The 72,089-nt window shown below is 40.6% G+C and overlaps 1 protein-coding gene and 1 long non-coding RNA gene across 4 annotated transcripts; one reads left to right on the top strand and one right to left on the bottom strand.

Annotated features, from left to right (window-relative positions):
• Positions 1–24,733: 24,733 nt before the first annotated feature.
• Positions 24,734–58,790, bottom strand: LOC124244899 (uncharacterized). Its single transcript, XR_006890138.1, has 3 exons — positions 58,658–58,790; positions 42,599–42,767; positions 24,734–25,557 (listed from the first exon to the last, which is right to left on the bottom strand). It is a non-coding gene; the product is annotated as an uncharacterized LOC124244899 (long non-coding RNA).
• Positions 58,791–64,204: 5,414 nt separating this feature from the next.
• On the top strand, positions 64,205–69,551 carry FST (follistatin). Of its 3 annotated transcripts, none has more exons than XM_046672339.1 (6): positions 64,205–64,503; positions 66,354–66,545; positions 66,975–67,193; positions 67,490–67,714; positions 68,420–68,647; positions 69,373–69,551. In XM_046672339.1, the coding sequence occupies exons 1-6, from the start codon at positions 64,419–64,421 to the stop codon at positions 69,453–69,455; spliced, it is 1,032 nt and encodes a 343-aa protein (XP_046528295.1). In that variant the 5' UTR covers positions 64,205–64,418; the 3' UTR covers positions 69,456–69,551. The 3 variants fall into 3 exon arrangements, with proteins under 3 accessions (XP_046528295.1, XP_046528294.1, XP_046528296.1); XM_046672338.1 differs by having other exon boundaries at positions 68,417–68,647; XM_046672340.1 differs by lacking the exon at positions 69,373–69,551 and adding an exon at positions 69,109–69,364 and having other exon boundaries at positions 68,417–68,647.
• Positions 69,552–72,089: the final 2,538 nt, after the last annotated feature.

Below are 72,089 nucleotides of genomic sequence, written 5' to 3'. Positions count from 1 at the left end.
AAATTTTAAATTTACGTGTAGCCCAAGCTTCCTCAGACCTCATCAACAGGTGGATACAAATGGTGTAACTTGAACAATAACCAAAATTTTACTAGTTTGTAGTCCTATTTATTCATGAAAGTCTTTGGGTTCCTATAAAACACACCATCTCTGCCCCCAACCAAATGTTTCTAGAAGTCCCCAGTGGGTGTTTCACACAGATTTACATACATCTGTTCTCCTATCAGGAACCACCAAGGTATCTGAACACCATAGACATGTATTTCTCCCCTCAAGTTACAGTTCCAGATGAGTACTCAGGTCAGCTGAGCAACTCACCTCTTTATGATCATTCCTGAACCTAAGCTAGTGGCTACTCTTCCATTTTCGACATGTGACTTCCAAGGTTGCCCTGAATATTGATATTCCAGTCAAGTGAAGGTAGTTTTTTTTAAAAACAAAAAAAGGCAGGGGAAACATGGGAGATTTTTATGAGTCAACCCTGAAAGTGTAATAGATCATTTATGTTCATATTCCCTTGGAGAGAACTTAAGTGACATGGTCACACACAACTGCAAGGGAGAGTAGGAAAGGCATTACGGCTGTACACCAGGAAGAGGAGAAGAAGGGATTTTGGTAAATAGTAGTCTCCTCCACGATAAATTTTCTTCTACACTTTTTGCTATATTTTTCCAACAAAATTAGGATCATACTGTATTCTGCTATATTCACTCAAAATTATATTAAGCATTTGCCTGTCATAAAATTGTCTTCAAAAACAGTTGTAAAAGACAATACAGTATTTCGTGTCACATGTAGCATAACGTATTTACCAATTCTCTTGTTAGCTATTTAACTTCTTTCCGATTTTTGGTTGAATAAATGAAGCTGAAGTTCAAATATTATATATAAATCTTTGGCAGTGTCTCTAAAATTTGTCTTAGGATAGATTCCTGCAAGTGGAACTATAGGGCCAAAGGACATATACACACTTAGAGGGTGTGTTTTACTCCCGTTCCACTGGCTGAGGGGTTGGGGGGTGCGTTAGCCCTGCTTAGTCACATCCCAGTATGGATGCAGGAGGTTTCCCTTCTCTGCCACCACCCCTCTAGGTGTCAAGGGCCCCACCTTCTATCTCAGGGCATCTAAAAGGGCCCTAAGCCATTAAAAAGAAGGTTTTTTTTTTCATAAAGTCAAATGGGAGTTGAGCATAATCTCTCCTGAATGATCACTGGGACATATGCTGGCTACCGGACCTGGAAGGCTCTCTCCAGTGCCAGGGGAAGGCATCTATATAGATCCTCAGCACAGGCTATGGATAATATTCACTGAAATGGAAACAGAATGATCCATAGACACTGATTTTGCTCCCAAGTGATTCCCTGGTGCTAGCAATGGACGTACTCAAGCCAGTGTAAACTGCAGCTGCTTCCATTCCTATCCACAAAATCTCCCCAGGTCTCAGTGCCCCTTGACCTTGCCATATGCATTTTTAAGTATTTAGTGTTGCATAGATTCTTGTAAGCTGCTTCAAACATTATGCAATGCATTGATCTACAAACAAATAAATAGGAAAAATATATACTGTAGAATAGGAATTGGCAAACTACAGCCCGCAGGCCAAATCCAGTCTGCAGCCTGTTGTTGTAAATAAAGTTTTATTGAAACACAGGTACAAGCGTTCATTTACACGTTGTCTACGGCAGCTTTCTACTACAACTGCAGAGTTGAGCTGTTGTGACAGAGACCTTATGGCCCCCAAGCTTAAAACACTTACTATCTGGTCCTTTACAGAAAAAGTTCTCTAATCCCTGCTCTAGAATCTAGGGTACAACTACTGAGCTAGGTACTGCATTCACATACTCCCCTCCTCATCTGTTGAGCTTGTTCAGCATCACGTATCTTTTTTACTCTACTTATGAACATCCTATATTATATTAGTGCATAGCTAATGCATCTGGTCTCCTTAACTTCAGACTGTTTTACCACTTGTCATAATTAATTTTTAAATTCACTTCTCTTCTCCCTTTAAATTTTGGTCCACAATTAATATGCACACACTATGTTTCAACCACCCAAATTAATAATGAACATGTTATGTTAAGTGGCATTTTTTTCTCTGGAAATGAAGGACTTCAGTATTTTTCAATGTTTGGTGATCAGCACTATTGATATTTCTCTTTCTCTTATTCCTAGTAAATATTATGCTGCGTCTGTGTGGTCATAGTCATTTCCATCACAAAAGACTCTACAAACCCAGGATTACTTCATCACAATAGAAACAAAGGGGAAAAGGAATTAGGCTGAAGGGAAAGCTAAAGTAAAACCATCTTCGATGATATCAAAGGGACTTAGAAATAACAAAGTGTATTTCTTTCAAATAAGCGTGCCCTTCTTTCAAAAGGCTATTGTGGCATAGAAAATTATCTTTAAAGAGTTCTAAAAATTGACATTAAATGTAAAGGAAGAGACAAAGGATCATTAAAATTAAAAATCAGTTAAAGAAATTCTAAAATTTAAAATGCTTGCCAAATCTAATTAAACAGCACAAGAGAAAACACATAGTTATTTAAGAAGTACGTATAAAATTACAAGATGCTCCTGTCTCCTAGTTAAACAGCTAGTTAGTTAGTCACTGTTTTCCAACTGACGTAATAAGGATGTACTTGCGTGTATTATTTACAAGACCAAATACATGATTAATAAAAAGACGCAGTTTAAAACGCCCTCTTTTAATGTTTTTGTTATACAAGTGGACCCAGATTTGTGATTAAAACTCGTCAGAGAGGCATGTGAAAAAGTGGTATGAATCATTACTGATTTCCTGTCTTGCCCCTTTCCAAAGAAACTCATCCTTTCCTCAACTGAAAAACACATACAACGCTGACAGTTATAAAACCATGTAGACAGAAAGCAATTTGTGCAAAAAAAAAAAAAATTAATCTCTAAGACAAAGTCTTCTTACCTAAACGTTCATGTCACTTCAGTCCTTCCTAGAGGTACAACAGCGATTCGTAGTTTAATATGGTTGCAGACAATTTTAGAAAGAGCCCTTTTTGTTTAAATGAACGTGAAACCTTCTGCCAAGCCTTGGAAACTGCTCTTTCATTGGCATGTTGACTTTTAAAAGGTCAGATAGTCTTTGGTAGCTTTAACTAGTCTTGTAGGGGAAAAAAGAAGGCCTAAAGGATTTCCAGAGACTTCTTTTACGTATATTACTATGATCCTACTGTTTGATGAAATCCAAGGGTTGCTCAAGCAAAAGCCAATTTTCAAAACTTTGCATAGAGTTGAAAGATAGATCCATTTCCAAGTCTTCATATCCAGGAGTCCTTCCCAAACTAACCTCCATCTTTTTGTCTTTTTTTCTTTCTTTCATGTACTCTGGGAGTTAGGTATTTAATTTATTTTCTCCCTCTCCCCCACCACCATTCCCAGCCCCATCTCTAGATACCCTTTATAAAGTGTAAGAGAGAGTCTGTCGTTGACCTCTCCAATCTTCTCTTTCAATATCTCCTCCCTTAACTTTGACCTTTTCTTCTAGAAATCTAGCACCATAGGCTGGGCCCTGTATTAGTTATTTATTACTGTTTAACAAATTACCCCAAAACTCACCAGCTTAACACAATCAATAGTTGTTACGTCACACAGTTTTAGTGGGCCAGGAATTTGGATGTAGTCTAGTTGGGTAGTTCTGCCTCCAGGTCTCTCTTGACATTGGAGTCAAGATGTCAGCTGGGGTTTACAGTCTCCTGAAGGCTTCACTAGGGCTGAAGAATCCACTTCCAACATGGCTCATTCAGGGACCTAGCTAATTAGTGCTGATTGTTGGCAGAAGGCCTCAGTTCCTCACCACAAGAAACTCTCCACAGAGCTGCTTGAGCATCCTCATAACATGGCAGCTGGCTTTCCCCAGAATGGTTGATTTAAGAGTGAGTAAGGCAGAAGCCTCATCGTCTTTTGTTCACCTAGCTTTAGGAGTCATTTACACAATGTCCTATTGGTTACAAAGGCAACACTTATTCAACATGGTAAAAAACAACACAAGAGTGTGACTAGGAGGAAGCGAGAATCACTGAGGGCCATCTTGGAGGTTACGACTGACCCTAACTGCCCAAGGCCTTCCACTCTGGCTTTCCCACTCTTGTCCTGGCCGTCCTGTCCTCTCCAAACGGGCTCTCCAACCAAAGCAAACCTTTAGTGCACTTATTCTCTTAGTTCCCTATTATTTACTACATGTAGCTTTGCTGATCTGCTAAGTTAATTTTTACTAATGTCTTCAGAGAATGCGGCAGGGGAAAAGGATTACTTCTAGCTCATTCTCCTTCATCAGGGAATAAAAGAACCAAACCCTTAACTAAACACTAACTCCAGTGGAGGAAACATCAAGTACACTACAAACAGACAGGGGAAATGTCCTTGTATTCAGTCCAGGAAAATCTCACCACTTATGCTTCAATGTACTTGCCTCCACAACTCCTAAGCTGGAGTTTGTAGGGACAATATGGACAACAGGATAGTACTAGTCACAAGTTTTTACTTCTGCTCTCTGACTGTTGGCTGGAATTAAACAGACCACACTCTGATCCCTGTACACATTTGTGTATCCTCGGAGCCTGGCAGAGAGCGAGCGTCTAATAAATGATAGTCCAAAGAAAGAAGGAAAATCCAGACACATTTGATTTCTGAATAAATGATAGATAATACGGTCATGTGTCGCTTAATGACGGGGATACGTTCTGAGAAATACGTCGTGAGGTGATTTCGTTGTTGTGCAAACATCATGGTGTGTACTTACACAAACCTGGATGGTAGAGCCTACTACACACCTAGGCTCTATGGTACTAATTGTATGGGACCACCATCATACATGCGGTCCGTTGTTGACCAAAATGTCATTACGCGGCACATGACCGTACTGATGTACTTACCTGCCTGCTTTCTAGAAACTCAAGAGGTACAGCTTCAATAAAGACGAGCAGACAAACAGCAAAAGAAAAGCTTTTCAACTCACTTTAAATAGATGTAACACAATTACTATTAGAAGAGAACAATCAGAAGCAGAGCTCTCTGAAATTTAAAAATCCAGGCAGGGGATGCCTTCATTCCAGTTACATCTTTGAGATTAAAAATAAAAGAATTACAAACAGTAATTATCAGAGACTAACAATGATAACTCCATTACTGAGCACCCAACTTGGGCCACGCACTTCGCATGCGTTAGCCATACCTCTTTCAATAACGCTGCAGGACAGACACGAGCAACCTCATTCCAAAAGGAAATAGAAATCGGAGGAAAATGAGTAGTTAGAGATGGAGAGCCAGGCTTCAATCTCAGGTTTGCCTGACTCCAAAGCATAGACTTTTTCTCCAATGCTATGCTGCCTAACTTATTGTTACCTCTAATCAAAAACCAGGTTCACTGGTTGTTACCAATGGAAATTCAGATAGACCCTGGGCTCCTCTGTCCTCTGTCTGTGCTCATGTGTACAGGTGTTGTCAGATTGGCTCAGTGCAACTGTGCGCTTGCCCAGTAGGGAAGCTTGCCAGACAGGGGACTTTATAGGGTTCACCATTGACTATACAACTTTCTTGGGGAGTACAGAAAAAATATGACCGGGTTAAGGTTGACCTCAGCACGAAGCCTGTAAACTATGGTGATGTGTAGACTGTGATTGCAAGAGGATAGAAATGAGAAGAATGCAATACTTACATTTCTTGAAAAACAATGTTAAATTTATTTTCCCCCATTGGTGTATAGATACATGCAAAGGGTTGATATCACTATATAAAAAATCACTATTTTTTATTCTATAGTAACATTCATCTGTGCATGAGAGTTATAAGCTGTAATAAAGGATTTTAAAGAGAAATAGAAGAAAAGCAAATTATTTTCCATCCTCACATATGGCCACCAAGCACACAACCTCCAAAGAAAAAATCATCTATAAGCTACAGATTTAGATTTAGAGTTTCAACACAGAAAGTCTAAGAGAGTTCCAACTCACAAAGTTAGAAACATAATGTGCTGAATTCTATCATCTGATTACTCAGGGCTGAACAATCCCAAAATCCCTAAGAAAGGAAAAAGAAAAAAAATAAAGAAATTCTCCTTAAGAGGATTATTAATAAACTTGCAAACTATTTAATCCTCCATGGCAATCAGTAAGAAATAGTAGCTTTTCATTTCTCAAAGTTTCATACCAAACTTTTGAAAATGTTTCCATTCTCTCCTTTGCACATCATTGAGAGCTTGTCTTAAAATTCAGGTTATCTATAATTTTAGTAACTTCTACATTTCAGTTTTGTCCTGGCATTGTGGAGGATACAAAGAAGTCTAAGATCTGTCTTTTCCTTTATAACAGCAGTTCTCAAATTTGCGCAGCATCTGAGTTATCTGGGAGGCTTGTTAAAATACAGAGTGCTGGTCCCACACCTGGAATTCTGATTCAGCAGCTCTGGGGTGGACCCTAATAAATTATAGTTCTAACAAATTCTTAGTGATGCTGATGCTATGGTCCGGGGACTAGACTTGGAGAACCGCAGCTACACAACTAAGTCTGTAGTCCAGTTAAGGAGGAAAGACATGGACACCTGTGAAGTGAAAGAATTCTATGCAGCAGCATAAGATCAGACACCAACTCAGAGACAAGTAAAAGAGAGCATAAGAGAGAGAGTGTGTAAGAACTCTAAGGAGGGAAGGTTAGCACAGGCAGGAATCATCAGCAAGGAGGTGAAACTTGGGTTGGCTCTCATTAAACGGAGTAGGACGAAGGGCTCACAGACGAGCGCACATGTATTGTGTTTCACAAAGCAACCAAGCCACTCTGAGAAGAGATTCTCCACTGGTCAGCATCGGCTCCTATATTTGAAAAGGCATCCTGGGGCCAGTGAATGCAGAGAACTACTGAATGCAGACTAAAGGATTCATGGGCTTTAGGAACCACTGAAGATTCTTTAGTGGAAGAGTGGTGATTTTAGTCAAGATGTAGTGAGGATTTGGGTGAGGACTAAAAAGCAACAACATACACATTTGATGGGTGCTGGGAGAGAGTAGACAGAAGGAGGCACTAGCTAGATGGTAAATGCTGTGATCTAGGCCTGAGGTGATAAAAGCCTCAGAGGACTGAAGCCAATGAAAATCAAGAGGAAGAGACAGGTGAAAGAGATGGAGAACTTAGTGACTTACCTGATATGAAGGCCAACGTAAAGAAGAGAGGGGAGTCAAAGTTTACCGAGGTTATGACCCCTACAACTTGAGAGAAAACTATAACAGGATATATCACTCTGTTGGACAATGCCCAAGTATTTCTGCTGACAATATAATATCAGAAGGTACTCACTTTTAGGGATGAATGGGAGACTCTATTTTGGCAAGTTTCAAACTTTCCCTAATCTTACAGGGTCAGGATTTCAAATCTGAATCTCATTTGTGTCCAAACCCATTTAAACTCTTTAAAAAGTGATTTCCTGTTTTAAAGAGAAAAACATATATATTTTTAAAAAATTATTCAAAGGGCTTAAATGCTTCTTAGACATCAAACAACTCTTAAGAAAAAAATATTTTGATGATTTAAGTAAAATTAATCAAAAACATATGGATTGAATTTCCTTTCAAATACACATTGTGTTTAGAAAGTAAGGGTAAGACTGCTTCATAAAATGAGTTTGCTCTTTTATCAAACCCAAAATGGCTGAAAACTCTTCAAACATTCAAATTCCAGCCAGATTTGTCCTACCCCAGTTTCAGTGTTATTGAATATCAGAATCTTTCAGGCCATTTTGCTTTTTTTGTTCAATGAATCATGACATTGTTTTCCACAAGACATAATATTTATGGACTGTTTGGACATGTACATCTGCAAAATAAGGTAATGCAGTCGAATCAGTTGAATGCTCCAGTGAGAGCTTCCATACACATCCAAGAGTGCCCATTGCTGTCCGAAACTGATGACGGTGGTTTTCATATTTGGCAAAAGAGACTGTTCTCCTGAGTAAACTCTCTTCCCCAAGAGCCAGCGGGAAACTGATTAGCTTGCTAAATGTGGCCCACTCAGCACCCCCACCATCAACCTGCACGTGCACACACACACAAACACAAAACAGGAAAACTGTATGGCTTTTGTGTCTTCCTTGTACATTCCAATTTCCCTTCAGCACAAACTCCATTATTTTCATCTTAGACTTTGTCATCCCCCAAACTCTGCTGCTTTCTTCCTATACTCTTAATCTTCGCCTCCCTGATTCCTGCGTTGCATTCCTTCAAAGCCCTGCTCCTCCTCTGTAAAAATAGGTAATAATGGTTATGCATTAGATAAACAGATCCATAATTTCTTCACACCTGAGGGGTAGGAAAAGCCCTATGGGTCACTTAGCTCAGCTTCCTTGTTATCAGCCAAGAGAAGAGAGGTCCCCTGTGAGACACAGCTGGTCAGGAGCCAAACCAGGATTGGAACGCAAGTCTCCTGAGTTCCTTTCCATTTTTTTTTTCCCCATTACACCACATTATCTCTTGGACACCTGTTTTTTACAAGTGACTGCATGATTCCTGAGTGACTGTCCTTTTCTTTAAACCAAAAAGGGACCATTTCCCTGGCTGATTGCTCCATCTTTTGCTCTCAAATTTCTGTAACTATTCCAGCTAAAATATTTATGGTCAGTCTTCCCAAAGGATGCCATGGGCAGCGGAGGTATTATTGGTCAAAAGAGCATTTCCAGGGTTCTCATATCATATTTCCTTATTTACTACTGCTGACTCAACTCATGCCTGAAGTTGGATGGGTTCCACACAACCACACTTAGTTTAGGGCAGTGATTCGCAACTGGGAGTGACCTTTGCCCCCTGTCAATGTCCAAAGACATGTTTGCTTTTCACAACTGGGGAATGCTACTGGCATCTAGTGGGTAGAGGCCAGGGATGCTGCTAAAACTCCTGCAGTGCACAGGACAGCCCCCCACAACAAAGAATTATCCAACCCCAAATGACAACACAGCAGAATTTAGTGCCATATTTTAGGAGAGGGGGATGTTATAGACATCCATACAGGAATTTCAGTACATTTCTAGGTTGCAGGTAATAGCTAGACCCTTCTATCTTGAAGCATTCATTCAGCACCTACTATGTGCCAGGCATTGCACTAGGTACTGCCAAATTTACATTAGAAACATAGCATTCTTTAGTCCTGCAAGGTTCTAGATACAGTGAAAGACAAAGTCTTCAGCCAGATATGTTCCTGAGCATGCTACACTACAGACAAATAAAATACAGAACGTGTTGGAAGGCATGATGTGCCTCACCCATTCCTGGGATCAACAACAGCCACTTGGACCTGGTGGAGAACTTTCAAAAGATGAATGTGGTGTCGGTGCCTGAAGCCATCCAAGAACAACCAGACAGGCATCTGTAAAGAATGCTTTGCAAAGTGAAAAACGGCCACGTGCTTTCTTTTGTTGTTGTTGTTGTTCTGCCAAATGAAAAGCAAACTATGCTTTCAATATTTCAAGAAAGAAAAATCTCCCTGTGATACCAGGTCTTATTCACTTTCACCAAAATGTCATCCTATCAGGCTAGGTGCTATCTGGGACATATCAAAAGCCTCTTTTATCAGTGTTATTCCTACTTTGAACACATTCCTTTAATTTAAGTCAGTATGACTGGTTTGTATTAAAATATTGGAAAGGTTCTTGGGTTTCAGACTGATAGTAAATCCATAAAAAAGCAAATGGCTTTTCTATTTCCGGGAAATCTGATTAAATGTTGTGAAAACAAATGTGCTCTGGTGTGGTATATAATGGAATAATATTGAAGAATAAATATCTAGATCCATTGATCGGTAAGCTCTTTGAACTCTGAACAATGTGAGAAAAATACCTTCCCAAGCTAGGGGATCTGGAAACAGGGAGATAAGGAATGACAAATGCTCCCTCGAGGCTACTCCAGATCCTCCACGGTATAGAAACCTAAATCAAATTACGGGAAGACCTCCTCTACAGGCTCAGGCAATACAGCTCTCCTGCCAGGTGGAAAATTTTGTAGCTGAGGGGTTTTATCTCTCCTATAGCCCTGCAGAATCCTCAGGTGGGGAGAAACAAACCTGGGGCTTTTATCTCCCTCTCAGCCTCTCTCCCACGACCACCACCTCACACTCAGTCTGACTTGGTAATGGTAGATCCCTCCACAAGATGGCGGTCAGAGTTTATCTGTTTTCTGTGTCTATCTTGACAAAATATTTATGAGGCTCAGTAGTGGTGCCACAGGATCTCTTTGGGGGTACACGAGGTGTTGCAGTGACCCATAATCTACATTGGTGTCTTTCCTCCCAAGGCACATACAATCTAAACAAAAACAAGGTGCTGGCTATGCAAACACTGCTTCGAGGCAAGTTCTTTTTCAATCAGATTGCTGCCTATAAACCCATTCTATAACTGAAATTCAATGCCCGTGGTTGGGATTTGTATTTTCACAGAAAATAATATCACTGTGACTTATGTCTCACAATTTACAAGCTATTGCATGTACTATCATATTTCATGGTTTATCATATTTCTGACACCCTCCGCCCAACACAACACACAGTTATAGGGCCTGGAGGAAGGATCATGCACTTCTCTGAACTGGCCTGACCAATAATCCTACCCACCCCTTATCTCTTTTCTGGTCAGTTTAACCGGGATTGTGCTTAAAAAGAAATAAGACTACCTACTCTTCTGCCAGCCTAAACCCACAGGGAGCTCACTGTCAGTAAATCTGAACCACCTCTCCTGGTTCCTGCTTGAAGAAGAGAATCAATTGTCAGTGACTTTTGTACAAATAAGATGAGTTTTATAATTTTCCATAAAGATACACAAACATCAGACCTTTCCCTGGACATAAGTAGGGCACTTACTATCCTACTCACTCATTCGGATCTCTATAGTTCGTAATAAACTGCAGCACTGATGTATTAAATCAGCTTTGATTTTACTGGCAAATAGAGATCTCATGAACGTAGGCCTCCCCAGCTGGAGTGTCTCTTCACCTCAGTAACATCCCAGTCACCAGCATCCTGTCTAGTCCTTTCTCATAATGCCACTTGGCTCAGCTGTGTCTGTGTGACCCTATCTGTGGGTGTATGAATATTTCCTGTTAAATGTGTGCAGTGAAAGGTCATAGAGGCTGTCAAAGGGCTCCCATCTAGTTGACTGAGAGCATCATTGCAATTAAAGATATAGTATAAAATACTCTATATTGAAACTAAATTACTTCATAGAGTCTTTATTCTTCAGAACTAGTAGCATAAGCAATAATTATTGACTTAAATATGTAAAAAGTCACACTGAAGGTTAGAACAATAAGCTAAAAAATAGTAAGCAACTTTAAATAGATTGTGGATTTGCTAGTAGAGAGAAGAAATTATACGCCATTTTCAATTTTTTTCCCTCTGAGATGAGCAACTACCCCACAACCAAATATTCTTAAGTAGGCAGTTTCTCTAACATGACAGCTGTAACATCTTACTGCATTTATTTTCTTTGCAAATCTGTATTCCCTCCAACCACCTCCCGCTTAAGAGGGCGGGCACTGTGTATTGTACTCTCTGAAATCCCAACAATGAGCATTATACCTGCACAACGCCAACAGCTGATAAATGTTTGTTGACTAGATGAAACAAATGACAATGAAGAGCTCTTCCAAATTAAAAAGCGAAAGTTTATAAAAATGAGCAAAAGATATGGCCAAAAATATATATTTCCACTAAAGATAAAATAATTCTCATCCACATTATATATCAGGGAAATGCAAACCAAAACAATAATGCAATATTTTCCATCCATCAGATGACATTATTTAATTTAAATAATTATTTAGGTATTAGGTCTTGACAAGTGGAAACAAGCATATTCAAATAGTATAAATTGATTCAATTTGACAACATCTATCAAAATGTAAAATGTGCAAATTCTTTAATCTAGCAATTCCACTTTGAGGACTCCGCAGGAGAAAAACTCGATATATACACAAAAGTGGGAGGCTCAATAAAGCATAGTTTGTAATAGAAAAAAATGGATAAACCATTATATGTCCATTAATAGAGGGATGGTAAATAAATGATAGTCCATCTACACTATGAAGCCCTGTGACAACACCAAAAAGCATGAGGTAAATTTCTCACTCATATTGAAAGACTTCTGAGTCTCACTAGGGAGAAGAGCACAGTTACATAACGAAAAAGACATGATTTTTGTCTACTGGGACAAGGAGAACAAAAGAAAATAAATAAATAAACAAACAAACACATGGGACTTCATCAAACTAAAGAGCTTCTGCAACGTAAAGAACACCAGGATCAAAACAAGAAGAGAATCCACCAACTGGGAGAAAATACTTGCAAATCATATATCTGACAAGGAGCTAATCTCCATAATATATAAAGAACTCACACAACTCAACAACAAAAACTCAAACAACCCTCATCAAAAAATGGGCAGAGGATATGAACAGTTATTTTTCCAAAGAAGATATACAGATGGCCAACAGGCACAAGAAAAGATGTTTTACATCATTAATCATCAGGGAAATGCAAATCAAAACTACACTAAGATATCACCTTACACCCATTAGAACAGCTATAATCACCAAGACAAAAAATAGCAAATGTTGGAGAGGGTATGGAGAAAAGGGAACCCTCATATACTGCTGGTGGGAATGCAAACTGGTGCAGCCACTATGGAAAACAGTATGAAGATCTCTCAAAAAGTTAAAAATAGAAATATCATAGGACCTAGCCATCCCACTACTGGGTATTTATCCCAAGAACTGGAAATCAACAACTCAAAGAGACTCATGCACCCCTATGTTTATTGCAGCAATATTCACAATAGCCACAACAGGGAAGCAACCCAAGTGCTCACTGCCTGATGATTGGATAGAGAAGATGTGGTATACACACACACACACACACACATACACACACACACACACACACACACACACACACAATGGAATACTACTCAGCCATAAAAAAGACAAAATCATCCCATTTGCAACAACATGGATGGTCCTTGAGGATATTATGTTAAGCAAAATAAGCCAGACACAGAAAGACAAACACTGTATGATTTCACTCATAAGTGGAAGATAAACACACAGACAAAGAGAACAGTTTAGCAATTACCAGGGAGAAAGGGGCTGTGGGGTGGGCACAAAGGCTGAAGGGGTGCATTTATATGGTGACTGACAAATAATAATGTACAACTGAAATTTCGCAATGTTATAAACTGTTATGACCTCAATTAAAAGAAAAGTGTTCAAAATTAAGGCATGGAAAACAACTTATTCTCTGGAAAATAGAAAAAGTTTTGAAAACTAAAAAAAAAGACATGATTTTTCTAGGAGGGGTTTCATTGTTTTTGGGTTTGTTTGTTTTGTTTGCACATTTGTGTGTGCGGAGTAAACTTTATTGGTGAGTGCCTGGGGTTGGACACGGAAAAAGGGGGCGCTAGAGCAAATCAAACAATTTTGAGCTAAACATTTTATTCCTCTTCTCCTTAACAGCCCTCCCAGGATGTTTTCACTTACTGCTTTGCCTAAGGTAGTGGCCCAGCCTCATGCCTTCTCAGTGGTTTTTCTCTCTCCATTTTGTTTTTTTAGAAAATGTGAGTGCTTGTGTATATATAGCTATGAAAGAGGGGTCTAGAGAAAAGGCACGTCGAGTTTGATGAGGGGTTCCTCTGGGAGAGGAATGGAAATGAGGGTAGGAAGAGTTTTTCATCTTTTATTCTTTACTTTTTCAAACATCTGCATGGTTTGAATCTAAAACAAGAATGTATTCATGTTTTACTTTAACAAAAGAAAATAAGAAAGGGGGAAGTGTGATAGATTATGAGTGATTCTTTTTTTTACTTTGTTTTATGTCTTCCTGAATTGTTCAAATACTAATTGCTTTTAAGATACTGGAAATATTCAGTTGCCCAGAGCCAGAAGACCAGTCAGGTGGCTAATAGCCAAGTAAAAGAAGGTGGTAGCTAGGAGTAGAAACACACAAAAGTAGACAGACCTTCAGAGATATTTGGCAAGTAAAATAGAGAGGATCTGGTGAGGAATTATGTCGGAAAGGGGAGAGGCAAGGATGAAGCCTAGGTTCCAAGGCTTGCATAAGCAAGTAAGGAGTGGTGATTTTCCCTGAGCCAAGTGGCACAAGAAGAAGAGAACGAGGGGTGGAGAGCAGGCAGTGGAGCTCTTGAGGTCAACCTTCAATATGTCCAGATTGAATGGTCTTTAAAACAGCCAACTAGAGATGCTGAGTAGGAGGTCAGAAGGGCAGTCTAGGCAGGAAATGTAAGTGTGGGAATGACTGTCAAGTGGGACAGACAGGTGTTGAATAGAAACAGAAATGAGTGGCGATCAATGGCAAAAATTACCCAGTTATGACAGGACCAGATCTGGTAACCATAAAGTCCACTGAGATAAGGCCCAGCTGCCCTCTAGTGGAATCCAAGCCATTTTAACAGCCTGCACCAGGAAACACACTGAGCTAACTTTCGGATGACCGTGGGCAGAAACACTGCAGGCTTTCTGCGGAGGAAAAAGGACCTCGAGGCAAGTCGCCTACCTCCCTTCCACAAGGCTCTGGAGAAAACAAGTTTTCTCTCTTAATGGAATCGAAGAAAATAAAGCTAATTAGCAATCATGTTTCTGAAATACCAGTCTACAATCTTTTCTCTGTAATCCAAACATCCAAGTTTCTAAAAACCAAAAAGTTTTCTTTCTAAACTCTTTTGGTGGCAAAACCTGACTTGATCTGACCTGAGTTTCCATGAGACTATTTATAGTCTTCATTTATCCCCCTTAGCACAAATATCATGCATTTCACTGCAAAAACTTGATTGACTGTGAATGCTGGTCCGGACCCAGATGAGAGTGTTACATAACAGAGTAAATGCACCTTATTGCCTTTCTAAAAATCTAAAATCTAAAATCTCTAAAAAACTCAAATCTAAACTTTCCAAGTCTCAAATAGCCCTGAGGTTTTTAGGTAAAGGATCAGGCAGGTCACCAATGGGAGAAGGTGTCCTAACATTTCAATTTTTAAACATAAGGATGTTCACAGAAGGAACATTACCACTGAGTAATTTAGACAAAAGCCTAGACAAGCTCTAGTTATCTAAGATTCAACAGGAGTGCAACACGGACTCAACAAAAGGCACAAGCAAGTACTTAAGTTTGACTTTTCCAGCAACAAAGTTAGCCATCAGATGAGCTGCCCTGTCCTAATAATTTGTGTGCGCACATATGTGTGCGCACACACACATGTATGTATATCGTGCCTATGAATCAAGAGACAGGCATACACGGCACAAGGCAGAGGACGTCACTCTCCCTGAGCTGCAAGCTAAGGCCAAGGCTCTCCCCGCTTTGAAGTCTCCAGGAAATACACAAGGAGACTTAGAAAGACTCTGTATCCTCTGTTTAGTTCTCTTTTCCATGTAAATCTTAAAAACTGAGATGCAAAAAATTTACATGAAGGTTCTATACAATGATTTTCCCTTAAAAAATACATAATAAATATAATAAGCATTTTCCACTGAAACCACGCCAAGGAACAAACACAGTGTGCTCTGAAAGGTCCCTCACTACTGATATGGAAAAATCTATGAGAATCTCATCCCTTGTACTCTTCCGACGTTGCATGGCCTAGGGCCAGGAGCGAGTCAGGGCAAAAATATTGTCAAAAATTTTTATCTTATGTGTGCTAAAAACAGACTAGTTTAAAGTACATCATCCTCTCCAGAAAGCAGTACCTTAAATTCCTGTAGAATTGAAGACTTGTACATGACGTTTATTTATTCATTCAACATATATTTATTGTGTGGCTACTAGGCACCACACATTGTCCTGGATATGGTGAACAAGGCCAAGTGCTCCTAAATCAGGTGTGGGGTAAAGAAGCCAGAGAGCATTACCCCCATTTTACAGATGACAGAAATAAGATTGAGAGAGTCTATGCGTCAACAAGTTTAATACGAGCAGAACTTGCCTGTAGGCCCTCTGCCATAATTCTGTCTGCTAACCCGTGGCCCTCCACCTGCCCCACTGCCCTGCAAACCAGAGGCCAAAGCAGACATTAGAGATAAGGCCTACAATAGTGGCAGAGGTGAGCACAGGAGGGAGTCACAGAGCCAGTCAGAACACACATATTCAAGCCCCAAAGTGAGAGGAACCAAGTAACGGCCCCAAGGAAGCCAAAGAGGAGGGTTCAGGAAATCTCTGTGATCCCAAAGCCAAACGCACCAAAATCCAAATCTAGATTATTTTTAGGTCTTTTCCTAGAATGGATAGAGTGGCAGGACTCATTTACAGCATAGTATATTTATTATGGTTTTCCTCCAGGGCTACCTTAAGATGAGCATTCAAGAAGCGTCTTGTATTAAAAAATAGGAAGTAGTCCCAAGAACAACATATCATGATTTTACAGAGTGCCTTTTTTCCTGCCAAGGACCTCAGAGCACTTTGTGAGGGTACCAGATTTCCATTGAGCAGTAGCTAGACAGGAGGCGTTTCCACAGTCTCTTGAAATTTCCTGAAGCAAGATAAAGGTAATGAAGGGGTCACCAAAGGCCACAGGCACATTGTGTAAAGTCTGTATTCACGCATATTTTGTAGACAGGTATGGTAAGAGCTAGAAATGTTACAGTTCTGTAAGCTTTTGGCTCCCAAAAGGTTGAGACTGGCCAAAAATGCAGGTAAACAAAATACCAGATGAAAACTCCTCTACAAGAATGCTTTGGAATATCACACCTGGATTTTGGCTCCAAGCCACCACAAACAGAGTATGTGGGCTTGCTGGCGTTGGAACAAGAGTATTCGTGGGAGAAATCAGGGGAGTAGATGGCTTAGGGGCCTGACAATGGAATATGTTTTGCCTCTTATCCTCTGGCTCAGATTCAGCCCAGGTGGAAAGTGACTAAAAATGGCTGCCTTATTGTGGCCTCTGGGCTTGGACGTTTCCACTCAGGTCCTAGTAAACAAGGATCCACCTCCTTCTAACAAAAGGCCCCAAAAGAGAAACTTGGAGCAAATGTCTAACAGATCTGCCAAGAACTCAATGGGCCATAAAAAAGAAAAATAATAATAATAATAAAACCAGCAGAAAAAAGAAAGAAAAAAATGAGGGGGGAAAAGCCTCCTCGCCTTAACAGGTGGTTAGCAACTGGCACAAAGGCTGTTGTTCTTGTGGTAAACCCATCTGGGGGTCTTGAAGGAGGGCTCATGTAAAGAAGCAGTTAAGGCATGAGAAGTTCAGATACTAGATTACTACGTAGTCAGCAACGCCTCAGCCTCAAGCGACTCTCAAGGGGAAGGAAATGAGACACAGCTAGATTTAACGGAACATCTAACTATTACATGAATGTTTGAAGCCACTTCATCATCTTACCCATAAACTTGTCTTTCATTTCCAACTTCCTGAGCTACAACCATCGTTCTAGGTCAAGGTTTGTCAACCTCAACACTATTGCCATTTTGAGCTGGATAATTCAGTGGGGCTGTCCTGTGCATTGTTGAGCAGCATATCTGGCCTCAACCCACTAGATACCAGTAGCACCCCCCACCTACCCCACAACTGTGACAACCCAAAATGTCTCCAGACATGGCCAAATGTCCCTTGGGTGCGAAACTGCCCTGGGTGAAGAACCACTGCTGTCAGACAAAGGACCAAAGGGGCTAGTAAAAAGAATGTGAGCTCTGAGGTTGGCAGACCTAGACTGGGTCTGAATCTCAGTTCCTATCTGCGTGACGTTAGGCAAGTTATTGACCACTCTGAGCCTCAGTATCCTTGTGTGCCCCACTACTACCCTGTTGGGGTATTGGGAAGATTTAATGAGACATAGCCTGGAGCATGGTGGGTGTTCAATTTTCAGTTTTCTCCCCTCCTGCTCTCTAAGGCTCTCTCAATTTATGGACACCTTCCATATTATTCTAACCTCTCTCCCACTCCTGCACTCAACAAATTCCCTAATTCTTTCTCTGGTCCTCCCCTGTGCACAATGAACTGAAATCAAAAGGCTTGGGACTATGCCTTCGCTTTGCACTTACTGGCTAGATGAACATGGACAAGCTATTTAACTTCAAGTTAAAAACCAGAGAACTTTGGGGGCCGGCCCGGTGGCGCAGCGGTTAAGTTCGCACGTTCCACTTCTCGGCGGCCCGGGGTTCGCTGGTTCGGATCCCGGGTGCGGACATGGCGCTGCTTGGCAGCCATGCTGTGGTAGGCGTCCCACGTATAAACTAGAGGAAGATGGGCACGGATGTTAGCTCAGAGCCAGGCTTCCTCAGCAAAAAGAGGAGGACTGGCAGTAGTTAGCTGAGGGCTAATCTTCCTCCAAAAAAAAAAAAAAAAAAAAACCAGAGAACTTTGGATTTTCTGATATTAAATCAGTATCATCATCTTGGTATCTACACAACTGCGTGAGGTTATTACTCCTCTGCTCAGAAGCCTAATCTGGCCCACTATTGCTTTGTGAGTCATGGAAAACGTGAATTGCAGGCTCTCTTTACTCAATCAAGTTTATGTCTTATTAAATTGATTCTCAAACATGTCTATGCATTAAGATGGCTTGCGAAGATTTTCAAAACAAAACACGGAGGCTCAAGGCGCCACCCCTAGAGAATCTTATTTAATAGGTCCAGTGTGGCACTCAAGCAGCTATCACTTTTTTCTTTAACTTCTCAGGTGATGCTGATACGTGGCCAGGATTGAACCTACAGTCCTAGACTCAGACTCTCCAATCTAGTTAAGTGCACCTGCCTACCATCCCTAACTCACAGCTAACTCCTTCCCATCTCCAAGCTTTGCACAGACTACTGCCCATACCTGGATGGCTTCCCCAACTTGTCTCAGGCCGTCCTTGGCTTTTCCCTCTTTCAAAACTAACTCCATTTAGGAAGCCTTCCCACTTTTCTCTGGTACTGGGACTTGCTCACACATGAAAATTCTTAGTATATGCATGATATGTGATGCTTAGAAAATAAAATTTATTTTTAAACCAAAATAAGCATTATACAATAGTATTATATAGCATTGCGCTGCAAAGGAGAAGCTCCGGAAGGACTTCTACAAAGAGCACCCTAATCAGAACATTAGTTTGAACCCCTCTTGTTTAACGGCTGTCAAAGACAGTTTAGGAGCCATATAAGAAAGACCATGTTACTGAAGTTACAAAAAACTCTACAGCTTATCTTCTTCAACATACGTTGCTCACCATACTTGTCTCTAAATATATTTTAGACCTTTCTAAATATCATTATACTGGATAATATTTAAAAATTGTACTACAAGATCTGAAGACAATTTTTAAAATGTTTTAACAATAGCAGCATTGTTGGAATAAGAGTGTAGTCTTCCAAGTTGGTTACTTGGAAATAAATACCTATTTGAATAAATAAATTATGATATGTTGTTTTGAAAAAAGTTGTCGCCATCAATCAAAACATCTTATTACTTTAAGTTTAATTACTAATACTCGTTTGAAAGACGCTTGATTAGAATAGTCATTTTCAGTGAAGGGACATTAGGCAATGTCTGGAAACATTTTTGATTGTCACAATTGGAGAGGGATGCAACTGGTCAATAGCGCCAGGATTGAATACACTGGATTAGATGTTTCCATGGCTCTGTGGCGTGTTTTCTTGTATACTTTGATCTGTCTATTCTCTTTTTAGAAGAAATTTCTTCCTCATCATACCACTCAGTGCAGAGCTGTATAGACGAAGGCAACAGGGGAAATGCTATGCGACTGGAGAGCAGGGTTTTTTTGGAAATTTCCGTTAATCAGGAGTCACTGCCCCAAGAAGAAGGTGTAACAGACAAGAGCATAATGTTGCAATTGGGAATATGGGCTCTGGAGTTCAACGGCCTACGTATAAATCTCAGATCTGTCATTCACTAGCTATGTGACTTGGGGCAATTTACTTAACCTCTCTATGCCTAAATTTCTTCTTCTATAAAAAGTGAGTAATACTATTTCTTATCTCTTATTATTTTTGTGAAAGTAAATAAATTGTAAAGTGTTTAGAAGAAGTGGAATAGAAGAAGTGTTCAATAACTGTTCATTACTATTATCATCATCATTTTAAGTAAACATCATTGCAAAAGATTAAGGTGCTACACATTTGCAGAGAATGCAAAACCAAGTAAACACATGATTGGAAGTGATAGGGCACTAGTGCAGTGGCCCTTAACCTTGGCCAGATGTTAGAATCACCTAGGGAGGGTTTACAAAACCCCAAAGCCCAGGCCACACTACAGACAATTAAATCAGAATTCCTAGGGATGGGATCCAGGTATCAGCACTTTTTAAATCTCTCCACATGATCCCAATATGTAGCTAAGGTTGAGAACCACTGAATTAAAGTTATTAACAAAGTATGTCTCTCAGCGAGATGGTAAAAAGAGGGCATATTAAGAAAAAAAACAAAAGCTTGCGAAAGAGGTGAGGAATAATCTTTGAATTAATAAATATACTCAGATTATAGAGATACAGATATAAGTATACAACAGCTCCTAACCTTGAAGAATTTACAATCTCTTTACTCATAAAATATATAAGGTGCTACAAGAACAGGAAGGAAAAAGCACTGAAATATAGCTATGTGGGAAAGTGACTATAAAGCAATTTATACAGAGTTGAGCAAGAAAATAAAAGCTCTGTAGAAAATGGGGGAGGTAAGCATGCCCAAGACAGACAGTCTAAGACTGGAGCTATGCCACCTAGGAGAGGGTGACGAGATTTTCAAAATTAAAAAGCACTCACACTGATAGTTCAATAAGGAGTTCTGAATAACGAAGGAAAAGTTGTTGTTGATTTTTTTTAAATGTTAATTTTACAGAGATTAAGTACCTTAATCGCTCATCCCAGACACTGCAGCAAACCAAACACTCGATCTTAAAAACTGGTCTACTCTACTGGGTCCCATATTTCATAATATTGTGCCAACACTGTACAGAATGACAACCCCCAAGGAAACCCACCCCCACCAGCTTAAAAGAAGACTACTAAATGACCCATGTATAATCAAGTGAATCCATTAGCAAAAAGGAATGGACACTCTCTATTCTTACCCCAAGAATCGAATATAGTAGATAACATTTTGTATCGAAAAGACTTACTAACGTTCAGGACCAAACCACCTTTCAAGAGCGATAATACCAAAAAACCCTATTAACAGAAACTTTTATCCTGTTGAGTGGGGTGTCAGTCTCTAGAACACCAAAAGTTGTTTTCTTTACTTTTGCCTTCCACTTTAACTTAAAACAAAAGCACGTGCAATCTTCATGCGGTAACGGCTACAGCAAGTGGCTCTATACATCAGAAGTTTTCAGTCTGTACATTTGCCTCTCCAAAGGTCTATTAAACAGACTGAAACCTAACTATGGATGCAAAGCTACCCCCACTCACTGGAACCAGGCACGAATCTTCACATCTTGCTTTATCTGTCTATGTGCATCCTATTATGGACCTATGCAACAGTGCAAGACCACCACACTGAGTGGGGAGGGGCTCGAGTTATAACAGCTGTGGTCTCAATGCAGGAACCACTGTGAAATTCTCCTTAGCTCTGGATCACAATTAGAGTAACACCTGTGCAAAACAGGTTTCTTCTGATCCCCTAGAAAGCCCCTTATTTTATGCAGGCCCAAATTGTGTTTGCTGTTCTTAAGCCAGTTCCCTGCCTCGGAATTCAGACAGTCGTTCAACTGCTCAGTTTCATCCCTCTAAAGCAATCCAGAGAGTTCACGGGAGATATACCAATGAGTCAGTTCATTCCTGCCTCACGCAACCCTTCTCTATGTGACTCCCTGAGCAAGATAACTTTTGCAGGGATGAAAAGGAATATCCTTTGTCTATGATCCATAAAGGCTTTTGATGCAGTCAAATCTTCCATGGTATTGACGGCATGGAGGAAGACCGGGGGAGGGATGTGATTCCTCCGTTTCTGCAGGACCTACTCCACAAGTGAAAGAGGCACAATTGCATGCCCCAAAGGAAATGGTTAGCAAAACTGAGGCAATCAATTATGCTAAAAAGTCTCTGCCTAAAAGGAGTCAGAAGAATGTCATTCTTGGACACTACTGAAAACGTGATTAAGCCAACTCTTCAGAGGTCCACAATAGGGACAGGAAATGTCAGAATCAAATTTTCAGGCTCAATTATTCATCTCATAAATAAATTTTGAGGATAGGTTTGTCTTATGAAAGTTGAGAAGTACAATGTTTAGCAATTATGCAAACCCTGAGACTTGGCTCCCTGAAATGATTTCTGTTGGTCTTGGAATGCTCTCCAGATCCAAGTAGCTGACAAAGTTTTTTATTATTATTATTAATAACACAAGGCTCTAAGAAAGGTATGAGCTCTTTGAGCGAGTAAAGACACTCTGGCTTAACTTCATTTTTCCAGTCTTACTATGGACCCATGGTTGCTGATTTTCTACTTATACTTTGCTCTTCTTTCGTAGTAATAATAATTCATTATTCAATTCAGGATGAATTCAAAGTCAAGACGTTGGGTCCTTTAAGAAGCGTTACAGAAATATTTGCACAAAGGGAAATCAGTTAAAATCTCAGTAGGTAATGATTGTTCTCCTGGCGTGCCTGGCCTTTGGAAGTACACCTACAGAGCAGCTCATTGCTGTGTCACATCCATCATAACGTACTGGAGCAAGCATGCATCCTATGGGGACTTTCAATGAGGCTTTTTGCACTCTCATAGTCCTCATTTTTCAATAGAGTCAAAAAGACTAAAACGTGTGAAGCCCTGTTAAAAAAACACCTGCAAGTCCTAGGCCCTACCCTCTAGGGGCTTGCATTTTTAATCAGTAGACCACACTTGCACAAAGCTAGCAATAAATGTGTTTAAATGAAATGCTTACTATGCCCTCAGCATTGTGCTAGGCATGTGGGGTTTTCAGAAGTAAAAACATGCCTCATCCTCAGAGGATGCAATGGAGTTAGAGAGACAGGTAAATGCTAGAAAGGAGATCAGTAAGGACTGGAAGGATCAGAGAAAGGTTCAGCAGAAGGTGTGCTGTTAGCTAGGGCTTGAAGGATGGATCAGATTTAGATGGAAGGACGGCATTTAGGCAGGAGGCTAAGATAAACCAAGATGTGAGGCAGAAAAGAATATGGTGGTCACATGGGATTCACAAGGGCGTTCCCTTCCTTTTTCTTTTAGGTCTTATTAGATACATCTGACGGGGACAAGGTTAGAATTATTGGAAAGGGGGGGCCGAACCAGTGGCGCAGCAGTTAAGTTCGCACATTCCGCTTCGGCGGCCTGGGGTTCACTGGTTCAGATCCTGGGTGCAGACACGGCACCACTCACCAAGCCATGCTGTGGCAGGCATCCCACATATAAAGTAGAGGAAGATGGGCACGGATGTTAGCTCAGGGCCAGTCTTCCTCAACAAAAAGAGGAGGATTGGCAGCAGATGTTAGCTCAGGGCTGATCTTCCTCAAAAAAAAAGAATTATTGGAAAGGATTTTGCCTTATCTACATGGACCTCCTATGGAAACAAAGAGACAAGGGAGCCTTTGAATGAGGGAACAGTGATAGCTGAGGGGATTAGAAGTGTCTGTGTTTGGGAAAAAAAAAAAGGTAGTCAGCAGGACTGTAATTACAATACAGTATGTAAAGTCCTGCCAAGGGAACATACAGTCCTGAGGCAGGAAGAGTCCCAGGAAGATATGACTCCTTTTACTCAGCTAGGTGACCACACACACACCCCATCATAGATCTAGTTAAACTTAGTTGCCAATTATACAGACTCTGAGAGCGCAGAACACTCCAGTGATGTCCAAGTTTCTCATCCTCCTCTCTGGCTTCCTGTTCTCCCATGCATGCATTCCCATAGTTCAACACGGAGCCTCCTCATTGGCTTCCACCAAAAACCCACTCATGCTCAAGCATTTCTTGAATTTTTTACCTTGATTACAAATTTAGACAGGCATGAAGAGAGATTGCATGATAGAGTTTGCGACCTTCCATCATTCAGGTGGGTCCACTAGTACCAGTCTCTCCTTTCCTCTCCTCCAAGAAGTGAGAAAGTTGTCTAGCTTAAAAGAGTGCCATCCACATCCTTGGAATTTCAATCTATACCCCAAGCACTTTCCTGTATAGGACATTTGTCCATCTAAGTGAATTCTAATGAATGCAATTTTCTCTATGTTATTAAAATTTCCCCTAAGTGAAAGTGAGAAGAGAATATTAGCAGTCTTTCACAACTTCTTCCAAGTTCCCCCCAAAAGAAAAGGTAAAGAGAAGACAGCGCATGGTTATTACTTGGCACTCAATTCCCCTCCATACCACAGACCTTCTTCGCTCCATAGCCCTAACTTCTCCCATCCTTCTCCTATGGCCTTAGAGAAATCCGGGCCTGGGTCCTGTTGGAATGCTTTTCCAGCTTGACCTCTTCATTCATTTATTTGAGGGGTCTCTCCCACTCGGCTGAACCAGACAAGCTCCTTTCCGACAGCAGAGGTCTCCAAAGAACCTGGATGGAAGTCTGTGAATGGAGCACTATCGTTAACATAGTCAACAACACTAGGCTTAAAGGAGCCCCAGGAAGGGGGTAAAACTCCCAGTCTGAACCTTGTGCCACATTTTCTTCACCCTCAGAGTCAGAGACGACCCTGGAAGGGATATTGTTAAGTGGGCACGCTGCCCTCTGCAGCTCCTCCCTCTAGGGCCTCATCTACAGATAAGAAAAGCTTAGGTGTTTATATGAGCACCTTTGCTCATGGCGCTGGAGTAGTTATCCTCTCTGGCTTCTTTCCCATTTCCTGACCTTAATTTCTGGAAAAGCCATGGTTTTTCCTGCTAGTAGGAGTTTGCCACAAAATGTCTCTTCTCTCCATTAACAAAACCACATTGCATACCAGGAAATCCTATGTCTGTTTTTATGTCTCTTATATTGACAGAAGTTACCACCCTTCTTGTTTATGATTCAGCGTATACCTGGCTTTTTTCTGAATAGTCAACATTAAACAGAGCGTTTTCCCCAAAGGCTGTATTGCCTATCTCAGAATGGTTTCTACAACTTTACTCTAAATTTAAATGGAATTTCCAAAATCATCAAGATTTTCAGCCAATCCAACAAACCCCTAATCTCCCTGCACAGGGCACCCCACAGTTTGGAAGTCATTATAAGGCTGTACTCCTGGTTCAGCTCTGCTCCTTAATTCAAACGATACTGGACGGGACCCCAGAATGAAACACAGATGTCAAACAGAGAACTTAGAGATCTGTTTAAGCTTGGACAAACCCAAATTCTATAGGATTGTAAAAGGCAAAGTCCTCCTCACGATTCTTGTGAGCGCACAGGACTGGCTTCCTTGGGCTTCTGCCTCTATGCTCCTACACATCAATCCAGGCAGGAAGCCCAATCTGTTCACTGGTTCCTACAAAAATCAACTCACACTCAAACATTTTTTGAGTTTAGAACCTTTAGAAGGATTTGGAGACAGTTTCATGGGAAGGATCACACCCCATTGCTCTCCATTTTTCTCTCTTCTTCCTCTTCTCTCTCTCTCTCTCTGTCTCCCTCTGCAGAAACAAAAGAAGAAAGGAAAAGGAATATGAAGACAGAAAACAGGCTCCTTGAAGAGGAAACAAGGGCATAGGGAAAATTAGCGGGGGAAAGCTGAGTCCCTCCAATGGAAGCACATGGGGAAAAGATTCCCGGTCCAAATACTTTTAGCTGGAACAAACAAAGGGAAATACGTGATTGGTGATTGAACCTAAATCTATTAGGTTGCACCATATGATGCTGCTAATATTCAACTGTTTATCTCCTATGGAAATAACAATGCCATATGATTCAATCAAACCTAAATAACTAGGCAATTCAGTAAATGATTACTCAATTTGAGGAGAATGGTGGAAAATAATTGTTTGATACATGATTCATTTATTTTTTGCCTAGTAGTTTTAAATTAATGAAAACACAAGCAGAGATTAAAGTTCCCACTAAAACATGACAAGATCAACAGTTTGTATTTCTTTATATCTCTAGTATTTATATGCGTATATTCAAACATATACTTTATATTAAATTTTTATGCATATTTTAATTATGATGTCAAGGTACTATGTGACAGTCCCATTAGTAATCAAGTAAGTGGCTATTAAGAGTGCTGGGTAACTTTTTCTTTTTAATTTGTATATAGGTATCCCACATGTCCACACTCTATGGAGAGTAGAGTGGAAAAGATGTCACAATTGTCATTCAGCCAAGGCCAAGGAATACAATAACAAATGAGTCCTGTGTCAGATCTTTTTCTTTGCCCCAAAATGAAAATAAGGGGGTGGAGGGTAGGAATTGCTAGAATTAGGTGTAGGAAAACTCGTAGACGGAATCTGTGATCAAGCGAAACACAACTCTTATCAGAGGAAAATATTGCCCATGGAAGCACAGACACTGTTCTTCTTCAGCACAGCTCACTAATGGAACGAGAGTCTGTGCCAGTGAGTATAAAGTATAACAATACCATAACTATATAAATGGCTAGCTTGAGAATTTCTGCTTTGCAACTTTACTTGCTCCAAGAAAAGACAAATTGAAGTTTAACAAATACAATAATTTTTGTTCCTTGTTTATTTCTTTTTAAAAGAAAAAGAAAGAACAGAAACTTCATACTTGGGAATAGAAAATACCTTGTGGATATGGATTTTACTGCAAGCTATGCGTCTGAGTTAAAGACGTTAATGCTGAATTCGCCCACCAAGATCAAAACTCCTACAAAACTCTTCCAGCTGCAGCATTTATGGCTCCAGGTTTTGTTTCAGAAAGTGAAGAATATGTTCCAGCATTATGATCTTATTTCTCTTTCTTGCCTGTTGCAAGCACAACCGTAGTCTGCTCTTTTAATGCTATGGAAATGTTCAGTTGGCATTGTTTTTCTCACAACCATGGAAACACCTGCTTCCAAATTAATTTATAATCTATTTTACACCTATGGCTGCAAGCCACATTCTAGTTTATTTTTTTAAAGAATTTTGGTATAAAGCATATAAGAAAGTTTATAATGTCTGCTTCTTCTCTTTTCTGCTCCCCATGACATAATGTTGGCTTTTACACATTTCATTTTATGTCCAGCTTTTTAAGATTTAATAATATGTAAAGATATGTCATATGTTTCAATATATGTAAAGTTTTTTTCCGAGTCTTTCAAAGCATCTCCCAGCACAGATATTGTACACTACACATACTTTTCTTGAATCTTGGTCCCAATTTCTCTTTTTATTTGGCCAGACTAAACCATGCAGTAAAGTATCTTTGGAGTTACTATAACAAAGAAAGAAATCTGAGTGTGGCCTCAATTTCACTAACTTCAAATATGAATGATTCACTTCTGTAAAAATATTTATTTCCTCTTAGATTTTATGGTAAGGTAAAGGGAAGATGTGTTTAACACATTCCAGATGATCCTATGGAAGAAGGATTAAGAAAATCAATTTAACTACTGTTTCTTTGACTTTGCTTTGTTCTATTTATCAATCACAGGGGCACAGAACTTTAAAACTAAAACAATATTTAAGCAATTTTAAATATTATACTGAGACTGTTATTGGGTTGATATATGTTAATTTTTTAAATATTTTATGAAAGTAAGCATTTCTTTCTCACATCAAAGAAAACAAAGAAATACAAAACTGAATCAACTTTAGTAACAGAAATATCTAGTCTAACAAAAAACAGGCAACTAAATCAATGACAACATATTGTCTTCAAATATCCATCATTATTAGTTCAAGAACGGTGACATTATGCTTACTATTTATAGAAAAATCAAAAATAAAAAAGATTCAAGTGGAAAAATATTTACTCCCTTTTAGTCTTGAATTTTAAAGAGAAAAGAGCAGAGGGGAAGGTGGGAATGGAAGCATTTGCTTTCAATAGCAAAACATGAGCTTGCAAGTCAGGGATAATACCATTCAACAATTCCGGGTTCCCAAACGGGATGAGTCATAATTCAGGAGCATCAAAACTAAAGCTGATCACTTGCTTCTTTCCATTACTGAAAGATGGTCTGTGCAACATAAGGATAGAAACAAATATTTTCAGCCTTGAAGAATTTCATGTGGTATTATTATAAGATAAAGAACTGTTGTTGCAATCACTGCCATCATTTGTGATTATTTTAATTCCCCTATGAGTTAATGAATAGGACAAAGAGGTAGTAAGTTAATTTTTTAAATTAATGTCTTAGGGGCTTTAGACCAATTAAACATTATTCATTTTTTCTTATTAAGTTTCCATGCAGCTGAATACATACTGATTTTACAAGAGATCATTAATATTTAAGTTTTTCATAATGAGATGTGGGTCACAATCACTTAAAATCTCCTGAGTTATGTTGTTGTTGTGTCACTGTTTATCATACCAGCCTGCAAGTTGACACAGGAGTGTCAGCAGAGGATGCCTTTACAATTCACAGGCTAAGACGCATAATTGAATCCCTCAGACTCCTAGAACATTCTTTGCTTCACTTGTCTATCTTATAATCTTTTAAATTAAAAAGAAAAAGACTCTAGTGTGGAGGAAACAAATAACAGGTACATTAGCATCCTTGACTTCATAGGAAGGGATTAGTAACATTACCTTGTAAAGTGATGAGAAGTCATTGCCTAATTGGTAAGCCATTCCCTTCAGACCCACAGTATTAGTCACCTATTTATTTACTTTTTGTTTCATGTTTTATATTTGCTAACTGGTTTTTCCCTGTCTAAAAGCCTTCATGCCCTGCCACATAGGTGTTTTTCGTGCTAAACTGTAAAACCTCAGGATCAGGGGCTATGGCAGAAAGACACATTATAACAGCTTTATATAGGGTGGGTAGATGGATTAGTTGTGAAATAAACACTTCTACAAAGTCTTTAGTACTCATAAGGTACTCATTATTTGGGGCACTGTCATTTTCATGGTTCATTTTGTTAAGAGAAAAATTAATTTTACTTCAGTTATCCATTCCTAGGCCAAGTGATTCATTGCCCTTTCACTCAGCAATCTGCTAGATATTTACAGAAACTGTCTTAAGACATTACCAGAGGATGATTAAGACGCCGGGTAGAGGAAGACACTACTGATGAGCTCCCACCTTCCAGTTACCACCTATATAAGAAGAGTAAAAACATTCTTAAGCAGCAAGTTCCCTTCCTTTCCTGCCTTTTTCTGACCCTGGGGACATCGTGAACTCTGCTGCTCCCTCCCTGGGTCTTCTTCCTCTTCCCAAGGAATTCTCCTAAAAAATGGGCAGTATCCAAGGTTGACACCTCAGGCTTTCATCAATTCCTGCTTAAGGGTTCTCCCAAGATAAAAGCCTCAATTACTACAGCTATGCTGGTAACTCCCAAAACTAACGTCCCATGAGAATCCCTGGCCTACATTTCTCAGAATATCATGCCACTGATGTGTCCAAATTTCATCTTTCCCCAACACCTAGTTTCTTTTCCAACACGCCCACTTCAATTACTTACCGTTGTAACCTCTTTACCTATCCGCAACTCATTATTCCTCTTCTCTACTTTATTTTTCTTCAAAGAACTTATCACCAGCTGATATGCTATATATTTTACTTTTTATATTTTTATTATCCGTTTCTCCCTCTCTTGGAAGTTCCATGAGGTCAGGGAGTGTTCAATGTTTTTGTTCTCTCTATCTCAGTACGGAGAACACACTAGGTGCTCAAGAAATATTTCTTGAATAAGTGAAAAGACAAATGGATAAATGAATGAATGAAGCCATAATTCCCCAAAAGCTCTAGACCAGAAAACTTAGAATTATATTTGAATCTGATCTCACATCTGTCCTGAACATCTTAATCGGTTACAAGTCCTATGATTCGTCCTTTCAACATTTCCTCTCCACCAAGTCCAAACCCTAAATGCCTCACACATAGATTTAAAGCAAAAAGTCTCCAGGCTTCCACCATTTCAATCACTTCCTCCAGATGAATCTTTTTAAAACTCTAGTTTTCATCATTCTACAGAATACATCTGTTGTCCTTTGTAAATTACATACACCCTCCTTGGTGTAGCCTCTAAAACCCTCCACAACCGGACTTTGCCGATACATTCTAATTCCCAGTTACTACTCATCACTCTTCTTTCTCTTCCCCTTAGGCTGACTCCTGACTAAACCACCTTAGAGAAAATGTTCATTCCTACCTCATGCCTTTACTTAGGTACATTTTCACTGGCTAAAATGTCATTCCTTCTCTCCATCTATTCAAATCCTATATAGTTTTTCAGATCTGATTCCCAGCTATGTTCCGTTAAGCTCTTCGAAAGCTTCACCAACAACCACAGCCTATATTGATTCTTGCTTTGTCTGGTCTCTGGAAACACATATTGTCTATACCTCACAATCCATTGCTCTGTTCGCCAATGGTTTCATGGCTTCATCCTGGCTCTCCGATGAGATGGTAACACAAAGCTGAACCCTTCTCATGGCCAGACTTAGACCAGTGCTATATCTAATAGGAAAAGTGCAAAAGCCAAAGATACATTGAAAAATATCTTAAATTTTTACTGAGATTTTTCAGAGAGACAGCAAAGATCCTAAACATCCTCTTTTTCCATCATCTCTGAAGTCTTCGTAACAGCTGCTCAGTAACCACTCTTCTTTCTCCTTCTCACTTACACTCTCTGTCGTTAAAACTCTAGTGCATACTACTGCTTTACTTCTCTCAGTATCCCTTCTCTCTCAATCTCTTATTCTTCCTGAATAGCTCTTAACCCTGTCTCTTGGATATCAATTTAAACTTTTGGGGCTCCTTCCAATAGTATACCCCAGACATTAACCAGAACAAAATCCCAGTCCCTGGGACTGTTGAAGCAAAGAGGACTCTTCCTCCTTCAAAGGTAGAGAAAGAAGGAAAGGCTAACAGTATTTACCAGGTTAATTTTTTTGGTCTTGTCATGCCTTCCCCCTACTTAAACCTTGGTGCGTCTCTACAAAGAAGGACATAGTACTTGTTCCCCCAGGGGCATTTCCCATCAGATCCCAAACTTCTCCTACCTCTCTCCCTCATCCTTTGGATGATTTATCTTAACAGCAATCACCATTATCAGATGGACTGAGCCAGACAGTGGACTGTCTAGCCTGAAGCTCCAGCTACACTCCCTCCATGAGAAGCAGAGCAGCAATTTCCATGCCGCTGACATCCACACCACATGTAAGAGCACGTCAAATAAGTGCTCTGCCCACATCAGGCCTTCCCTCCAGATGTTTATTCCTCTGCTGGAGAAAAATAATCTGGTCACCAGGTTGTTTTTCTCAGAGGTCCCTGACACTACTGTATCTGTGGACAAAATAGGTGATGATGTGACAGTGGAGCAGCTTCCGTGCCATAGACTATTGCACAGCCCAACCCCTGGAGACTTCAGCAGGCAGAAACATCCAGAGCAGCAGCCAGGGGAGGAAGAAAATGGTAGACATGATGTGGTAAATGGAAGGGCAGTGGTAAATGCAAAGGCTATTTCATGAGTACATAGGGGATGCGCCCAGACATTTTCCATAATAACTGAGGGAGCTTTGGAAGAGCTTTGGTCTATCAATAGAGACAGCGTAAGTCCAGAGCTAAGAATACAATGATACTGTTCATGTGATTTCTATTTTACTCCTTAGCTCTGTACCTGGAGAAACAAGGGATGCATGGAAAATAAAATAAGCACATCTACCTCAAGGGCTCTTGTAAAAACTTATAATGTGTGGAAAGTGTGAACACAGGCCTTGGCACATAATAGGTGCATGATCAATACTTCTCTCCCCACTCTTCTTCTCAACCTTTCCAAGAACAGGCTGGATATTTTCCAAAATTTATTCATTCAAAAAATATTCATCAAGCATTTATTAGGCATTGGAAATACAGTGGTGAATAGGACAGAAGTAATTATACCTTACCACAGAGTTGGGCACAGAGCAGGTGCTTAACAAGTATTTGTGCATTAACAAGACCAATTCCTAGTTAGTCCCATCTCAGATGACCCTCCACTGGAATCCTCATATCCCAGAGAGCTCTAACCAGGGTCTGCTGTCAAGGGAAGTAGTTCACATTAACTTTATGCTTAAGGATAACAAAGAGATGGAAACAACTGGGTGTCCTGGGAGAAAAGAAATGGATGAGCGACCTAGCTTGAAAATGAATTGGTAAAATGTCTATCCCCATTCATAGGAATAGAATCTGGCAAATTCCAGGAGGGATAATATCAATGTTTACCTTACCAGACCATGCCAAAGTCTATCAAAAATCAAAGTAGGGTCAAATGAAAATTTTTACTGATAAGATTTGTCATAGTTGTGTGTACATCATTCAAGTTAAACAAGTTAATTACCATAGTTGATAATAAGCTTTGTAAGGGGTCAGTTTACAAGTGGATTCCATTTAAACAAAAGATATTGAATAAAATGGAGCCCTACACTTTAAAATATACTAAATTTTAAAGTATATCAACAAACTACTATAATAAATTATGATTTCTTAAGATATTAAAATCTGCTTGGAACAGAAGGACCCATAATATATGCCATATCTTGGGTCCCACATTCCGAGAAAACATTTTCTCAGTCAACAAACATTACTGAATGCCTGTTTACCACTGAACAGGTACTCTTCCATTCTCTGGAGAGATGATGATGACTAAGACAAAGAATCATTTGATATGGAGTTTATAGACTAGTGGTCGAGAAAGATAAAATAATATAAACAGTGTAACCAGTAGCATGGTAGAAAATGAACAATGAAAGAATAGTAAATCCTTCCTAGGGGGCGGGAGGTGATCAGACAAACTGTCCCAAGAGAAATGGTTCTTAAATTAAGTCCTGAAAAATAAATAGGAGTTTGTCAGGTTGATGTGAATAGAGGTGAGGAAGAGAAGAGGCACCTCAACAATGGCAAAGAAATATGAGGGGGTAACAGGTTCTAGGAACCACAAATGTTAGCTACATATGGTTGTTCCATGGGATAAATCTACATTAGACAGTATTTGCAATAAGGGCAAAGAAAGTACTGCCTTATTCACCACAATGATTCCAATAGATCTCCTTGTATGTAGTAAGTGTTCAATACTGTCAGGCGTCACTTCACGACAGGGATACGTTCTGAGAAATGTGTCGATCGGCAATTTCATTGTTGTGCAAATATCATAGAGTATACTGAAGGGGAACAAAATTTGCCACCCCAAAATGTATCTCTTTAACATGAGGATTATTTTAGGCTGATTATTTTTAATAAACAAAAGACTCAGAAAGTTTTTCTTGTTACTTTCCCTTTAACTGCCTAAAAGAATTTAGATATAAAAACCTGCCCCAGGAAGCAAGCTGTCACCTTAGCATAACATGAACTAGGTGGTAGACAGGGAGGAACTGAGAAAAGCCTGTTTGTGGGGCTCCCTCTGCGTTCTTCTGTTTCTGTGTGGCCAAACACTTGTTTTGCAAACATTTTCTCCTTTTCACCCACTGGCGAACTGCCTTCCTTCCCTTTGAAGTCCCTGACTCTCCCCGCCGGCAACATCTTCTTTTGTCTTTAGCTGAAGATGCATTTAAGGTGAAAGCTTTGGGCATTTTGGTGAGTTAGTTTTCCTGGGTTTCTCCCATATATACAAATTATTAAACTTTTGTTTTTCTCCTGTTAATCTGTCTCATGTCAGTTTAAGTCTTAGACCAGTTAGAAGAACCTAACAGGGTAGAGGAAAATTTCTTCCTCCCCTACAGTACTTACATAAACCTACATAGTATAGCCTACTACACACCTAGGCTATATGGTACCAATCTGATGGGACCTCCATCATATATGTGGCCCGTGGTTGACTGAAACCTCATTATATGATTCATAACTGTAACTATTTATTAAATGAATAAGGTCTAAAAGAGTAGACAGGTCCCAAATGATGAAGGGTTTTATAGATTATAAGATTTATAAGGGTTTTATAGATTTATAAGATTTGATCCTCTGGGGGGCATGCTATGAATTTTAAGGCAAGATAATGACATGACTAAATTTAGGTTTTAGGAAATTTCCCCTAGCAGCTCTGCAGAAGATGGACTGAAGGAGAGTAAGAAAGAAAGTAGGGAGACCCGGTTGGAAGTAACTGAAGGAATGATGAGACCTGGACCAAGCCATTGTCAGCAGTTGGAGAGGAGGGAACAATTGGGAGAATCATTTGGGAAATAGTATAGTGCCATGTGACTATTTAGACATGGGCTGGGGGATGCAAAGATGGCAGCCCAGAACAGCTCCCAGGTGTCTGACATCCACCACTAGGAGAATGCCGTTGCAGTTCAACAATATAAGAAACATGAACAAATATCTTCTACAAAACTGTTTATTAAAAACATATTCACATGTATATACAATAAAAATCCTGGACTAAATATGAAGATACATGTTGGATAAGTTGGGATTATTTCATGATTTATTTATTCATTCAAAGACTATTTACTGAGCTCCTGCTGTGTGTCAGACACTATACTAGGTAGTCACTGGAAAATAATTGTGCGAAAAAAACAAATACAGTCCCTGCTTTCATGGAGCTTACAGCTTTGTGTGGGAAATAGACTATCAATTATATTACAGGCAGAGAGGGGACAAATTATGTAAGGCTTTAAAGGCCATGTTAAGGAGATCCTCTTTATCTTAAGAGCTATGGAGGACCATGGAAAGGTTTTAAGAAGTGAGGGGGAGGGGGGGAGGTGATCAAATAATATTTGCACCTGAAAAACATCACTCTGACTACTGTGCAGTAGATTAGGGTGCACTGCAGGGGCCACTTAGGAGGCCCTTACAGGGTCTAGGCCAGAGGTAATTGGACCTTAGATTCCAAAGAACAGGGCTAACCAGTATGACTATTTTAGTTGTTTATAACCAGCTTCTACCCTGATAGGTCAGTGCCTTGCACCATACTAGTTATTGAATATTTTGAATATAAACCCACTGTAGGGAGGTGGTAGTAGAGATGGAAAGAGGTTGATGGACTGAATAAGTTTGCACGAAGTAGACTGGATACCCTTCCGGCATGCCAACAGGCTTTACCACTGGTCACCTGCCTCTTCTGGCTGTGGACTCTCAGGGAGTAGGAGGTAGTAAGGACACAAGAGGGGAGAGAAAGAGCCTATCCATTTGGCAGCAGTAAAAGGCCATACTCCCTTTCTTATTTCTATCCCCCCAACTGGCACTTGGCCATCTCCATCTCCAGGGACAGCACTACTTAGCCGTTTGGCTTATAAATGAGAAAAAGTGGGCATTAGAAAGTAATATTTCCAGACTAGTTCCAGTCTTTTGTGAAGCAGATTGCCCAATGCTTATTTCCCCACATAGAAAGGTCAACAACTCCCCAATGTTTATTGCAGCACTGTTTACAATAGCCAAGACGTGGAAGCAACCTAAGTGTCCAGCAACAGACGAATGGATAAAGAAGATGTGGTACATATATACAATGGAATACTACTCAGTTGCAAAACAGAACAAAATCATTCCATTTGCAATAACATGGATGGACCTTGAGAGAATTATGTTAAGTGAAATAAGCCAGCAAGAGAAAGATAATCTGTGTATGACTCCACTCATATGAGGAATTTAAAATTATGGACCAAGAACAGTTTAGTGGATACCAGGGGAAAGGTGGGGTGGGGGGTGGGCACAAAGGGTGAAGTGGTGCACTTACAACATGACTGACAAACATTACTGTACAATTGAAATTTCACAAGATTGTAACCTATCAATAACTCAATTTAAAAAAAAAAAAAAAAGGTCAACAACTTATTCAATGATGCACTTAACACCTGTTGCTCTTTGGCCAACATGACCAGACGGAAGCTCGCTGGCCTGTGCAGATCCTTTGCTTCTCCTTCTCTCTGACTTACTTGTGTTCCTGATGCTACGCACAGGAGCCAAAGCAAGCAGAGCAAATGAAACTCACCAATTTGTTTTTTATCGCAACTCAGCTCAGATAAAAGACTCAGTTGATAGGGGGACAATTAAACTTTTGCTCTAAATGAGTTTATAGAATTAACTCTAGGTTTTAGATCCCCATGCCATCTCTGTCCCCAGGTGACACACATAATCCCATGCTGGCTAGAAGCAGAACTTGGCAAGCAGGAAAATTGTGAAGTATACCAAAGGCAAAAATCAATAACCAGTCAATATATTTTCATGGAGCAGCTGCTTTTTCAGAAATCAACATAGTACCTCCTATAGAGGGTATAGGCCGCTGTACCTCAAGAAGCATATAATCTTGCTAACAAAAAAAAATACAAGTACTAAACAGTATGTGATCTGCATCAAATAAAGCACAAACAATAAGTCTTCCAGGGTCCTGAAGAGAAGTAAAGTTTGGGGGGTGACCAGAAACACAGAGGTGGAGCAGCCAACGATGGGCAAGAGGATGTGAAACAGAAGTTCAAGGGAAGCATAGTCCAAGAATGGGCAAATAGTCTGGGAAAGCAGAAAAGACAGGGAGGGAGAGGGCTTTTCAGTTTTTGAACAATTTTAGGGATTTGGAGGGGATGTTGGATTTTTTTGTTTGGTTGGTTGGTTGATTGCCTTTCAGATATATTTTTATCTGCTTAACTGGAACATTTGGGGAGGATAAGAAGTAGAAAGGAAAGACCTATATTGTCTACTCTGGCAGATAACTTAAGAGTTTAAGAAATATTTTCCTATTTATATTTGTTCTTTTTGATTGTGCTTTTGGTGTCATATCCAAAATATCATTGCCAAGACCAATGTTAAGGAGTCTTTTCCCTATGTTTTTTTTTTCCACTTTTATGGTTTCAGGTCTTATGTTTAAGTCTTTAATCCATTTTGAGTTAATTTTTGCGACTGGTATAAAATAGGGGTCCAATTTCATTCTTCTGCATGTATTATCCAGTTTTCCCAACACCATTTTTTGAAGAGACTATTCTTACCCCAGTGAGCATTCTTGGCTCCCTTGTCAAATATTAGTTGACTATATACGTGTGGGTTTATTTCAACAAGTAGGACTACATCAAACTAAAAAGCTTCTGCACAGGAAAAGAAACAATCAATAAAATGAAAAGGCAGCCCATGGAATAGGAGAAAATATTTGCAAATGACCTATCTGATAAGGGGTTAATATTCAAAATAGATAAGGAACTCATACAACTCAATAGCAAAAAAACAAAGAGTCCAATTAAAAAGTGGGTAGAGGGCCTGAATAGACATTTTTCCAAAGAAGACATCCAAATGGCCAAAAATGTGAAAAGATATTCAACATCACTAATCATCAGGGAAATGCAAATCAAAAACATAATGAGATATCATCTCATGCCTGTTAGAATGGCTATCATCAAAAAGAGAAGAGAAAAGTGTTGGTAAGGATGTGGAGAAATGGGCACCCTTGTGCATTATTGGTGGGAATGTAAATTGATGCAGCCACTATGGAAAACAATATGGAAGGTCCTCAAAAAACTAAAAGGATAACTAACATATATGATCCAGCAATCCCACCTCTGTGTATATATCCAAAGGAAATGAAATCAGGATCTTGAAGAGATATCTGCACTCTCAAGTTCATTGCAGCATTATTCACAGTAGCCAAAATATGGAAACAACCTAAGTATCTGTCTACGAATGAATGGATAAAGAAAATGTGATATATAGACACACAATGGAATATCATGCAGCCGTGAGAAAGAAGGAAATCTTGCCATTTGTGAGAAGATGGACAGACCTTGAGAGCATTATGCTAAGTGAAATAAGTCAGAGAAAGATAAATATTGTATGATAACACTTACATGTGGAATCTAAAAAAGCTAAACTCACAGAAACAGAGAAGAATGGTGGTTGCTGGGGTATCATCATTTTTCCAGGTGGGGAAATAAGTTCTGGGGATCTAACAGAGCATGGTGACTACAGTTAACAACAGTGTTTTCTAAACCTGAAAGTTGCTAAGAGAATAATCTTAAATGTTCTCACACACATACACAAACACACACACACACACACACACACATACACACACAAAAGGTAATTATGTGAGGTGATGAAAGTGTTAAGTAACCTTAACGTGGCAATCATTTCACAACATATACGTGCATCAAGTCATCACGTTGTATACCTTAAACTTACACAGTGTTATATGTCAGTAACATCTCAATAAAGCTGGGGAAAAAGAACCATTTTTCTCATTCTATCAAAGAGTTCTAATCAGTCTGTGCTCCTTCCCAAAATTCTTAAAGGCTTTTAGGGGTTCTCAACAGTAACCATTAATAGAAAGAGTGTAGACAGAGTAAGACATAGCAGAATTTCATGGAAAAAACTCCCCTGTGTGCTAACACTTTGAAAACCCCTGAGTTGGAACACAGTTGACAGACTGTGGCTTGTAGGGTGAAACCGATCAGAGAATCCTTGCTATAAGATGTTTACGTTCATGTTGTTGTTTGGAAATTTAAAAAGGAAGGAAGAGTAGACGATAGCAGAAGCTCATTCCTGGGATTCTCCAGGATTAACGAGCCAGGGACATCACTGTCTACAGGCTCCTCAGTTTAGAGAATTCTTGCGCAGAATAGCAGAAATTAGTAGCAACGGGAATAACTTTCAGGAGGCTGGAGAACTGTGTTGGCGCCACAGCCAGGACATAGCAAAAACCCATAACATGGTGGTGGCTCCATGGCCCCATTGGGTAACTCTTATCTAGGACATTCTGACTTGGTCCATTTGGGATTCCAAGGCTTTAATTCAACATGAAGAAACCACATGAGTTCCAGCAAGCAAATTCCTCTGGGGATGGCTTCCGCTTAAAGAGGGAACCGCTTAAAGACCCAGGCAAAGACCACCAGGGGCCTGGTCCTGAGAGAAAGCTCTGCCTATGAGTAGGCAGTGGGATAGCGTGCTTGTACATCACAGCACTTCCTTCTGCTCACAAGGCTCGTTATTCTTGAGTCACATGGTTAAGGGCTGTATATCCTAGTCTCCCACTTCTCTTGGGACCCCAAACCCAAGAAAATCTACACAAGCACAAAGGAAGGAAAAGCATTGTGGGCTACAGCAGTATGGAAAGTTTTCATACAAAAACAACATGAATAATAATAGCTACCATGTGTTGAACATCTATTGTTATGGTACTGTGCTTGGCATATTTCTATATCACCTAATTAAATTTTCATAACTCTGACAGAAATGTTGTCTTCAGAGCTACCAATAAGTAGCAAAGAGAGAATTCCAATACCAGCCTGAGTCTGAAACCCAGTCTCTTTCTACTGAACTCTAATATTTCCGTTCAGGAAAGCTATTGAAGCACTTAGTATGACTTGATATTGAAAATAATAGGAAGAAGAAAGAAGGAACAGCCAAGGTGATCCACAGGAAAAGCACAAGGCAAGTCTAGATGAAGCAAAAATACAGAAGAGATGAGGCTACAAGGGTAACTGGTATTATTGGAGCGCTCACAACAAAGAGAATAGGATGTGTAGGTGACCATGTGAATGGACTGGTAGGCTTTAGGAAGATAAGAAAGAGTGGAAATATAGTCAAGGGAGATACCAACACAAAAAGAAGTTGGTGACTATCCCAGGGCTGGGTTCCAACGTGACAGGCATACTTGGCTTGACAAACCGGAAAGTGCTTGAAAGAAGAAAGCCTGGATGGAGATGAAAGGAAAGAAACAGACACACCCACCTGCTGGAAAACAGAAATGGACCTACAGCCACAGCAGCTGATACCCCGCATTTTCAAACAGGCTGAGCTCTAACACAAAGGACTGACAGATTGTCAGCAACTGTTTCCAAAAGAAAGACTGTGATCACAAGACCCAGGACATATCTGGATCTACACCACATGTCACTGGGGCCAGCACAATGAAAAGCCTCTACCCCGAGGGGCTCAGTTAACTTAAGGGAGTTTATCTCTGAGAATCCTTTGTTTTTCATGCATTCCTGTGGGCTAGCACTGCCATTTCCAAAAGGTTGACGTGTCTCCCATTTTCCTGATGGGGGAGATTACTCACAGAGCCACTGACCACAGCAATAGGGATGCTTCCAGGCACCAGCCCGGGGCAGAACCAGGAAGAGGCCAAAGTTCAGCTTTGGTATCTCCCATTCACCCCCATCCCAGTTCTCTCCTTCATCTTGGCGTATTTCTTCCTCCTCCTCAGCTGCCTACCCTGAATTCTAAAGAGTTTTGTTCTGAGAGGGATCTCAATTTATCATTTCAGGGATTCTAGAACCTCACTGGGTGTAAGAAGCACTCTGGTTTACCCATCTCCCCACCCAGAGATTCTTTCCAAACTGGTTTGGGGCCAGGTCCCGAAGTCAGTCCAGGTGATTTTCATGCAGATGGAGAAACACTGCATAAGGTGTTTGTTGGTAATTGAAGTATTCATTGATAATGGCTTAGGTTTTAATAAAGACTTCTTGACTGGAATTATGTAAATCTGAAGATACGACTCTCCAAATGTGGAATGTTGGCTAGAGAAGGATATTTGCAAGGCAGAAGATCACCTCTGGTACTCTCTCAACTGACATCTTTCTACCTATAAACAAATAAGGCTCAAATCAAACTCTAAAAGACAACTACTCTCCTACACAAAAGGTTGACCCTTGGAGCTTCCCTCTCACGGTGCCAATACATATTTCTGCCTTGATTGTCAGGATAGATCCACAGAATCGTCTGAATATCTCCAAGCTATCCCACATAGGAACATAATTATATAGAGAACAGAATTTATTAAGTTTAAAGGCGTTGCCATTTTTCTCAGTCACAGTGAAAACCAAGCTTCAAAACCAGTCACTACATAGTCAATGACCATGCCTCTATTCTTCATAGCATTAGTTACTCTGCCTACACCTTTTTCTTTTATTAATTTCATTGTGTTATAACATCTTCTTTACACATTTATAATTACCTTGAAAACAGTGACCTTACTAACATGAGCTGATAATCAAAAAGAAGGAAAAAGAAAAGGTTAAATGCATATTCTATGGGTCACATTTGACCTTTACTCTTTCCACTTTAAATTGCCATTTCCCTCACTGCTTTAGAGACATCTGAGAAACAATATGGAATTTTATCCACCTTTGACCCTAAGACAGACGTCTTTGGGAAGCCTGTAAGCCTAAATTTCAACAAGCTCCACAAGAGGGCAGTTTTCCAGGTTCCTGCAAGGTTGGATTTGATCTGCCAAAGACTACTTCCAATTGGCTAGTTTTCTTTCTTTTAAACCTCTCCCATTAGCTGGGAAAAGGGGATGCCAGCAGGGAGGGGGCCATAATTTCAAAGGACACATTTTCAGTCTTACCTGTCACTGACGTAAGAACCATGTTCCAAGTTTGGAAATTCTGGTTATTTTCCCAAAACTTCTACAGTTCAAATATATGACATACACATCATATTGTCCTCTGAAGCAGAAGGCACTTGTAAAAACATGTCACTACTTTGTAAAACCAATCATGAATCGCTTCATTGTTGCTCCCACGTGAACACAGTTAATTAATACAAAGTAAAGCTTCTGATTGTTATTTTAAAATAATTTCTCAGCAGAGTTCATTTCAAATAAATAAACCATATTCTGAAACCTACCCCTTACTTTTTAAAAAAGTTGTAAACATTAATAAAGCATATTCCTAGAAGATTCTGAGAGTTATTTCCTACAAATTTGGAGAGTTAAGGTTCTGGTTGAGGGAGCTGGTAGAAAAAACAAAGGACAAAGACTCTTTGGAACTTCTCTGTTCCTCCTTTTACAGACTCCAGGGAGTTCGAACATGTACAAGTGTTAAAAGTTGTCAGGACTCTAACAGTGTATTCATTTAAGAAAGGAAACCCTCTGTAGGTTCTACTTGCCATCAGTATTACCAAGAAACCTTTAACTTCTTTTAAGTTAAAATTTTCAATTTTAAATTGAATCAGGGTTCATTTTCTCATTCAACAAATACTTATTCACTACTTTCTATGTGCCAGAATCATATAAAAGAATCAACAGTGCATTAAGCAAACAAAATTGACCTCATCCTCATCTTCAATTGGTTGAGAAAGAGTTTTGGAATATGATCAAACTAATTTTGAGATTAAATGTTCATAGGTTAAAACACATATTTAAAAAACGTTTTGGGGCCAGCCCCATGGTTGAGTGGTAAAGTTCAGCATGCTCTGCTTTGGCAGTCTGGGTTCATGGGTTCACATCCCAGGCACTGACTTACACCATTTGTCAGCCATGCTGTGGCAGCAACCCACATACAAAATAGAGGTAGACTGGCACAGATGTTAGCTCAAGGCAAGTCTTCCTCACCAAAAAAAAAAACGTGTTTTGTCCTCTGGGAAGTAAAATGAAATTCTGTAACATGACTTTGCTCAGACATCGAAAGTTTATTAAATCATGATCCAAAACTTCTGTCTTCAAGCCATTTGCTCCAGGGCAAAACCATTCATCTATCCTTGGAGATGTTATAAAAATGAATGGGGACAGGGATCCGAACATATTTGAAAAGAACTATAAAGTATTATACAATTACTCCTCCCAATTCTCAAGGCCTAGTTCAAACTTCATTTCATTGTTGAAATCTTCTACAAATTTCACTAAGCTCCTACAAGCCAGAAATAACTTTTACCTTTGGGGGCTCTAAAGCACTTACCACACACTGCCTTATATCATGGTCCAGTTGTGCATTCATTTATCTTTTATTGAGTACCTAATATATCAGCAGCAGTGCAGTGCCGGGCAGTGGTTGACAGTGGGGGCTCTGGCCTGGATTTCCAGAGGTGGCTCCCATTTCTGTATGACCTTGGGCTCAGTTTTCTCATCTGTAAAGAAAAATGATGAGTCCAACCATGTGGAATTATTATGATGATTAAGAACACTCCTATAAACTGTCACAGCCAAGAGGAGCCTACGGAAATAGGATGACGAAAGGTAATATGGTATCCTGGATAGATCTGAGAATAGAAAAAAGAAATTAGGTGAAAACTAAGGAAATTCAAATGAATTAGACTTTTGTTAATAATAATGAATCAATATTGATTCATTAACTATGACAAATGTACAATACTGATGTAAGATGTCAATAATAGTGGAAATTGAGTGTAGGGTATAGGGAACTTTCTCTACATCTTCATAACTTTTCTGTAAATCTAAATCTATTCTAAAATAAACAGTTTATTTAAAAAGTAAAAATTAGAATTAGAAAAAAATTGCAATGTTACTATATAGGTAAAGCATTTAGAATAATACGTGGACTTAATATCATTAAAATGTCTACATTTTACATTGATCTACAAATTAAAAGCAATCTCTATCAAAATCCCAATGGCATTTTTTACAGAAAGAGAAAAACAACTCTACAATTCATATGGAACCACAAATAGCCAAAACAATTTGGAGAAAGAACAACAAATCTGGAGGTATCAGACTAGCCGATTTCAAAATATAAAGCACAAAATATACAGTACTGGGACTGGCCCCGTGGCTGAGTGGTTAAGTTCGCGCTCCGCTGCAGACAGTCCAGTGTTTCATTGGTTCGAATCCTGGACGAGGACATGGCACTGCTCATCAAACCACGCTGAGGCGGCATCCCACATGCCACAACTAGAAGGACCCACAATGAAGAATATACAACTATGTACTGGGGGGCTTTGGGGAGAAAAAGGAAAAAATAAAATCTTAAAAAGATATATATATACAGTACTGGCCTAAAGACAGACATACAGAGCAGTGGAAAAGAACAGAGAGCCCAGAAACAAACCCACACATATATGGTCAACTGATACTCAACAAGGGTGCCAAGAATACTCAAAGGGAAAAGAAAAGTCTCTTCAACAAATGGTATTGGGAAAACTGGATATCAACATGTAAAAGAATGAAATTGGACCCTTATCTTAAACCATACACAAAAAATTGACTCAAAATAGATTAAAGACTTAGGGGCTGGCCCCGTGGCTGAGTGGTTAAGTTCACGCACTCCACTGCAGGCGGCCCAGTGTTTCATTGGCTCGAATCCTGGGCGCGGACATGGCACTGCTCATCAAACCACACTGAGGTGGCGTCCCACATGCCACAACTAGAAGGACCCACAATGAAGAATACGCAGCTATGTACCGGGGGGCTTTGGGGAGAAAAAGGAAAAAAATAAAATCCTTAAAAAAAAAAAAAACAGACTTAAGCATAAGACTGGAAACTATAAAACTCCTAGAAGAAAACACAGGGGAAAAGCTTCATGACATTGGTTTTGCTAATGATTTGACACCATAAGCACAGGCAACAACAACAACAAAAATAAACAAGTAGGATTACATCAAACTGAAAAGCTTCTACACAGAAAAGGAGACAATCAATAGAGTGAAAGGGCAGCCTATGGAATGGGAGAAAATATTTGCAAACCAACTATCTCATAATGGGTTAATATCCAAAATATATAAGGAACTCATACAATTCAAGAGCAGAAAAATCTAACAACCTGACTGAAAAATGGGCTAATGGCTTGCATAAATATTTCTCCAAAGAAGATAAACAAATAACCAATAGGTATATGAAAAAATGCTCAACATCACTAATCATCGGGGAAATGTAAATCAAAACCATAATGAGATATCACCTCACACCTGTCAGGATGGCTATTATCAAAAAAAAAAAAACTATTAGCCAGGATGTGGAGAAATTGGAACCCTTGCACACTGTTGGTGGGAATGCAAAATGGTGTAGCCACTATGGGAAACAGAAAAAGCTCCACAAAAAATTAAAAATAGAACTAGCATGGGATCCAACAATCTCACCTCTAGGTATCTACCCAAAGAAATTGAAATCAAGATCTCAAATAGATATCAGCACTCTTATGTTCATTGCAGCACGATTCACAATAGCCAAGATGTGGCAACAACCTAAATATGCATCAAACAGATGAAAAGATAAAGAAATTGTATATACATACAATGGAATACTATTCAGCCTTTAAAAAGAAGGAAATTCTGCAATATGCAACAACATGGATGAACTTTGATCACATTATACTAAGTGTAATAAGCCAGTAACAGAAAGACAAATACTACACAAGTTCACTTACATGAGGTATCTAAAAAAGTCATAATCATAGAATCAAAGAGCAGAATGGTGGTTGCCGGTGGGGGGTGGAGGGGAGAGAACGGGGAGTTACTAATCAATGGGCATAAAGTTTCAGTCCAGCAAGATGAATGAGCTCTAGAGATCTACTCTGTAGGTACAACATTGTGCCTACAGTCAACAATAATATATTGTACACTTAAAGATTTGTTAAGAGGGTAGATCTCATGTTAAGTGTTCTTTCCAGAATAAAATTTTTAAAATACTTCTTAAAAATATATATATATATATGGCCCATAGCAGTCACTCGATGAAAGGTAAGTCGCAATTGTTAGCAGTAGCAGAAGTAATAATAGTGGGAAACCAACAAAAGCTTTTAAGTAAAATTTTGAATTTCTTGTTCCTTATGTTTTGTTTTGTTTGTTTTTGCTTTTGGGATTTTCTTTTTTGCACAACATTTAGCAAAGAGCTGTAACTATAAACAAAACTATTATTTAATTTTCTAATTTTATTGTTTCAGCATTATCTAGGAAAGGATTTAGTGTGCCAAAGAGTATACATTGTAATGACTTATGGTCGTAAACATATGTGGTGTGATTAGTTAATAGGCATGCCTGAAATGTCAACAGCACCTATTTGAGAGGCTACAAACTTATTTCCCATGCTTTCCATCTGAACTGTTGAGTTTTTATTGTATGATTCTATTTATATCAAATGTTCAGAACAGGCAAATTCATAGAGACAGAAGGTAGATTACTGGTTGTCAGGGGATGGGGAGAGGAAGAAATAAGAAGTGACTGCTAAAAGGTATGGGCTTTCCTTTTGGGGTGATGGAAATGTTCTGGAATTAGATAGTCGTGATAGTTGCACAACATTGTGAATATACTAAAACCCATTGAAATGAACTAAAACTTTAAAATGGTATGTTTTATGTTATATGAATTTTATCTCAATTAAAAAGTTTCAAAAAACCACATAAAGTGCTTAGAATGGGGCCTGGCCCTGAGTAAGTATCCAATAAGTGTTAGGGATGATTAATACTAATACTTCCAGGGGCTGGCCCCGTGACCGAGTGGTTAAGTTTGCGCGCTCCGCTGCAGGCGGCCCAGTGTTTCGTTAGTTCGAATCCTGGGTGCAGACATGGCACTGCTCATCAAACCACGCTGAGGCAGCATCCCACATGCCACAACTAGAAGGACCCACAACGAAGAATATACAACTATGTACTGGGGGGGGGGGGGGGGTTTTGGGGAAAAAAATAAAATATTTAAAAAAAAAATACTAATACTTCCAGCACAGTTATTATGTTCTTCACTGTAATAAAGTGTCTAACTTCATTTTTTGATGTTTGGCTACTGACAGCTTTTGAGTCTGGCCCTCCTGCTTCCCTCCCACCCACATCTGGGCAAACTGATAAAAAAAAAACCTGGGTGTTCCTCTCCTTTGTTGAGCACGAAATTCAAATCACATGAAGCCCTGGCCCATGTGCGGGAACCCTCACCCCAGCCCCACCCCTTAACTACGATTAAAAACCCAGGCTAGGCTCCTTCTCCTGCTCTCTCAAGGCATTTCAGACCTGCTTTGCCCAGAGATCTCAAATTTGCAAGCAATAAACCTTTCATATCCTCTTGGTATATGTATGTGACTTTATCAGTCTCAAAATCCAAACCAATTTTAGGTTGGGGAGGGGTGTCCATCCTATCTCGGCTGGGTAGCTACGACAATTATCATTGTCCTTATCATTCCGCCTCACTGGGCCTGCACTCCCACGTGACAACTGTACGTGGAGCTGAAGAAGACTGCCCTATTTACACAGGGCACATGCTCTCCAGTTGGCCACAGTCTCCTCCACTCCCAATCACCTTGCTTCCAGCCTCTTGCACTCATTTACTCTACCTGTCCAGCCTTTATAGGTGGGCACGTTTGCAGTGCCAAATCTAAGAGAAAGGGCCTAGAGACAGGTTTGCAGCTGAGATGTGGCTTCCATTCCCATTCTCAGAAAGGAGTCACCCTCCCCTTGCCCTGGCCCCGGGATAGCCCAGCCCAGCCCAGCGCCTGCTCACCTTCCTAAAGAATGCCCTGGTCATCCCTGATCTGGAGGCATCCCAGCTTCAGTGCTGCCCTCTCTTACCCGTCAACACCATCTCTGTGGGCAAAGCCTCGAGGCGGGTGGTCACTTGGCTCCCCTTCAGTGTGTAATGGCTTCTCCTGGTCGTCTGTGGGCTGCTTGTAGGGGTTGGAGGTCTGCTGCAGGACCCTGTGGGTCTCTCACTGGGACTCAACGTATCCTCAGACCCAGGACTGTCACTGAGAGGAGGGATGGTGAGAGAGAGGTGACAGCGTGGACCACTTCACTCTCCTCTCGGAAGGATGACACAAGCGCTCTGACAAAGGTCGGGGACCCCTCATGCTCCTCTGTAGGCAAAGGTTTTTCACAGGAGAGGCAGAATTTGAACCCTGCTTCGATACTTTTGCCACAGTCTGGACAGATGGTGATCATGCTTTATGGGGTCTGACCCCAGATTCACTGGTCTGGAAACTCTATCTTAGCGCCCTTCTCAGTTGCCCCAAGGAAACTTCCGCTCTGGCGGAAGGTGTTGCGCAACTGTGCCGCGCACGTGAGAACTGCGTGATTTCTGAATTATAATTTTTGTGTGTATATCATAGTAACAATTATAGATCTGTTCATGTCTTATGACCTTTAATGACTTTACATTGTCCATAGGATCAAGTCTAAATGTCTTAATATGTCATTCTAGGACCTGAACAATGGAATCTTCCCAGACTCATCAGCCACCTGCCCCATAAACCTATACTCTTCATATATTTGTGCTATTTCTTGTGCTTTTACCTGGAATATTCATCAACCCATTCTTCTCATAACAAAATAATTCTCATCTTTTGAAGTCTTTTGTGTATATTATGACCACTTCTCTGATGTCTTCAGAAAAATTAATTACTGATTCCTCCATCTTCCCATAGCATTTTATTTATAAAGATTATAAAAAAATTATAATCTTCTAGAGAACACTAAGTATGATTTATTCATCTTTATATTTATTTTTTGAATTGGATTTGTTAATTTCAAATGATCCTTTCTTGGAAACATAATGACCATGATTAGCGAAGCTAACAGATCCAAATACAGTATTTTTCTGTCTTAAATTCCTTTAGAAAGGACGTATACCACATTGTCATCCACTGGGTTTTAGGTTGCCTTGGGATTCGTGATTTGCTGTCAGGTCTTCACTCTCTACCTTAATAAGCCAATCCCAAAGGGATGATATCCCATCTATCCCTTCTTTTGTTCTCTTGTGGGTCAAAAGCATCAGTCACAGTAGCTCTATATACTAAAGTGAATAGCCCCATATTTATGAACATGGCCAACCTTCATTCTGTATTCAAATACTTTAACTCTCAGTTTTATTCTCTTCAATTTTATCTCTGAGGATTGCTGAACCCTGATACTCAGGGTTCTCTCATCTGACCAAGAGTCTGCCTGAATATATCTTTTATCCTTAGGCACCTAAGCATCCATAAAAAATGCTGCTTCACTTTATAGAGCGCTGGAGGTTTCCTCAAAGACAGCCAAAGTTGACCAATAAACATACGTCTTTTTTCTTTGCAAAATTAATATATTGATTACAAAAATTCAAATAATACCTAAAAGTAAGAAAGCAAATCTCTCCTTCATCCCCCAATATCGCAATTTATTGTATAAAGTATGACATCTCATTTCCATGTACACTAAATGTTTCATATATATTAAATACTTTTTCTCATTTTTATACCCATAAATCATATTATATCAACCACTCTACTTAATAAACAATAGAAATATTCCGATGTCCATGCTTCACTTCTTTTGTTTTTATTTTGTCCAAGCCATATAAACCTATTTAGAAAAGAGCAGTTATGATAAGAAGCAGAATATGGAATATGGCAAAGAAAACAAATGTCACATGTGTCTTACGGACATGCTTTTTCCTCACTGAAGCAAAAGGGCCAAGTTCTGTGGCATCAAGACAGTCCTCAAAAAGAACAGAGCTTCATTCTTGAACTTAAACTTAATCCTGACCCACTTTATTTCCACATCTTTGATACTATTAGTTTAATGTATTTTGTTAACCCAGCTCAGACTCTTACATCAGATTCTTAACAAGTAGGTATCTTGACAAGAAAATTTCCCTAAACTTCTAAAATGATGATGAAGCCAGCATGTCAGATTTGGTGGCAGACTTTACTAAAGCTATGAAATCTGCTCTCCACCACCAGTTGAATTTGGGTACATCTATTTGCGCAGTGTGCTAGACAAAACCATGCTTCTACAAGCCAGATTCAGATTATGCCCAGCATCCTCTCAAAAATCAAGCCAGCACAGAAAGCGATCTCATGCAACATTGGTGCAATCATTCAGGAACGTCTATATATTCAGTGACTGTACTTCCAAACCCAAAGCACAAGAAAATAGATGTGATTCCATAGGAATTCCATGTCCTAGATGATGAAATCATATCAACGCAAAAATGTAATCCAAAGCCTGAGGTAGTATAGCCATTCTCACAGAGGAAACTTCCAGAAATCTATTGGAGAGAACTAAATGCAAATTCCACCTCCTAGGCAACTTGTTCAGAGATGCATGGGAGCCTAAAAAAAAAAACAAAAAAAAAATAGGACACTTTTTCAAAAAACCTCCCTTCTGGTGGACATCATCCCAAAAGGACCAAGACATGATATCAAGGCAGTCAACTAAAGTAAACCTCTGCACTGTAAACATCTTTCCAAAGGAAGAACTACAGTAACTGGGACCCCCACCTGCTTCCTCCAACAGTCCCCACAGCATCATCCATGGGCCATAATTAACATCAGTGGAAACACAAGAGTGCCAACAACAAAGATCCAGAATATAGTCACTCCATCAGCAGCTAAGCTCATTGAATCTCTACCCCCAGACATGTGCAGTAAACCACACTAGCTGTGCCCATCACAAGCCAAAGGGGCTTGATTAGAAGTAGGGTTAAAAAAAGGGAAGTGGGAAGAATGTGTAGAAGCTCACCAGTTAGCGATGCAACATAGCCTCTGACTCCTGGGAAACCATAGCAGTCAACAATTGATGCTGTATACTTGCAACCTGGAGGAGCTTCTTGTTAACTAAGATTTCATGCAGCCCCAGAAGTGAAGGGGGAAAGCCATCAATGGTGACAGATGGCCTGTCTACACGTGTACTTAGACGAGATTGGACTGTGCATCATTAATCGGGCAGCTTTGAGCCCTACTCACACACGTGAATAGTAATGTCATCAGCGGCAGCATCTCCTAATACTAAGCACAAAAATAAATACTTCAACATGAAGTGTAGACACAGGCCAAGGGAGGTCTCTCTGGAGTTTTGAATTCTCATCATAGACTAAAGATGATTGATGGTGATGGTGCTGCGGTTAATGGACATAGTACTGTATTTCCCATCACTTTTCCAGTACATATTTCTGATTCCCTTGATTATTTGCAGCCTTCACAAATGTTAGTCTTCCTGAAATCCCCACTCCACTTTCTCAGTTGCCCCAGCTAACCCGTGGTTTCACTGAGCCGCCTGTGTGCTCCCTTTCATTTCTGTCCATGTAGCGTGCAAGCTTTCATTGTTCAGCTACCTGAGCATTTCTCCTTTACCCGGCACCCTCCCCCCACCATTTCGCCCAGACTGTACTAGCCTATCAAGATGAAAACAACACTATGACACTCGGAACAAACTTCTCCTGTCAGATGCACACAGGGACCCTCTGTTGCACAATCTGCGCTTGTCCCTCATGCAATAGAGATTCAACTCGCAGATACGAGATCCAGACTGCAGATCAGAAGGGAGACTGACTTCTGCCCTTCATTTGGGCCAAAGAATACTTATCTCCTTATTTCCAACTTCTTCTCAAGTTGCAGCTAGACCTGGGGAGATGTAAATATGTAAGTAAAACCCAAGACCATATTCGCAGGTTATCCCTTTCCAAATGCCAGCACTTCTCAGTTGCCTTATCACAGGCTGACTCAACTTATTCATAAGGGGCCAATAGCAAGAAAAGGCAGCTCAGTGTGCCAGGAGGGCTGCAGGAGTTACTGACATATACTGATCTTTTTGTTCTGACACACTGGTGTGTGGGCTTGGGCTTTGGGCAAAGTTTCTCTGTCTCTCTTTCTTGCAGCCCCAGGCTATCCTTAATCCATAGCTCCACTGAAGAAGTCCTTTCTGGAACAGACATAACATAGGAAACTTCAATGATTGTTGTTGGTGTTAAATATTTATTGAACACCCACAACTGGACCAAGCACTCTACTGATGGATAGCTTGCATCTTATTAGAATTTTCCGGGTGGAGGAAACACTATAGCTGAAAGCTAAAAGCTGTTTAGCCACTGTAAGAGCAACGAGAATACACATTCCTCGAATATCTCTAATTGCTTCCCATAACACAATGCAATTTTCTGTTTCTTCCATTAAAAATAGTTATTAACATACTCTGTGAGTATATCTCATGGTACTTTTTGAAACATTCAACTAAGCCCACTAGTAGCTTGAGCGGGAAAAAAAAAGTCATCGTGTTGAAAACGTTTTTAAAGATTTTGTTTTTTCAGAAAATGTGTAACATAATTAGAAATAAGATTCTTTTTCAACCTGCACAGTGTTAGTCCTTGTTTTAGTTGCCTGCCTTTCTCTTCCTCAGAACCCAAGGTTGGAGCCTCTGACGGGTTCCATCTACAGAGACCAAGTCTATTGCCTTTCCTGAGATAGTCCTAACAGGAAAAAGAGGCAAGTAGCAGCCACAACCCTACCATTCTTACAGATCTTGGCAACAGGTCAGTTTCCCCAGACCCAGAAGCCTCCATCCTGTCCCCTATATCTTCATCATTGACAAACAGATCTGGACACTGCTTGAAACTTAATCTTCAGACTTAGAACCCTGAACCCTCTCCACTCCCTACCAGCCTTCCTTCCCAGAGCCAGACCCTGCATGTCAGCAGGAATCCTGAAAAGTGAGAAGTATTTCCAGAGTACCTAGATCTTTTGTTGGTGAGGTTCTGCCTGCCCAGTTGGACTGGAATTGGTGACCCTTTGAATCATTGCTTTTATACATAGAAAAAAATCTGGATGCATATACACTAGCAAAGCATTAATAATCTTTATCTCTGGGTGGTAAGGAAACACATGATTTCAATTTTCTCCTTTTACTGTATTTTCCAAATGTCCTGCAATAAGACATATTACTTTTGTACTCAATTCAAAAAGTTTTTGTGTTTTGCTTAAAGTTACCGAGATATACCATTAGCCTTTCCCTATGTTTCAGCTTCAGTAAATTCTCTCTTCTCTTTTCCAAATCTAGCCTGGTGAAAAAGAACTTTCTCTCCACAAAGGAGACCATAATCTAAAGAACAAACTCTAAGAGAAAATTTTTTTTTTAAGGTTTTAAAATCTTTTGTAACATAAAAGAGCAAGCTTTTGAAATTGTATCCTTAAAACATACAAAAAGGAAGATAAGAGATTTATTAATGATATAAGGAATCAAGATTTTCATGGCACCATGAAAATTATAAAATAAAAATTTAAGTTAAAAATTACAAAATAAAAAATTAAATTAAAATTATGTAATGTTAAAACTGAATTAGAAAATGCAGGGGCCGGCTTGGTGGCATAGCAGTTAAGTTTGTGCATTCTGTGTCAGCAGCCCAAAGTTCACCAGTTCAGATCCCAGGTGTGGACCTATGCACCACTTATCAAGCCATGCTGTGGTAGGCGTCCCACATATAAGATAGAGGAAGATGGGCACAGATATTAGCTCAGGGCCAATCTTCCTCAGCAAAAAGAGGAGGATTGGCAGCAGATGTTAGCTCAGGGCTAATCTTCCTCAAGAAAAAAAAGAAGAAGAAAAGAAAAGAAAACGTAAATTAAAGCCACAAAGTGGGGATAGTAGGACACAAGGACTTATACCCTAGACACAAAACCAAATGACCCTCAGCTTTGGAAGTCTCCCTATCCCCCATCCCCTCCCCAAGTGCTTTAGTTGCAAGACTTGGATCTTTCCGTGTTAATGGGAGGGCTGCCTTCTTGTAATCTCATGGTTTTTCACTCTACCTGGGAAATGTGTTTCCTTCCAAAATGGATTATTTATGTTGTGCTACAGGTTCTGTAACCCACTTTCCTCAATCGATCCACCAGTAACAAAGCTCACCGTTGTGCATTTGAATTTCTTTACTCTGAAATTTACAGATTGCTGTCATTTGTTTCCTCATTGCAAAATCTCTTTATATGACTTTAGCTTCAGTAGAATTTAATACTTTTGACAATCGAAAAGAAAAACAAAAGACTATGAGACACCACTTCACACCTATTTAGATGACTACAATCAAAAAGACAGTTAATAACAAGTGCTGATGAAAATGTGGAGAAATTCAAACACTCACACCTTGCTGATGGATATAAAATTATATGAACAATTTCCAAAATATTGTTTGGAAAACAGTTTGATAGCATCTCAAAAAGTTAAACATAGAGTTATCATATGATCCAGTAATTCCACTCTTAGGTATATATACTCAAGATAGATAAAAACATATGTCACACAAAAACTTGCATGAGTATGTTCATAGTAATGTTATTCATAAGAGCTAAAAAGTGGAAACAACCCAAATGTCCATCAACTGATGAATAGATAAGCAAAATGTGGTATATCCATACAATGACATATTATTTTACTCAACCATAAAAAAAAATTAAGTACCAATACATGCAACAGTATAGACGAACCTTGAAAACATTATGCTAAGTGAAAGAATCCATATACAAAAGCTATATATTATACGATTCTATTTATATAAAATGTCCAGGCTAGGCAAATCCATAGAGACAGTAAATAGATTAGTGGTTCCCATGAGGAAAGGCCGGCCCCGTGGCTGAGTGGTTAAGTTCGCACGCTCCACTTTGACGGCCCAGCGTTTCGCTGGTTCAGATCCTGGGTGCTGACATGGCACCGCTTGTCAGGCCATGCTGAGGCAGCATCCCACATGCCACAACTAGAAGACCCACAACTAAAATATACAACTGTGTACTGGGGGGCTTTGGGGAGAAAAAGGAAAAATAAAATCTTTTAAAAAAAAGGAAATTTTGAATGTCCTAAATTACCAGCGTCATCTTAATGAATAAATCTTTTATGGGTAACAAAAGTCAATCTTCCTTTCTGACCTTGGACACAGCCAGATCTACCTAGGTCAGAAAGGAAGATTTTATTTTTCCTTTTTCTCCCCAAAGCCCCCCAGTACACAGTTGTATATTTTAGTTGTGGGTCTTCTAGTTGTGGCATGTGGGATGCTGCCTCCGCAAGGCCTGACGAGCGGTGCCATGTCAGCACCCAGGATCTGAACCAGCGAAACGCTGGGCCGTCGAAGTGGAGCGTGCGAACTTAACCACTCAGCCACGGGGCCGGCCCCAGGACATTCAAAATTTCTTGAATCCCACAGACTCCTTAAACACAAGTTCCAAACAGAAACCTGCCCCTCCTCCATTACTATCTATCTCAAGAAACGATACCACCACTCACTTATTCATATCAAAAACCCAGGGGTTATCCTTGTCTCCTCCCTTTCCCTCATCCCCCACATCCAATCAATCAACAGAACTTATCAATTCTACCTCTTAATCATCTCTTGAACCTATCCTTCTCTTCAGCCCAATTGTCACCCCCGATATAGTTTTGATACTGGCATGGCATTCCAAAAGTTGGCCTTTCAACTGTGCTAGTGCCTTCCAAATCTATCTCCACAGTTCAAGCAGAGAGAGCATTTCTAAGTGAAAAATGGCTCATGACACCCCCTACGTAGAATATTCCCATGGATTTCCTCTGGAATACCAGTGAACCCAAGGTTTTTACAAGAACTTATATAATCTGCACCATCAGCTTCTCTCATCTCAATTTCCACTCTTTCTCTCAACATATGTGCTTTGATCATTACCAAACTTCTTTTGGTTCCTCATATGATTCCTCTCTTGCCCACTGGGCTTCATGAATAATCTTCCACCATCTCTCCCAAGCACCACCTTCTGCTAGCTAACTCCTCCTCAAACGTAAGGTCTGAGATAAACGTCACTTTATTAGGAAGACCTTCCCTGGCCATCCTCGTCACAATTTATTGTACATACTTATTTAATACCTGCCTTCTCTGTTATCCCAAAAGTTCCAAGAAAGCTGCAACTAGATTTGCCTTGTTTGCTTCTCCATCCCCATCAGAGTCTGGAGAATATAATAAGATGTTTAACAAACATTTGTTGAAATTATGTTGAAAACTATGCCACAGAAAGACTATGGGCTATTTGTGCTAGCATATTTTGTGTGCCTTAACTGAAGATTTTATGAGTATTAGGAAAACATTAGAGGCCAGCCCTGTGGCCAAGTGGTTAAGTTCCCACACTCCGCTTCCATGGCCCAGGGTTTCACCAGTTTGGATCCTGGGCGCAGACATGGCACCACTCGTCAAGCCACATTGAGGCGGCGTCCCACATGCCACAATTAGGAGGACCCACAACTAAAAATACTCAACTATGTGCTGGGGGGATTTGGGGAGGGAAAAAAAAAAAAGAAGATTGGCAACAGTTAGCTCAGGTGCAAATCTTAAGAAAAAAAAAAGAAAAACATTATCTATAAAAGTATTTTAAGGGTCAGCCCCATGGCATGGTGGTTAAGTTTGACATGCTTCGTTTCAGCAGCTCCAGTTCATGGGTTGGGACCCTGGCATGGACTTACACTACTCGTCAGCCATCCTGTGGTGGTGACCCACATATAAAGTGGAGGAAGATTGGCACAGATGTTAGCTCAGGGCTAAACTTACCCAGCAAAAAACCAACAAATAAATAAGTAAAAGTATGTTAAGTTATTTAGAATACAGTAGTAATTACAGAGCTGTTTCTTTTGCTCATTACTCCTTGAAAAGCCTAAAGTACGACCCCTTCCTAAATGCTGGGCTATAAATTTTTCCTAGTTCAGTTTTGTCCTATGTTTTGTAGTGGGATCTAGGAAACAGTGATAATAATACCTATCTGGAAAGGTAGATAATAAAATGGAGATGATACATTTCATGTGCCTGGCAGGAAACAGGTACTCCAATACATGGTAGCTACTATTAAAAAACAAAATAATAGATGGATGCATGTTGGGATGTGTGTGTGTGTGTGTGTGTGTGTGTGTGTGTGTGTGTTTCTTCTGAATTCTCTCAAGACAATTGCTGTAATTATGACACTGATTAATTTTGTAAGATACTCTAATATATGGAGTTATTCCAAGGAGGACACCCTGACTCGGGTCTGAAGGCTTCTTGAAAAGCAAGTAGACTGATTGGTGTGTACTGGCAGAACAACCAGCCCATCTAACAGCTAGAGTTTTCAAATCAGGGGTCTTAATCTGGGGTCTACAGAACCATAGAGGATCCCTGCATGGATTTCAAAATGTTCATGAGCTCCTTAAAAATGAATGCAAAATTTTGTATAGGTGTGTATGTGATTGTTCACTATTCTGGGAAGGTGGCTCATATTTTTCAACAGCTTCTCAGAGGGACTGTGAATAAGAAAAAGTTAGGAATCATTGCCTAAAGGTTTCTTCAGCAAATCTGGTGCTCTGGCAAAAATGAAAATGTTGACAGTGTGATGGCTGTGTCATCTGGCTGGCCAAAGCAATGTTTTCTGCTAAAGCAAAGATTAGAAGTCTTGGGGTCAAAATGATCTCAACTAAATGGTTCTTCTACAGTATGTTTCCATCTGCCCAGCATGTGAGCCATTAACACATTGTTCCTGTTGATGATTTTTATATCCTTCCTGCAAGGAAATCACACTGAGACCAGTTCAGAAGAATCATTTATCTAATATATTGGAAAACCAAATCCATGAGCCTCCTATATATACTAACAATTTTATATTGCTAAAGAGTGACTATTGGAAATTAAGCACACATTGACCAAGACTGCCTCTAAGTCATTCATCTACCAGTCTTCATAATATATATACTGTTATTCTAGTCCAAAGAATAACAAGCTCGCCATGTGTTGAAATAATTTATTTCAACACTTAATGCATCATCTGTCCTGTATTTCCACATGTTGTGTCATCACCATTTGACCTCAACCCATTGTTAAATATTTAATAGTACTGTTGGATAAACAATACAAAGTATCGTTTACTTTTGAATGTAGCATTTACATGAAAAAAAATAAGCCAATACATGCTTCAAAAGGTACAATTTTACGTTATGGTACTAATCTTTCTAGCGGATGGAAACTGAAATATAAGAAGAAAGGAAATTATGGGGAGGATGAATGAATCAGGGAGAGCAACGACAAATGAAAAGATGCCATAACTCTCCAATAAAGAAGAAAGGCAGAAAGTAACTGCCACCCAAATGTTGGCACAAGGGGAACTGCATATTCCCACTTCTCAAAACTTAGGCATGATGATGGATTGTTTTGAGTAGGAATCTATTCACAAGAAAATGAAGAAACTATATTCCACAAAACACTAACAAATTATTTTTAACACTTACTGAGTGTAAATCTTATGGTGACAGAAATTATTCATTTCAAAGAGTGACTGCAGTCTAAGAGAAACACCAAAAAAATATGTGTAAGAGATTTTGATGAGTTAGCACACCCCTCCTGGAAATTGTGCTCAATACATTCTTTTTGACTGACTATAGACAATCAGCCTTAGGAAGTATGAAGACAAGTATAAGCCTGCACCAGGAAATCTTTATAACCCATTGAGTTCCTTTGAGATAAAGAATTGAAAACTGCATTTATTATCCTATTTCAGCATGTTTTTCAATGGCAGGCAAAATACAAAATGGACCTACAAACTATAGTTGAGAAAAATTAAAGAGAACCTAAGTAAATGGTAAGATATACCATTTTCATGGTTTTGAAGACTCAGTATTGTTAAAATTTCAATTCTCTTCAAATTTATCTACCCCATTCATAATCCCATCAAACTTTTTGTGTAGAATTCAAAAAGTAGATTCTAAAATTCATATGGAAATGCAACTATAATATCCAAAGCAACCTTGAAAATAAACAAAGCTGGAGAAATTACAGTACTTTACTTTATTACTTACTATAAAGTCACAGTAATAAAGATAATGTGATACTGGCATAGGATCAAATATAAACCAATGGAACAGATCAGAGAACCCAGAAATAGATCCAAACTTATAAGTCCATCTCATTTTTGACAAAGTGCAAAGGCAAAAAGAATGCAAAATGAATTTGGAATGAATTCCCCTATAAGGAAAGATTACTAAATAAAAAATCTATAGAGGATACAATAGGATGTCTAAAGTCATGTCTAATTGGCTTGTGAAATTTGGACCTATGATAAACATAATATTTCACTTTTTGGGCAAATTAGATATCAGAAATGAGACAAGACTCATGTCAAATAAAAAAATGCAGATGACAACACAGACGATCAAACAGCAATTGTATCAACTATTGATTGCAATACTAAACAGGAAGCACTTAGAAAAGAACTAATTATTAAATGTTCAAACCACTGCTACTCTATGGAAAGCTAGAATGCGGTAACAGAAAACAAAATATACAAGAGTAACTACAGCATACCAACTCACCTTCAGTCGATGAATAATCTAAGAAGGTACCTCTTACTTTGATTGACATATTGTTTCAACGATAAAGTCAGGAAACAGAACAGCAAATAACGATTTGCTCTCCTCACACTTTCCGTGCAGTAGACAGTGTAAATGGAATCAGGGTTAAAAGTGCTAAAGATCACACACTGACACTTTCAGTCATATCCAAATATACTTTTGTTGTCGTTAGTGCCCTGGAGTCGATTCAGACTCCTAGTGACCCTGTGTACAGAAGAGCAGAACCCTGCGCGGTCTTTTTGCGCCATCCTCTCACCTTCCGGCACTACAACAAACAATGCTCCACTGCTATTCATGGGGTTTTCATGGCCATTTTTTTCAGATAGGTGAGTGGCCAGGTCCTTCTTCTTAGTCTGTCTCAGTCTGGAAGCTGCACTGAAACCTGTCCATCATGGGTGATTCTGCTGGTATTTGAAATACCAGTAAAAACCCACAGATGGGTAGTATGGTTCCCTCTGACCCATAAAAGAACCCTGGCCATGGCAGTGAAAGCGCCTGAATCTTAACCACTAGACCACCAGGACTGGCTATCCAAATATATGCATTATTTGCATCGTCAATGTGACCTAAAATACAGTAAACTATTTAGAAGTTTCTATTAATCCAACATAACATTCCTATCCTGAGGCATAATTTGAATTCTTTACTAAGGTTTATTTTAATGATTTAATTATGTTAAACTTGAATATGCTGATATGGCTAGTTTAAGTGACTATGTGCCACATATCTTAGATGACTTCTGGAAATGGAAACCCAAAATATTTCTAAAATTGGAAGGGAAAATAAGGCAGTAAGAATGTTACACAGAAACAAGTAGTATCAAAATGATGACCGACCCTACAAAATGATTGACTGACGCTACATAACATCAAAGCAACAACGAAAAGAGGAAAGTTCAAGTGATCCATTAATTGTTTTCTCAGTACTATATAAAAAACATATATTCTAATGACTTTTTGCTTAATCAACTGATGGTTTGGACATCTTGGATAAACATTGCTTTTATGTACTCACATTTCTTAACTTTTTAGTTCTGCAACAATTCAGCCAATACAGAACTATTACCCCCCACCCACCTCAAATCCTCATTCTAGCCTACGAAATTGCACAACCCCAGACCATGACGCAGTAACTGTTTTTGTACCTGGAAGAACAAAATCTGATTTTAAAATCATTCAGCCTACTTCTCAAGTGCTTAAATTCTGTTGTTTAATCAAGATTGATTATTCACATTTGAAATCTTAATATTCATTTTGAAAACATCTAAGTTCAAAAAAGTTGACATTTAATTTTTAGGCAAAAAGTAAAATCTACTCAGTTCATGACTTTCAAATTTTCCATCCATCACCTCATCCCACCCCCTCCATAATCTCTTGTTAGGGACTGAAATGGAACCAGGTCGGTTCTGGTCTCAAACAACAATTTCATATCATTTCAAACAGCTATCTTGGGAGCTAGGTTGAATTATTTGCTAAACTCTAATATTTTAAATTTATAAACTTCAGAAGGACGACAGCTTTTGAAGCTGACATAAAAACAATCAGAGAACAGCAGTGTTTTTGTGTGCTGCCCAGAAAGTCAGTTACAAAGTGGTCCTATTGTGTTTCTCATAATTTACATTTACTTTTTTGGCAGAGCAGAAAGGGAAAAAACAAGAAGTCAAACTTGGAGGCAGACAACAAAAATGAAAGAAGGCATTTTTATTTTAAAATGTCCCCTTGACATTTAGACATCTACAAACCCAATATTTAACATTTACAGAGATAAAACAGTAAAAGAAATAGTAGCTGTTTTTCTGTGATGTCACTTAACAGGTGTGATACCATTTCATACCACAGAAATTGGATGGATCTCTTGCTGATACCACAGGAGGCCCAGAGGGAACCAGTATTGACCTGTGTCTCATTTCCTCTGATTGGCCAGAAAATAACCCCAGGCCAACAAGAGACGTGATGACTGATCTGTGCCGATTCGGAGCAGACAGTCTCCCAAACAGATCAATACTATCCAAGGTGCAGCTGAAAAACAGGATGAGCTTGTATCGTTAAGCAAACACCAAACTGCTTATTCACAAGGGCAAAAGCAACACAGCACTTGTGTTTTCCACAGTGTGTTTGTCAGTGACCTCAACCCTGACCCACAGGGCCACCCTCTCTAGGGCAAGAAGCAACCCTGTATTGGGTCTGCCTCCGATACTGGAGCATTCCTATGAGTGGTGGCATTTTTTACAATGAGAGCTACTGTGTCTGCTTTGGCCTAGCCTAGACAATTACATGATGCCAAAGCAACTAGTCAATGAAGTTGATTTAGTCAAAAGACCGGTCTGCGTATTTGGCATTATGTAAACAAAAATAAAATAAAACCAGAATTTTTATTTTTTACCCATCATACTGGAATTGGGTAGACACACCTTGGAGTAAACGAATTTAGAAAGTTTTTATGATACCAGTTGTTTCTATATACATAAGTTAAAATATCTGGATAAATCAAATACTTTTGCTCAAACATCCAGATAAATATTTTTTGATTAACCTCCCAAAATTGCCTCTATTCTAATTTTCATTTAGTCACATAGATCCTCCCTCTCCCCAAAAAAAGTCATATTGTGTATATCTGTATGCTCTTTTTATATCAACACATTATATCAGCACATATATCGACATGTTATATGTGCACATGTAAATGAACGAGTTAAATCTAATATGAACATGCAAGTTACAGCACTATGTTCAATGCTATAAAGTTATAAAATATGAGGAAATTATTATCTTTAAAACAATCTTCCCAAGATTATTGAGAAAATAAACTATGGGTTAAAGTGTGACCCTACATTCCTCTAGGCAAGATGACTTCATACACGACCTGGCATGAGTAAAATTTAAATGTTTTGTATGGTCCTAGGGTGGAACACTTAATTACAGTTACATTTTCCAGCTTCCAGAGGCTACAGCAGATTCAGGACCAATAACTGTATTGAAACACCAGGCAAATATAAAATCACATAATTATGTTTGGGTCTTTAAATTTTATAATGGCTATTGGTGCAACTGATCTGAGATCCAACCATCTACCATCTCAGATCTTTTATTTAGAATATTTATTTTCAAACCCTAGATACATGGTTTGATAAACCTAGCTAAAACAGAAGCTTTGTCTCTTGCTGCTATTAAAAGACAAATTTGTACCAAAAAGAAAATCAAGTAACAACAATCAATAGCTTTTCTCTTTCCTTGAACTAAGTTTTCCCTGGGAAAAAAAGACTTGAAGGGGACAAAACAGACTTTCCCTCCAGCCCTGTCTAAGCACTATATCCATCTCCTGAATGAAGAAGAAATAAATTCAACTTTGGAACTCTGCCATTGAGTGGCGGCTCCTGCAAAGGGGACAGTTTGCTATTAATTGTTAATGTCGTCTGCCATTAGAGGGCACTAAACAACTCTACATTAACGCTGCATCGGAGGGAAGAGAGAAAGGAAGACGGGAAAAGAAAGGAGGGAGGGAGAAGGGGGGAGAGTAAGAGCAGAGTCGGGGGAGAGGGAAGGAAAGAGAAAAGAGAAGGGGTGGGCACACGGGAGGGAAAGAGAGAAGACGGAAGACTGAGACAGAGAAAGAATAAATCTGGAAAGATTAAGAAGGATGTGGAGCCCCCAGAGCCGTCTGAAGTGAGCAAAAAGCCAGACTCGGGCCGCCAGCGCCCCTCCCCTCCCGTCCTCAGGACGGTAATTATAAAGCGAAAAGCAGCGGCGAGGTCACCCGTTTTTACCAGCCTGCTGCACCGAATGCGCGCGGTGCAGGTGCGGCGGCCGCGGGCTTTGTGATTCATGCCCACTTTCAAAGGGGGGCTTGGGCCCGTCTGAGAGGCACCCAAACAACTGTCTTCTAATATTAGCACGGCTGTATTTCGGGATCTATTATAGTCTGTCCAGACAGATCCCATTGTAATGGGATCTTTTATTAAAAGATTAGCACTATCTCCTGCAGTTGGTGGAAAAAAATCTGTTATCACTGAGTTATTTGCAGTTGTGGAGGGGGTAGGAGGGGGGTGGTGGAAGATGGAGTGGGAAGGAGAGAGGAGGAGTTGGGGGGGCGGTCTGGCGGGGGTAGGCTGGGGGGGGGGGGGGGCCGAAGAGGGGCGGATTTGAAATCCGTAGGAGAACAAATCCCAGTGACCTGCGAATGTCCAAGAATTTTGTCTGCATACTTCGCTGTCTGTTGTCCTGCGGGCTCCAGAAGCGAAAAGAATAGAAATTAAAAAGGCAGCTTTGGAATAAACAATATAGCATTTTCCGTGAAGTAATCGTTTTATATAAAAGGAAATATCGCCTCCTCAGTTTCATTCAGCGGTGCCAAAAATGTTATAAATGAGAGACCCGCCAACTTTCAGCGAAGAATGCCAGCCACTGTGCTTAATAAACTGAGGCTACAGAAGTTCATTATCGATGTTGCAATCTTTTTTATTCCGCGAAGAGAGAGAGAGAGGAGAGAGAGAGAGGCTGAGAAGGAGACTGGGAGAGACAGACGGAGACACACAGGATAGAAACTGGGGAGTCTCGGGGCGGGGAAGGGGGGCAGACCGCCTACGTCGGCGCCCCCGCTCGGGGCTCCGACTGCAGACGCGGCGAAGTGAAAGGGGAGAAGAGAAAGGGAGAGGGCGAGACTGCGACGGGGGGGGCGCCGGGCCGAGGTGTTAAACATTTTTGTCTGCTTCGGACTCGTCGAGACCCAGGGCCGCGTCTCGGCCCGGCCCAGCCAGGGTGGAAGGGGCTGGGGCCGGGGTTCTCAAGCACAACTTGGGCCGGGGATGGCCGCAAAGTAAGGCGCGCACAGACCCAGACACAAAACCTCGCCGGGGCCCGCGCGCAGCCTGCGGGGGCCTGCAGCGGCAGCGCGCCCCGGCGAAGCGGCGGGGCCGGCGCGCGCCGAGCCCACCGCGAGCTGGAGATCTCGGCAACTGGGGGCTCTCTGGGCGTCTGCAAAGTCTTTCTGGAGCGGAGGAGCCGCGGTGCGGAGACACACGCCCGGGTTCCCCCCCGCTCCGCCTGCCGCCGCCGCCGCCGCCGCCTCCTCCTCCAGTGCCCCCCCGCGCGCGCGCGCGAGCGCGCACACACACACACTCACACACTCACACACACACTCACACACTCACACACACACACACACACACGCCACCCCGGGCGCGCCGGCGCTGCTTGCGAGCGGCGGCGTGCAGGACTTGAAGTGGGTGTTCTTCCCCACTCCCCACCCCCGAAGCGTCGCCCCCATCCCCCGCCCCGGTCGCCTTCCCCCTCCCTCTCGCTGCTACGCAAATAAGAACTCGGCGATTCCCCTCCTGCCGCTTTGATTTCGGGCACCTCCAACAGATAATTGGGAAGGGTTTCTAGAAGGTGGGAAATGTCACCTGATTCACACTGAACTTTTAAAAGCTCCCCACCCCCAAGGAGACGCGCACACCCTCGCTCGCTGCCGCCCTCCCACTGCCCCACACACTGGGAGACCGCCCACCGCAAACCGCGGAGACCCCCGTCTAGATTTAAAGCGCGGCTGCGCCCGGCTTCTGACGTCCATTGAATCGCGCGGGCGGCCGGCGGCGAGCGCGGGGCTGCGCCGGGATCGCTGCGCCCTCAGCCGCTCGCCTCTGCGACGCGCGCCGCTCGCCAGAGCCACCCGCCGCCGCGCCCGCTCCCCGCGCCGCCGCGCTCCTCGCCCCGCGCCTGCCCCCAGGATGGTCCGTCCCAGGCACCAGCCCGGCGGGCTTTGCCTCCTGCTGCTGCTGCTCTGCCAGTTCATGGAGGACCGCAGCGCCCAGGGTAAGCGAGGGGGGATGCGCTGGGAGGCTCGGCTTGGGCAGGGGTTTGTACTTTTCTGTCGTCTCCACTTGGTCTGCTCTGAGCACCGCTGCTCTCGGAAGATGTTGGACCAACTTAGCGACTCTGGGATGGAGAGAAGTGGGAAAGCTGAAGGCAGTGACACTCTAGGACTGGGAGCCGAGTTTTGGAGCGCGGTTATCCTGAAAGGAAAGGGAGTGAGCTGGAGTCTCTCTCATTAGTTAGGATTAGATAGATGCTCCAAGTTCTGGACATAATGAGTTTAGATGTTATCTCCCCTGTTTGGCTCTGAAAAAGGGGACAAGCATCAGTAGCCTGGAGATTTCTGTCGACCCGTTTGCAATCTAACCTCTCTCCCTCCCACATCTTTTGGATACTTTTAAAAATGACTGGGGGGCGGGAGGGATACTGAAATTTCTTTGATGGCTGGGGGACGTGATTTCAGAAACTTTGCCCAAACTTGGAAATGTGGGTGCTGAAAATTTTAGGGGGAAGTAGCTTACTGCTTAGCGGATGTTTCTTCCAACCCCCTTCCCCCAACCCCGAAAAAAAAAACCCACCAAATTATTACTCCAGAGTGTTTTGAGTAGTTTACAGTTTTTTCCCTCTGACTGTTAACTTTCTGTCGAACAGTGAGAAACCCACAACTGATTTAAATTCTGAGGTGGATTCAAAGCAAATTTCTAAACTTTGTTTTTTAAAATTAGATTTATTTCAATTAGTCTTTCTGTAGAATTCTTTTTAAATAATAATAGCAGTTTGCGGTCCAATCATTGTTAAAGTTATATAGATAATTCATGAGAAGTCTTCCTGGCCAAAACCCGAACGTTCAAAAGGGGGAAGGAGGAAAAATTACTTACAAAGATTTCTTGGTAGGTGTGAGATAGGTGTCTGTTACCGTGAAATGGTAGGAAGGGCCCCCCCTCCTTTCTTTTTCCCCTACGCTTTTCTTGAGACAGACATGTAACTTTCCTTGCTTTAGCGTTAACATTTTAATTGTGTTGTAAACCGTGCCCCTGGGCACTGCCCCTCGCCGTCTGCACCGCACCACTCTGAGTTGCCCGCCTTGGGTGCCGGGGACGTGGGCGCCGGGGAAAGCAGCCCTTGGAGATTTCGAAAGATCGCGGTGGCCGCGGGCGTCCTCTGGGTCTGGCGGATTGCAAAACGGGCCCGTCGGGCGGGCTGCGCCTCGAGGTCGAGGCCGCGCGGGGCAGTTCCGGGCAGGGCCCGGTTGCTTTTTTGCTTTCATTTTTCACAAGTGCCTTTTGCCTGATCTGTTCCTCTGTGTGTGTGTGTGTGTGTCTGTCTCTGTCTGTCTCGCGCTCTCTTTTTCTCTTTCTCTTTCTCTCTCAAGTTCTCCTACTTTCTTAACCCCTGTCACAAATAATTCCCGTACCGCCTACATGAAACCAACATGTAAAAACATCCGTCGCATCCTGTTTTTGTCAGGTTCTTTAATCTGCTGTTCGAGTCGCTGCAGGTTATGAAATGGGACGAATAAAAGTAAACAGTCTAGTAAAAGTCAATGCAAGCTGCACGTGTTGTGTCTGGGTCACTGGTAACTGACATTGATATGGCTGGGGCGCTCTGCCTTCTAGCTCTCGCCCTCCCTCCCCCTCGCCCACCTCCCACCTCTTCAGTCTGGGCTTTTTCGCCCTCTCCTTCCCCACCCCTTCACCCCTTGGATTTATTTTCTGCTTTTCTCTCCCGTCTGTCTCTTCTCCACCCTCACTCCCTCCCCATCCCCCCGGTCTCCGAACCTTGCACGCGGATACCTCCCTCCCCCTGCCCCGCGCTTACTCACCCACCTCCCTACCCCTGTCCCCTCGCAGCTGGGAATTGCTGGCTCCGCCAAGCGAAGAACGGCCGCTGCCAGGTCCTGTACAAGACAGAACTGAGCAAGGAGGAGTGCTGCAGCACCGGCCGCCTGAGCACCTCGTGGACCGAGGAGGACGTCAATGATAACACGCTCTTCAAGTGGATGATTTTCAACGGGGGCGCCCCCAACTGCATCCCCTGTAAAGGTAGGACTCTTCCTCCCCAGTTTGCAGGCCCTCAGTAGAGGGCGTCGTACTCTCAGCTTCCCCATTGCCCAGCTGGGGTTTGGGACTAGGAGAGCTTTGTTCGTGGGTTCCCCCTGTCTTCCCACAGCCCTGGTAAGCCATCCGGGTTGAATCTTGCCTGCTACACGCTACAGGCAAAACGAGGTCGGCATAGGTTCCAGGACTTCTTAGCCAAGTCTGATGGTGAAGCCAGCCCACCTGCGCTCTTTGAGAGAGATTTGGGTATGGGGCGCAGCCCGCTGTACCCCTCCTCAAAGCTCTAGGAGAGAGCCTGGGCCCCTCCGGCACCAACTCATGGCTGCATGTTTGCGCAAAGCGCCCGCAGACCTCCTGGCTGACCTGCTTACTGCCTGGCCGTGGTTTTAATCCGTGTCTCTTTCCAACTCGTAGAAACGTGCGACAACGTGGACTGTGGACCCGGGAAAAAATGCCGAATGAACAAGAAGAATAAGCCCCGCTGCGTCTGTGCCCCAGATTGTTCCAATATCACCTGGAAAGGCCCAGTCTGTGGGCTGGACGGGAAAACCTACCGCAACGAATGTGCGCTCCTCAAGGCCAGATGTAAAGAGCAGCCAGAACTGGAGGTCCAGTACCAGGGCAAATGTAAAAGTATGTCCTCCCCGACCGCCTCCTCCTGCTTTCTGCCTTAGGTAGCCCCGCTGGAAGACCCCCTAGGGGATAATGATACCAAGTAAAGGAAGCTTTTTCTAACTGCTAAAGACTCCTTAAGAACACTGAACGCACCAACCTAGAGGCAGAGATTTTTCTCTTGAAAACTACAGGGCTCCCCATGTGCTTTCTGAAAGCTGGATGCTTCCGTTTTATGATTTCCTTCATAATATCAAATGCTTAGTCCTTAAGGACCAGAAGGTGCCTATTAATGTGTGTATCCCTCTTTGTTTCAGAGACCTGCCGGGATGTTAACTGTCCAGGCAGCTCCACGTGCGTGGTGGACCAGACAAATAATGCCTACTGTGTGACATGTAACCGGATTTGCCCAGAGCCCACCTCCTCTGAACAGTATCTCTGTGGGAATGATGGAGTGACCTACTCCAGTGCCTGTCACCTGAGAAAGGCTACCTGCCTGCTGGGCAGATCGATTGGATTAGCCTATGAGGGAAAGTGTATCAGTAGGTATTCTGGATTGAGGAAAGAAAACAGAAAACAGGATCGAAAAGGCTAGTTCTAGTATTAAAACTGTGAGGTTAACCAATAAATAAGCCCAAAACCTCCCCAAAGGCATGGTTTCACCAAAGGGAGAAATACTCTCTAGTTTGGGTAAACTGTCGTGACCGCAGCATTCCTCAAGGAAACCATTGTCTTCCGGAAGCTTTGGCATATATATTGAAATGCCAGCAAGAAACAGGAAGCAATTTTCTGTCTTAGAAACTTAGAACTCACTCAATTTTACACATTTTTTTAAGTGCCAGACTTGCTGGAAGCAAGAAATAATTACTTAACAGTTCCTAAAATCTGTTATCAGATTCTGATAACTGATGGAATTCTTTCTTTTTTAAAAGATCTCTCTTGTGGGAAATAATCAAACACATATGTAACTCAAGGATACTGTGAAATCCTGTTCCAAAAAAATACTATTTTCATGCCCTAATATGGTATGTAGGAAACTGGGGGTTTATGTGCGTGTGTGTATGTGTTTGTGTGTGTGTGTTTGAGTTTCAGTTTTATTATCAAGCATTTTTGTGTAATATCTCTATTATGCCCACTATTGAGTAATAACATATAAGTTATATGTTTATATTTATTGATAGGGGACTAGAGAAAGGGGGAAAAGGGGAAATTGATTTACTCATCACAGGTGTATTATATCCTAGAAGCAAAGTCCTGTGAAGATATCCAGTGCACTGGTGGAAAAAAATGTTTATGGGATTTCAAGGTTGGCAGAGGCCGGTGTTCCCTCTGTGATGAGCTGTGCCCTGACAGTAAGTCTGAGGAGCCTGTCTGTGCCAGTGACAATGCCACTTACGCCAGCGAGTGTGCCATGAAGGAAGCTGCCTGCTCCTCAGGTGTGCTGCTGGAAGTAAAGCATTCCGGATCTTGCAACTGTAAGTTTGATTTTTAACCTTGCTGCAATTTGAGGGCTTTCCCAGGCAAGCCCTAGGGAATGGAGATGTAAAGAGCACAAAAACCTCCCCATGTAAGCTCCTTTCGGTTTTAAGTTAGGTAGCCACTCAATTTCACCAGCAGTTCAGTGATCCCCAGGAAAATTCCATGGAATGTTTCCTGCCTTTTAGGATTTGTCCAGTGGTCATCAACGGGGTTGCCTCTACAAACCTGTTTCCAGTCATTTGTCCCTAATTCTTTGGCTTTAGTAGCGTGCTTTGCTGTTTGCTTTATTAACACTTGACTCTAAACTAACTGCTTCAAAAGTTTTTTTTTACTTTTTCAAAGACAGCTGTATCGTATCACACACGGGCTGCTGCTTTCGCAGTTGCCTCTACTAACTGAATTAAGGACCCAAAGCAGTTATACCTAGAACACAAGAGCGCTTTTTATCTAATTTCAGGAATCTGCCCGTAAAACCTGAGCCATTGATTCTTCAGAACTTTCTGCAGTTTTTGACTTCATAGATTATGTTTTTTTAAAAAAATTTTTTTAAACTTATCGCATAACAGCAGATGCCCAAAAAAGAGCATCTCACTGCAAGTCACATAAAAATGCAACGCTGTAATATGGCTGTATCAGAGGGCTTTGAAAACATACACTGAGCTGCTTCTGCGCTGTTGTGGTCCATATTTAAACAACAGCTCCCCTGTATTCCCCCATCTAGCCATTTCGGAAGACACCGAGGAAGAGGAGGAAGATGAAGACCAGGACTACAGCTTTCCTATATCTTCCATTCTAGAGTGGTAAACCCTCCGCCCATGTTCAGTGTTGATATAGCCTTTGGGCAGAAAAAAAAAAAACAGGAAAGAAAAGAAAAAATATATTGTCCATACTGTAAATAAGTGTATGCTTATTTATTTGGGGGGAAAAGTATACATAAAGGACCTTTGTCCTCAAGCTGTCTCCCAGGCCACCTTGTTACTCATTGGACCCGGAGAGGCGGTCATTGTGAGGTCTACTGGATGAGGCCCATAGTTGAGAATTGTAGACATTTATTTATACTGTGTCATGTTTTATAATTTATACATAAAATGTCTGGTTGACTGTACACCTTGTTTTTGAAGAAATTTATTCGTGAAAGGAAGAGCAGTTGTTATTTATTGTGAGGTCTCTTGCTTGTAAAGTAAAAGCTTTTTTTTTCCTTGTAAACCATTTAAGTCCATTCCTTACTATTGACTCACTCATCTGTCTCCCTTCATTTCACTGTTGTTAGACTCTTTTCCGCTTTAACAGACTTGCATGTCAGTTTCTGTCATGTTTATTTATTGGATTCTCTGCTGCCTGTTGTGTACATACATGATCCCTCGGGTTTTGTTTACAAGGAATCTTGACTGACCAAAAGGCATTATAACTCTGACTTAAATAGAAGGTACAGAGAATACATCTTGGGGGAAACTCCTATTTCAGTTCTCATGTCGTGACAAAGACTTTTGTGAGAGAGGGGGTGATAGCGATGTTAGAATTCTAGTAACGTACCTTCAAGATGTTACAGATCCAAAGAGATTGAGTGATATGGGTGTCGGGAGACTGAAGGGAGCAGAATGCTACACTTTCAGCCTTTCATTAGGTGTTTCCTTTAAGCTAGTCTGCTGTACCTTTTAAATCAGTTCTTTTTCAACCAGTGTGTCACTAAAAGTTATATCAAAGCTTTATCAGTTCAGGTTTCTTGCTTTTCATAATACTTTTTTCTGATGCAATTTTATATTTTCAAACATGGCAAGTTAAATATAAATTCATTTAAATATATAGTTTTGTACTTTTCTACCATGTAAATGTGCAATGTATATAAAAGTTATAATGTGTATTTGTAAATAAATGATGAGTGAAAAAATAAAAAAATTTTAAAAAGCCAATGGTCTCAATTGCTGATGATGTAAAAGAAATCGTTTGGGCTTTTGAGTAAAAATGAATGTGATACATTTGCTGAGAAATAGAGTTATCAGTGAAATTGGTGGCCAGGACAGTAGAAGCTCCAAAGCAAGGTAAATTACAGATTACCTCAGTGGAGTTCGAAAGATAAAGGATCTGAGGTCCAGCGACCCCTTTGTAGGAGTAACAGCATACCATGGGGGTCACTAACCATGGGAAGAAATGGACTGTAGATGAGGGCTCCTCCCTGCAATGTACCAAACCTGAAGTTTCCTCTTTAAAAACACCATCTTCTTAGGGGCCAGCCTGGTGGCACAGGAGTTAAGTTCACACACTCCGCTTCAGTAGCCTGGGGTTTGCTGGTTCGGATCCCGGGTGCGGACATGGCACCGCTTGGCACAGCATGCTGTGGTTAGGTGTCCCACGTATAAAGTAGAGAAAGATGGGCACGGATGTTAGCTCAGGGCCAGTCTTCCTCAGCAAAAAGAGGAGGATTGGCAGCAGTTAGCTCAGGGCTAATCTTCCTCAAAAAAAAAAATCATTTTATATGACCAAAAGACTCCAGAAAATAATTCCAATGACTTCACCAAGGCTACTTAAAGAATCAAAATTGGCAATGAAAGAATTCCTGATATCTAAACTATATCCAAACTGAGAAAGAACCTTTTCTTTTCTGTAATCATCTTAAAATTGAGAGTGATTAGTAGCTTTTTTAAAACACTTCAAACACCCAAAATTCCCATTCTCCTCACTGCTTGCTATCTATTATTTGGATGAGTAATTTAACCTCTCTGTGCCTCAGCCTCCCTCTGTGTAATAAGGATGATGAAAGTGTCTCCCTCATAACAATGTTGTGAGGAATAAAAGGGATAAAATGTATAAAGTGCTTTGATCAGTGCTTGGCATATAAAAAACAGTCAGTAAATGTGTCCTCTAGGATTATAATAATTGTTACTAATTAAAGAAAAAAAAAGGTGGAATAGTGGCTCATCAAGCAAACTTTACCTTGAAAATGCAGTGAATGAGGAACGGCACCAATCAAGACCAGAAGCACAAGGGTAAACATTTCTTTAATGGAAGTAAATATAATTTTAAAGTATTTTAGCCGTGTTAATATTTAACAAGACTTCCTGAAGTTCTACGTGCCAGGGCAAAAGTGCCCAGTTCAGAATAATAGGTTTAGATATACTATTTCCCACGAAAGTTAGAAAAAATTCACTTACCCATCAACATTTCCAAAACCACAAAATGTGCCTTTTGTCCTTTTATTCACACACCTAACACAATCCCTAGTAGTAAACTAAATTAAATCATCTTCTTTAATTTTAATATGCTTTCCTACATGAAGACTAGAGATTCCTAAAGAAAGTGATAAACTACTTCCAAACTATTAAAATTCCTAACATAAATTATGCAATTACCAGATATAAAAAGATGGTGTATTATTTAATTAATAAACAAGTTTATTAAAGAACATTTTTCAATACTTGGGTCCTAAGAAAGACACATTTC

Source organism: Equus quagga, chromosome 9 (genome assembly GCF_021613505.1).
Source record: "Equus quagga isolate Etosha38 chromosome 9, UCLA_HA_Equagga_1.0, whole genome shotgun sequence".
NCBI lineage: Eukaryota > Metazoa > Chordata > Mammalia > Perissodactyla > Equidae > Equus > Equus quagga.
Note: the sequence above shows the minus strand (reverse complement) of the source record. Positions and strands in the feature narration are given on the sequence as shown.

What these genes read in the sequence shown, in the direction of transcription:
- FST (XM_046672338.1), top strand. Translation starts at nt 64,419, where the DNA reads ATGGTCCGTCCCAGGCACCAGCCCGGCGGGCTTTGCCTCCTGCTGCTG. An exon ending in GGAGGACCGCAGCGCCCAGG is followed by an intron (nt 64,504 to 66,353) that starts GTAAGCGAGGGG and finishes GTCCCCTCGCAG; the next exon opens with CTGGGAATTGCTGGCTCCGC. An exon ending in CAACTGCATCCCCTGTAAAG is followed by an intron (nt 66,546 to 66,974) that starts GTAGGACTCTTC and finishes TCCAACTCGTAG; the next exon opens with AAACGTGCGACAACGTGGAC.